This window comes from Phoca vitulina, unplaced genomic scaffold (assembly GCF_004348235.1).
Source record: "Phoca vitulina isolate PV1807 unplaced genomic scaffold, GSC_HSeal_1.0 scaffold16, whole genome shotgun sequence".
In the NCBI taxonomy this organism is placed as follows: domain Eukaryota; kingdom Metazoa; phylum Chordata; class Mammalia; order Carnivora; family Phocidae; genus Phoca; species Phoca vitulina.
Window position 1 is genome coordinate 23,395,184 of NW_022589719.1, and position 66,740 is coordinate 23,461,923.

The 66,740-nt window shown below is 59.4% G+C and overlaps 4 protein-coding genes across 17 annotated transcripts in view; 2 read left to right on the plus strand and 2 right to left on the minus strand.

The window, feature by feature from the left end:
* Window positions 1-5,394: 5,394 nt before the first annotated feature.
* Window positions 5,395-46,282, plus strand: DGKZ (diacylglycerol kinase zeta). Of its 10 annotated transcripts, none has more exons than XM_032414011.1 (31): window positions 5,395-5,954; window positions 34,340-34,448; window positions 34,899-34,994; window positions 35,319-35,393; window positions 36,481-36,537; window positions 36,940-37,008; window positions 37,943-38,014; window positions 38,126-38,242; window positions 38,343-38,414; window positions 38,651-38,746; window positions 39,018-39,100; window positions 39,203-39,263; window positions 39,348-39,461; window positions 39,553-39,693; window positions 40,222-40,300; window positions 40,476-40,531; window positions 40,699-40,761; window positions 40,864-40,937; window positions 41,026-41,137; window positions 41,684-41,883; window positions 42,056-42,156; window positions 42,268-42,347; window positions 42,436-42,505; window positions 42,638-42,678; window positions 43,078-43,217; window positions 44,007-44,038; window positions 44,180-44,223; window positions 44,664-44,784; window positions 44,872-44,905; window positions 45,134-45,233; window positions 45,513-46,282. In XM_032414011.1, the coding sequence occupies exons 1-31, from the start codon at window positions 5,743-5,745 to the stop codon at window positions 45,627-45,629; spliced, it is 2,838 nt and encodes a 945-aa protein (XP_032269902.1). In that variant the 5' UTR covers window positions 5,395-5,742; the 3' UTR covers window positions 45,630-46,282. The 10 variants fall into 10 exon arrangements, with proteins under 10 accessions (XP_032269902.1, XP_032269901.1, XP_032269900.1 ...); XM_032414010.1 differs by having other exon boundaries at window positions 5,396-5,954; window positions 35,316-35,393; XM_032414009.1 differs by lacking the exon at window positions 5,395-5,954 and adding an exon at window positions 14,196-14,915.
* A 618-nt stretch (window positions 46,283-46,900) lies between these two features.
* MDK (midkine) lies at window positions 46,901-49,607 on the plus strand. Of its 2 annotated transcripts, none has more exons than XM_032414993.1 (5): window positions 46,901-46,929; window positions 47,917-47,993; window positions 48,140-48,307; window positions 48,430-48,591; window positions 49,301-49,607. In XM_032414993.1, the coding sequence occupies exons 2-5, from the start codon at window positions 47,918-47,920 to the stop codon at window positions 49,324-49,326; spliced, it is 432 nt and encodes a 143-aa protein (XP_032270884.1). In that variant the 5' UTR covers window positions 46,901-46,929; window position 47,917; the 3' UTR covers window positions 49,327-49,607. The 2 variants fall into 2 exon arrangements, with proteins under 2 accessions (XP_032270884.1, XP_032270883.1); XM_032414992.1 differs by lacking the exon at window positions 46,901-46,929 and adding an exon at window positions 47,508-47,594.
* A 92-nt stretch (window positions 49,608-49,699) lies between these two features.
* CHRM4 (cholinergic receptor muscarinic 4) lies at window positions 49,700-57,350 on the minus strand. The gene is made up of 2 exons (XM_032414991.1): window positions 57,268-57,350; window positions 49,700-52,330 (listed from the first exon to the last, which is right to left on the minus strand). Exon 2 carries the CDS (start codon window positions 52,299-52,301, stop codon window positions 50,865-50,867), a length of 1,437 nt encoding a protein of 478 aa, XP_032270882.1. The 5' UTR covers window positions 52,302-52,330; window positions 57,268-57,350; the 3' UTR covers window positions 49,700-50,864.
* A 3,916-nt stretch (window positions 57,351-61,266) lies between these two features.
* AMBRA1 (autophagy and beclin 1 regulator 1) overlaps window positions 61,267-66,740 on the minus strand; it is a 171,065-nt gene continuing 165,591 nt past the window's right edge. For all 4 annotated transcript variants that reach the window (XM_032414020.1, XM_032414022.1, XM_032414021.1 and 1 more), the window contains one exon: window positions 61,267-62,859. In XM_032414020.1, the coding sequence (XP_032269911.1) occupies window positions 62,354-62,859 (506 nt within the window). In that variant the 3' untranslated portion in view covers window positions 61,267-62,353. The remainder of the gene's footprint in view (window positions 62,860-66,740) is intronic.

The following is a 66,740-nucleotide window of genomic DNA, read 5'->3' on the forward strand; positions in this document are numbered from 1 at the left end:
TTTTTAAGCCAGAGAGTGAGCTCATCAGGTTTGCCTATCCCAGGGCTCTGCAGGGGGTATACAAGGATGAGATAGACTCCAGAGATAATTAGAAAGAATTAGCAACAGCTTTTTTTTTTTTTTTTTAAAGATTTTATTTATTTATTTGAGACAGAGAGAGCACATGAGAGGGGAGAGGGTCAGAGGGAGAAGCAGGCTCCTTGCTGAGCAGGGAGCCCCATGCGGGACTCGATCCAGGGACTCCAGGATCATGACCTGAGCCGAAGGCAGTCGCTTAACCAACTGAGCCACCCAGGCGCCCCTTAGCAACAGCTTTGACATCAAATTAGCTGTGGGGTGCAGGAGTGAGGGCAGAGCCTGGGATGACATTGAGATGTCTGACATGGAGGCCATGGTGGATGATGGGCTCATTGGCCGAGACAGGGAAAACAGGAGGAAGAGCAGGTTTCGAGAGAAAAAGAATTCATTTGAGCACATCTCGAAGTTGAGTTGCCTGTAGAATGTTCCCGTTAACATGGAAGTCTAGGGCTTGGGAGAAAGGGATCCCGGTTGGAAATGAGGACATTGTCCGCATCCGGGTGGTCTGTTAAAGTCTTGAGTCTACATAAAGGGAAGAGAGATGAGGGCAGAACTCCAGGAATATGGACATTAAGAGACAGTAGAGGGTGAGGAGTGAACAAGGAGGCTGAGAAGGAACGACTGGAGAGGGGAAAAAAAAACAGGAGAAGAGAGTGGCCCAGAAACCAACAGAAGAAAGCCTCCAGGAGTGGAGCTCAGTGGTGTCAGATGGCATCTGAGAGCCAGGAAAGATGAGAAGAAGACAAAGTGTCTGCTCACTTGGACAATGAGGCGGTCACCAGTGACCTTGGTCAGAGCTATGTTGGGGAGAGGTGAGGTGGAAGTGAGATCAGGAGGGTCAGATGGGAAGGAGGCCAGGCGGACCTGGGGATACAGTGAATTTTTTCAAGGAACTCTGCTAGGAAGAAACAGAGGGTGGTACCTAGAGGGCAGAGGTAGGTGAGATCAAGAGCAATTTGGGGGCTCTTCTTTTTTTTTTTTTTAAGTTTTTATTTAAATTCCAGTTAGTTAACATACAGTACAATTTTAGTTTCAAGTGTACAATATAGTGATTCTTTTGGATGGGAGAGAGTTGACAATGGTTATTTCTAGAAGACAAAGATCCCACAGAGAGGGAAGAGGATGGGTGAGGCAGGTGGGGCAAGGATCCACGGAGTGGATGGAGAGATCCACTCCTGACCAGAGAAGCCCAGACATTCTGCGGGGAGGGCATTCTGGGGGTGCAGAATGTGGGGAGACAGGAAACTGAGGCAGCCCCCCATGACTGTGCAGTTGGGGGATGGGGCAATGGAGAGGGTTGGCTTGGGAGTTGAATTGGGGGGGAGGGGGAAGGGGAAAGTTTGCAATAACCGCTCAGAGGAATGGGAGACCAAGCTGACTTTTGGTGGGACCCCTCGTCATCTATTCATTCATTCATTTAACAAATTTTTACAGGATATCCCTTATTGCATGGCACCATGCTAACATTGGAACACAAACAAGACCCGGCTCCTGATGCCAAAGGGCTTGACATCTAGGGGCGCCTGGGTGGTGCAGTTGGGTGTCTGACTCTTGGTTTCGGCTCAGGTCTGATTTCAGGGTTGTGAGATCCATGCCCCCAACAGGCTCCACGCTCTGCGCAGACTCTGCTTGTGTTTCTCTCTAGCTCTCCCTCTGCCCCTCCCCTCCAAATAAATAAATAAATCTTATTAAAAGGGCAGGAGGGGTGCCTGGGTATCTCAGTCCATAAGCGTCTGCTTCTGCTCAGGTCATGATCCCGGAGTCCTGGGATCATAGGGCTCCCTGCTCAACAGGGAGTCTGTTTCTCCCTTTCCCTCTGCCGCTCCCCCTACTTGTGCACAAACACCCATGCTCGCACTCTCTCCCTCTCTCTATCAAATAAATAAATAAAATATTTTTTAAAAAAGAATCCAAGGACACGGGGGCTTCCTAGAGCAGCTAACCCAGCAGCTAACCAGCTAACCCAGCTAACCCAGCTCAGGGCTTGGTGAGCTGGTCTAAGTGAGGTCATCTGCGATCACCACGCTATGCCTGTCCACCCAAGACAGCCTTTCCTGCCTCTGTAAGGATGCAGGGTTCATCCCCTTGCACAAGCCCCCTGTTGACATGCCACCTCCTCGGGGACCATGCATAACCACCCCTAAGGGGGTGGTGCATCCCCCACGTGTCCCTGGAGATGGAGCTGCAGCCCCCACACTCCGCTGGCAGCCGGCTCTGCCACACACACACACATCTGCTGGCTGTCCTGGTACCAGTCATCCTGTGCGGACGGCCACAACAGACCCTTTGTTACACCTGGAAACCAAAGCTCTAGAAGCAGGGAGAACAACCATGGGCAATGCCTGGAGCTGGGGTAAGCCAGAGCAAGGCTCCAATTCCAGAGGGCTGGATGGTCCCAGGAGCCATCTGGCCAAATTGGGGTGTAGGTAACAGGTGCTCCTGGGGTCACTGGGGGAGCTAGGCTGGGAACTCAGCTCCAAAGGAGGCTTAATTGCTTTGTTGTCAGAGTGGCAGTTAAGGGCGGAGGTGCTGATGTCTGGGCTGCACTTCAGTGGGTGACCTTGGCAAGACACCTAGCTCTCAGGGCTTCAGTGGCCTCCTCTGTGAAATAGTCCCCACCCTCAGAAAGGTGCTGTGAGGGGTAAGTGAAAGCTTGCACACGAAGCTCTTAGCCCAAGGTCAGCTATGCAGTAAACACTCTAAAAGGCATTAGCTATGAATTTCTGAGCGCAGAGGCAGTGGGCTGGAGATGATCAGAGCCGCCAGCCGCAGCTGGGAGAGGCTGCAGAAGGTAGCCAGACTGGTCAGGGGAGAGGGCCTTCATTTTTCCCTTGAATTCTTGGGAAGTGAGCAGCGCCGCAGTTCACCAATAACACAGTCAGCAGCTGGTCCTAAGTGGGGGAGGTGTGAGGACAGAGGGGAGATGCTTCAGTTTAAAAAGGATTGAGTGGGGAGAGCTGGGCAGGAAAGAGCTGAAGGAAAAACCAACCTGGAAACCCAGCCTCTAGGCAGCTGGTGAGGGAATGTCAAATCCAGCCAGAACTATCATAATTCATGGTATAGGAGGTTACCTTGGGCCAGGCTGCTTGGAAAATTAGCAATCCCAACGGCAACCTGAGGGGGGGGGGGGAGGCGGCTCCCAAGTACCGTGCCTCACCCCCTCCAACAGCGGGCTTCTTTAGAACTTGGATTCAGGGAGGAAGCTCCCCTGTGGCCAAGAAGTTTAAATGTAATTCCATTTATTCCATTCATTCAACATAGGAGGGCCGGACTAAGAGAGAGGTGGGAGGCAGAGCTGAGGCGAGCCGGGCCCTGCCCTTTGGGGGTTTTATTTGTTAAATAAGTGATTTATTTGCCTGAATCATTCAAATGACATCTCAGTGTCCTCATCTGTAACATGGAGGAAGTGATAATATCTACCACCCAGGGTTGTGGTGAGAATCAAATGAGATGTTAGTTATTGTTCAAGTGTGAAGGGGAGGGCCCTGCCAGAGGCCCAGGAAGTAGTTATAGGGCTGAAGGAGGGAGATGGCATCTATAACAGAGTATCAGGGAGGGGTTCGTGGGGGAGGTGGCACTTGAGAATGGCCTTGACTAATGAACAGGATTTTAGAGAAGAGGACACACTCCAGGCAACCGGAACAATCTGCACAAAGGCCCAGAGGAGGACGGCCACTGTAGGGCCGCTGAGAGTTGGAGGAACTCCAAGTAGCTCTCCCCCTTTGTAGCCCATTCTCTACCTCTGCGTGTTTGTTCCTTCCCACCTCCCTGGGCTCACAGTCAGTGGCAAAAGATAAGCCACAGGGGCGCCTGGGTGGCTCAGTCGTTAAGCGTCTGCCCTCAGCTCAGGTCATGATCCCAGGGTCCTGGGATCCAGCCCCGCATCGGGCTCCCTGCTCCGCGGGAAGCCTGCTTCTCCCTCTCCCACTCCCCCTGCTTGTGTTCCCTCTCTCACTGTGTCTCTCTCTGTCAAATAAATAAATAAAATCTTTAAAAAAAAAAAAAAAAAAAAGATAAGCCACAGACCAGAATGGACACAGACTAGACACCTGGTGCAGAGGGCAATGGGGTCTGGGAGGAAGGAGCATGTCTTTCAGCTGGAGCCATCCAGGGAGACTTCCTGGAAGAGTGGGCACTTGAGTGGAGCCCCAGAATTTGAAAACACATCAACAGGAGGAGATTGCAGATGAACAATGCTGTACGGGCCTGATGCCTACTCCCAGAATAAGGAGCGCAGATGAGTGGAAGGAAATAGATGGAAAGGGAGCATAGGATGTGAGAAGATAGAAGCAGGCCTTGAATGCCACACTAACCTGTAGGCAGAGGGAGACCTTAAATTCCACAGAGGGGGAAAGTAAGTGCTATGGTCAAAGGCCGGCTTCAGAAAGATGAGTCTGGGACGGTGAATAGGAGGTGTTAGATCTGATAAGTTAACCAGGGTTTCATCATCAGCTGGATGTGAGGTTCAGATGATGAACATCCCAAGGACAAGAGGAGAGGATGCAAGGGGGAACCATGGTATTTGGAGGGGGAAGTAGAGTGGGAGTCCCAAATGGACTCCAAGGAGACCTCTAGTCCTTTCTTTCTGAATTGGCTCCCTCCTCTCCCATCAGCTTCAACTGACCCAGGAGGACGATTCAATCTTCTGGAAGACCCTGGCCCAAGAGCCTCAGGGGGGTAAGGTCGGAAGAGGCAGCTAGCTGGGCCTTGAGGCCTCTGGGCTTCAGGGTCAGGAAGCTCCCCATCCCACCCCCACCCCCAGCTGGGGGTCACTCTCCCGGAAGAGCTCTAGGCCTAGAGATTGTGTTATCGGCAATCAGGCCCATCCCCGAATGTAATGCATCCCAGAGCATTTTCCCTTTACCGTGCCCTTCCCCAAATCTAACTGGGTCTCTAAATTCTCGTGGCACCGACAGGGTTAAAGCCAGCTCCAGTCACCGCCCCCGACACCCACCCCCCCACCCCCAACAACCACCTGCCCGCGGCATCGGCGAATGCCGGCGCCGGAAAGCGCGGGACGAAGGCTGCTGGGGGGCGAGGGGGGGCGGTGTGCATCACAGCAGCTGATTGACGGGCGGGGCGGTGATTGGCAGCTGCCGAGAAGCGGGGTGCGGGGAACGTGGTGCAGGGGTGGGCTCTGGCGGGCGCCCCACTCCCCCGGCCTCGGCCCGGGGCACGGTTCGTGCCCGCCGCCGGCTGGGCCGGGATCGCTCCTTCCGTGCCCAAGCCGGCTGGCTAGGCGGGGCGGCGCCCTCCCCCCGCCTCCCCCCGGACCCCGCGGGCTGGCGGGTGTCTCTAAGGTGACACTCTGGTGCGCGGCAGTGGCGGCGGCTGCAGGAGCGCGCGCGCAGCCCGGGCTCCGGCTCGGCTCGGGCTCCGGCTCCAGCCGTCCGGGGAGCGCCCCGGCGCGCACGACGCAGCACCCCGACACCCAGCAAGGACCCCCGGGGCGCGGGAGGATCCCCGCCAGCCTTCCCAGGCGAGTCGCCGGGCAAATCGCCGCTCCCGTCGTCTGAGCCCCGGCGTCGGGAGGGACGTGCGGGCCCCGGGGCTCCCCTCCCTCCCTCCCCGCCTCGCGTCCCCGGGCCCAGGAGGAAGGGAGACTGCACTTTAGCGGGGAAGCCCGAAAGGCCGCAGGAGCCGCGGGAAGAGGACGGCGGCGGCATGGCCGAGGGGCCGGGCGGCGGAGGGCCCCGCGGGGACGGGGCTGGCGGCGGCCGGGCAGCCGAGGAGGAGGTGGTGCGGCGGCGCTGCCGGCGGGGGGAGGAGGCTGAGGTCTCGCAGCCGCGGCCCGAGGGACCCCGGGGCATGGCCGCTGTGCCCCCCGTGGAGGAGCGGTTCCGCCAGATGCACCTACGCAAGCAGGTGTCCTACAGGTAAGGAGGATGGGGGCAGAGGGGAGCGCAACGCTTAGGACCACCCCCCCCCCTTTCAGTCAACATTCATTGAGGACCCGCTGCTTGCCTGGCGCTGCTCTAGGCTCTGGGGATTCAGAAATGACTACCAAGGGGTCTCTGCTCTCCGTGTGCAAGGGGAAGGGGGCGCTTCTGGGAGCCCCTCTCTATATGAACCGCCCTATTCATTCAACAGGGAATTACTGATGTACCAGACACTGTACTAGGCGCTGAGGAGAGAAATAACAAAGACATGATCCTCCCAAACTTCTCTCTGCTGAGGAGAGCCAGGAGATGGCCCCTGGCCCTTCTTCTGGGGGAAGACAGACCCCTGTTCGGTCAATAGGCCTTCCTGGAACTTCCCTGTGGGCTGACCATGTGCTGGGCACTGGCTTGTGGAAGTGACAAGGTGCTCCCTGCCCCCATGGCTGAGACCCTGCTGCCCAGATATGAAGCAGGAATCCCCTCCTGGACCTCTTTGCCCTGTCAGGCCCTCACTGGCCTCCCCGGTGGCAGAGTGAACCCCTCACTTCCCTCGAAGCTTCTGCCTGTGAAAGTTTCCCAGCCTCCCTGGTCGTGCCCTCTCTGCGCAGGGGGTTTCCTGGAGGAATCAGCTGCAGTGGGCCCCCAGAGACCACATTTATGACTTAGAATGGGGTGAGGGAGGGCTGCCCCTCCAACAAGAGTGGGCAAGTTACCCAGAGGAGGGGTCTGAGGAGTGGGTGGGGACAGGGCAGGGGCAGCCCACCCCTTCTTCTTCCTCTCCCAGACCACAGCCTCAACTTGGACTTGCTGCCCCTCTAAAGCCCCTAGACTCCCCAGATTCTGGAGGGTCCAGCAGGGACACTGAGGCTTCTGCAGTCCTTGAAGCCATCGGCCTGGTTAGAGAGGACAGGTTTCCTGTCTGTTTACAACTCAGGGACTTGAGGAGTGTCTCAGGCTGCCCTGCTTCTCCCTGGGGCTTCTGGGAAGGTGTTTCATAAAACTGGCCCAGCCCTGAGAGTTTGAAGGGCTTGAATGGACTATGAGACCATTAGGCCTCCATCACTTGAGGGAGGATGGAAGAGAAGGGGAGGAAACCTCACCATCGTGAAGTGAGATGCTCAGAATAAATAGGAAGTAGGTTGGGTTCACATGGGCTCTACCTTCACTTTCTGGGGTATGTAAGGAATCAGGGGGCTCCATTTCCAGTTTTCCAGGACACCAGGCTGAGAGGAGGTCATCGTCTGTCCCCTGCCTCCTGGTTGCAGATAATAGAGCCTCTGAAAGTCCTCTGGGGGAGGAGAGAGGACCAGGGACTGACGGGGAATGGAGCATAGAATGTAGGATCCTGGAAGAAATATTAGTCTGAGAGTCCAGAGATCTGGCTTGTATCTCACTTCTGCCAGGGACTTGCTATATGTGCTTGAGCTAGGCAATCTCTCTGTCTCTGCACCTCAGTTCTTCGTCTGTAACATAAAGGGATGACCCCAAGATTTTCTTTGGCTGTGGAACAGGGACAAACAGCATCTGAAGCTGCAAAGGATGCTAGAATCGGGTTGAGGGTTAGAGGATTGGAAGCAGAGAATAATGAAGGGGCCGAGATGGGAGGTGTGTGTGTGTGTGTGCGCACCCCCCCCCCAACCTCCCCACAGAAGCAGTGGCAAGGGCTGGGATCCCCCCCCAGGGTGGTTCCTGAATGGACACCCCTCCACAGCCCAAACTCGAGGCCTCTAGTCACAAAGGATGCAGGGTGGCCCAGCTGAGGCCCCTCTCTAGCTGCAAAGGGAGGAGGAGACCTCCAGGTCCCCTGTATGAGGGCTACAGGAGACAGCACGGAGTGGGGGGGCGGGTTCCAGCTGTCACCACTGGACAGATCACGCAAGGCACCTCCTCACACCCCGCAGTTAGGCCAGGAGCCCCGTCTTAGGACCAGAGCAGCACCAAGGCATCAAGGCAAGAGCCCCCCTGGGGAGAGGGCAGAAGAAGCCCTGGGAAAGCGCAGCCCTGGGCTTCTCAAGGGGACCCCAGTGGAATGAGCTGGATTTCTAGCTAAGCCCTCCCGTGTGGCTGCAGTCCTGCATGGCCCCGTGACTGATGCTACCTTTCCTGTTACAGGTCGCGGGGGGGATGGGGGTGGCGGCAAGCCCAGGGCCCACAGGGCCTTTTTCACATCCTCCGCCTGCCACAGTTCCATGCAGCTCTGGCTCGCAGATAAACCTCCCACCCCGCTGTGAGGAGTTGCTAAGAAAAGCAGTTGAAAGCCCTTCACAGAGAGAAAAGGCTTTTAGAGAGAAATGCGGGGGCACAAAAATCTGAGGGCGACGAGGGGGAAGCGGAAGCAGGATTGAGGCCGGGCTGTCTCTGACGTAAGTGAGGACGGGGGCTTTCGGCAGGACACTAGAAGTTCTTAGGGACGTGACGGCTTCTGGGAAGTAGGTTCCCACAGCCCCATTGCGGGCTGGATGTGGCCCTGGCAGCTGCTTTCCTTGGATGGAAAGATGGTGGGTCTGGGCCAGTAGTGACTCTTGGTGGGCAAAGGGAGTGGGGGATCTTCCCGTGTCTGCATCTGGGCTTGAGGAAAGCTATCTTCCCTATACTTGAGAAAGTCCCGACCGCTCAGGGTTGGGCTTTGGAGACCATTGGAGGGCAGCGTCCAGCCTGGGAAAAGCCAGAGGGGGTACCAGGGACATTGGGTTTGGTCTGAAAGGGTCAGAAGATGCAGAGCTGGGGCCTCCGGAGCTAAGCCCAGTGGTTCCCACACCGGATCACCTGGGGATCTTTTTAAAAATCCTTTCTAGAGTCCTATCCCTGGAGACCCAGCTAGAGGTAGTCTGGGGTTGGACCTGAACACCTCAACTTTAAAAATCCCTCCCAGGTGATTTTGCTAGTGAAGCCCGTTTAGAAACCTGTGAAGAAGCTGAAGGAGAGAGGAAAGGTAACATGTGAGCTGAACCACTCGCCTGTGCTGGCAGGGGGCTCCCCTGAGAGAAGTGTGGGACATGGTCCCTTCCCCCGCCAAAGGTATGATTTGGTACGGGGCCAAATAGTAAATATCTTGGGCTTTGCAAGTCCCACAGTCCTGCCATTGTAGCACAAAAATGGCCACAGACAATATGTAAATGAATGAGCGTGGCTGCATTCCAGTAAAACTTTATTTATAGACCCTGAACTTTAAATTTCATATCATTTCCACTGTCACAAATATTATTCTTTCGCTTTTTTTCCAACCATTTAAAACTGTAAAAATCATTCTTAGTTCACAGCTACGCAAAAACAGGCAGCCGGCCGGATATGGCCCATTGGCTGTGGTTTGCCCATCCCTGGTCCAATAGACGGGACGGGACAAACACACGGAAAAGACAGTGATGGTTGGCATTGAGAATCAACCTGGGCGTCGGGCGAAGCGGCACGCACACTCCCGAGAGAGAGGCATTGCACACACATGCCGTCTTTGGGGTCAGAGAGACCTGGGTTCTAATTCCTAGCCGGTTGAGTCACTTTCCCCTCTGACCCTGTTTCCTCATATGGGAAACAGGAACAATAATACCGGCACAGGAGAAGGGCTGGGAAGATTAAAGAAGATAAGACATGTAAAGTTCCTGACTTGTAGCAAGGATGAGACACAAGTTAGAATATCTCTGGCCCTCTAGAGCTGGACCTCTGGGGGTGGGGGTGGGTGGGCGGGTGTCCAGGAAGGCTCCCGAAGGAGGTGGGCCCTGAGTGATGGATGGGTAAGAAGAGCTGGGAATGGTAGGGTTGAACGGAGACTAAGCAAGAGCTGAGCATGGGTGCACGTCCCAGACCGCAGGCCTCCCCCTACCCCCTCCACCCCCAGAGAGGGGCTGGGGGGGAAGCAACTGGGGACGCCAACTGGCAGGGAAGGGTGCCCCTCCTGTGGGCACGGGGCTGCGGGGACTCAGCTCCTCAAGGGAGGGGCACCTGATCCAACTCTCCCTGCTGCTATTTACCAGAAGCTAAAAATAACCCAAGAGTGACAGGGAGATGGGGCCGATTTGTAATTTAAATAGCAACAGGATAAAGCAAGGAGCTGCAAGAGATCACATTCTGTCCTGAATTAAAAATGTAAAAACCGGGGGCAGAGAGCTGAGCTGGAGCTGGAGGAGGGGTCTGCTGCCAGAGGAAGCTAGAAGCTGGGGGGGAAGGGGGGATCTATCTATTTTTCTTCCTTTGGGAAGGCCAGGGACCAGGCCCAGCCTGGAGATCCTTCCTCCCCTCAGGGACCTGAGGTTCTTGCTGACTAGTGAGTCAAAGGGACGGAGGGCAGTGCCCAAAGGTGGGGCCAAGAGCAGTGGAGGGATTGGGATCCCAGAGAGAGGGGCTTCTCCAACCCTATTTTGGCACACAGTGCTTGGGACATCCCCCCCCTCCCCAGCAGCTCATGCCCCCACCCCAGCAGCAGGGGAGCACAAACCATTTGGGCATTTCGGAAGGAAGCTGGGAGGACCAGTTTGAGCAGAGGCGTTTGAACAGGTACTTCTCTGGTGTGTTGATGAAAATGTAGCACAGGGCCAGGCATCAGGAAGCCTGGCTTAGAGTCTCATTTTTGCTTCAATTGGTACAATTTCAGAGCAGAGCATTCAGAGAGGCCCCCTCAAGCATCCAGGTCCCAAGGACAAGGGTTGGCACAGGCTGGGGAAGACTTCTCTTCAAGGATATGCAAAATGCGTAGGGAAGGCATTAGGATGAGATTTGGCTTCTGCTGAGCTCGACTGTGCTTGACCAGTGTCCTCAGCCTACAGATGTTTGCAGAAGGAAGACTAAGCAGTGTCCATAGAGTAGGTGGGGATTCGAGGGCTGCTGGGCAGTTCACTCCAAAGCCCTTTTTACTCAGGCTTCCAAGGGCCTGGATTTTCATCTTTAAGGATCTTTTCTTTTGGCTCTAAATGCACATATCTCTAGGAGGGGTAATAAGACAAGAGGCATGAGGGCTGAAAGCTGCTTCTGCAACTGGGGCTTATGACCTGATAGATGGGGGTAGGAGGCTTGAAGGGCAGGAGGCCTGCTGATCCTGCCCCGGGGGGCTTGGCTACAGCAGGGGTGGGAGGGAGCTCCTTTGGGCAGATCCAGCTGACCCAGAGTAATGGAAGAACCATCCAGGCTCCTCTCACCTCCAGCCTGGGGACCTGGCAGGTGCCAAGGGACAGTTTCCAAGAGAGATCGTGGTTTGAGGGACTGCCCTTGAGCTGCCAGTGCCATACCCACAGCTCTCTTGCCCCGGTGGGGGATCCCAGCCCCCCCTCCCGATTTCTTCCTGCACATGACTTTAATGCAGCTGCCCAGAAGGAGTCTAATCAAATTTCCATCTGTCGCTAGCCGGTGGCACCTGCAGCCCTACTCAGGTACATCTGTCTCCTCTGTGGGGGCAGAGGCCCCGCACCTGGGCAGAGGCCAGCGATCAGCAGGTGCTGTTGGGCTTTGGGTGGCTCCCAAGGGCTTCAGCAGGTGCCTGGAGGACAGGCTTAGCGGCTGAGGAGGGACTTAGATTCAAAAAGTTCCCCACGCCTCACCACAGCTGCTAGTGCAAACGGGAAGGCAGTCTCCCTCCTCCCGCCCAGCCTGTTGGGCACCTTTATTCAGCACTTCTCCACTTCCATGGGAAGTTGCCGAGCACAGACCGTGCACTCAGCACGGAGCTAAGCGCCAGCACAGGGGTCAAGAATCTTGTAAGGAGACAAGCCTGATGTGTGCAAAAGGTCACACGATCTAGGAATATTCTTGGGAACAGGAGTGAGTGTCAGAGATAAATCGGTCGGGTGAGAATGCTATGGCTCTAAGGCAGCCTTCGAGACTTAGGTGTTTATAAAATATTTGTCATACTAATGAATAAGTTAAAAACCCGGAGGCTGGGAAGGAGCATTAAATGAATCAGAGCAGAGAGAGTTTAGAAATCATCTGGTCCAACCCAGAGATGTTAAGTGACGTGCCCAGAGTCACACAGCAAAGGGCTGGAATTTGAACCCATGGGTTCTGTGTCTGGGACTCTTCACCTTCCCGCTTTTGCTTCTTGGGCCTGGGTTTGGAAGGATGGAGATCTTGATTGGTAAGGCCTGATGGGCAGACAGGCCAAGGAGAGCACCAAAGGTGGAAGGGATTGGCAGGGGTGAGGGTGGCATGTTAAAACAAGTGTGAAAAAAAAGAGAAGCGATGTTTATTGAGCACCTACTGGGAGGCAGGCACCAGCGTGGTATGAGCTGAGAGAAAATCACCACAGGCAAAGCCTGGACAAAGAGGCAAAAAAAGGAAGGCACCAGGAACCGGAGCATAAGGAGCCTCGAAGGTCAGGCCAAGGAGGCTGGCTGGGCTGGTTTTGAGAGCGGAGACTGTCCAGATCGTGGGTTGAGCGTTTCGTGCCCTGGTACATTTCTTTTCCCCAGCTCCCACTTGCTCATCCAGGCCACTGAAAGTAGAACACCTCACCCTCTGGGGCCTCAACAAAGCCCAGAATAATTTTCTTACCCAGATTCCTCTTCCTGTGCGTATCTGGGTGCATTCTGAGGGGTCCCCCCTCCCCAGTGCTGGCACACATTGTCCTAGGAACTGTCAAGGGCATCCTCCCCAGCACCGTGCACCTGTCCCTTCCAGCCTTGTCCTGCCAACTCCACCTGGAAAGTACTGGCAGCTTGGAGGAGCACAAGCCCAAGGGGATCCTGGTCCCACAGTCAGGACTGCTCTGCCTCTCAGAGCCTCCAGCCTGTCCGGCTTCCCCTTTCAGGAGTCACATTTCCTGCTCTCTGCCACTCCAGAGCTGCCAGAAGCCTCAGACTAAAAACAAGCCCAGCCCCATTTCCTCTGTTTAACTGCTCAAGCTCCTTGCAGAATCCCTGGGAGAAGAGAACATGGTCCTGCAAGGAGAACAAGGTCCTTGTAGAAGAGGCCTTGGCCTGGCTGGCAGAGTCTCTGATGGGCCACAGCATACAGGACCTGCCCAGAGAAATTCAGAGATGATGGGCTGGAGGGAGAGCTGCTGGAAAGGGGAGTGCCGAGTAATCACCATGCTATGTCCCAACCCCAGAGAGGCCAGGGATGTCTTATTTAAGGATACAGACTCTGGGGTAAGATTCTTGATTCTACTGCTTACCAGCTGGGTGACCTTGGACAAATGAGCTTAATAGCTCTGGGCCTCAGTTTCCCCATCTGTAAAAGGAGGAAAATAACAGGATCGGGTCGTTGTAAGGATTCCAAGGTTTCTGGCACAGAACTGTCCAAGAAATAATAGGCATTGTTTTATCATTACTGAGTGTTCATTATTCATGACATAGCATGATTTATCAAACAAATATTTATTGAGAAATATTATGTTCTAGTCATGAGGGACACAAAGGTGACTATAGCACCAGATGGAGGTTTCCAAGGGCTGGGATGGCATCGTGTGCGTTCCTGTGTCTGCAAGTTCTGTAGTGTAAATGTTTATTGAACTGAACTGAACTGACATCATTTCTGTCCTCGAGAAATTTACAGCCTTTCTGGGGTAACAAACACATATAAAGCTCAAGAACTAATTACAGAGCAGTGTGATTTAAAGAGTGCTTGAGGAAGGGACGATTTCCATCCCAGAACCAACCCTAACAATAAAGAGTAAGTGTATGCTTTACTATTTATGTACTAAATCTCCACAATGACCTCAAAGTCCAGCAGGCCTTTTTGCTATTTTTCAGACACATCAAGTATTTTCCTTACTCAGGACCTTTGCCATGTCTGATCCTTCCACCTAGAATGCTGTTCTCCCAAATAGTCATGCCATTTGCTCTCTCGATTCATTTAGGTCTGTTCTCAAATGTCACCTCCTCAGAGAGGCCTTCCCTGATCTCCTACCTAAGGAGGAGATCAAACTCTTCCCTCCTCATCAAACTCTTTCCCCTTCATTTTGGCTTCATTGTTCTCTATAGCACTCCTGACATTCTTTCATATATTATTTGTTTCCTAGGTGTCTTCCCCACTAGAATCTGAGCTCTGTGAGGTTGGAGCCCTGGTTCCTCGCTTACTGCTACATAGTCTAATATAGCGCTTGATGCATAGAAGGCACTGGATAAATATTTACTGAATGAATTAATTTGTAAACACTGTTACCTCTTATTTAATCCTCACTAAACTCCATGAGTCCAATTATTACTATTGCCCCCCCTTCCATTTTACAGATAAGAAAACTGAGGCTCAGAAAAGCTCCCGGACATATATTCATCAATCTATCTGTTTATATCCTACCTTCTTCCAGAAAGGATTGAAGATGACTCAGAGAAGTAACCCTCTCTGACCTGATCCAGTAAATGGCAGAAACAGGACATGAGCCCACACCTTCTGGCTCCGTTCTGGTTACTCTTTCCACTCCGCCGCTGTCCCCCGTTGCCCAGCCCCGTGTTAGATGGTGTGATGCTCGCAGAGGTGTGAAGGAGAGAGAGGCATGGCTGGGGGTTAGCCGCTGCCCACCCAATGTACCCTCCTAGGTGTGATGAAGTGGGAGATCTTAGCAGGACCAAGAGGGGAAGAGCACAGAGAGTCTGAACAGAGAGGAAGGCCAGACTGAAGCTTGAGGTTCGGATTCCAGCCCAGGCAAGCCTCTGACTCCGGCTGTCTCCTGGCTACTGGGCTGGGCTTGTCCTCACCTGCCTCCTGCCCTCCCATGCAGCTCCTCTTCCTAACCAGCCTCCTGCCCCAGCCAGCGGAAGGCGCCTACGAGGCCTTGGCCCTCTTCTGGGGCAGCCGGCCGGCCTCTCGCAGGGCCCCCCGGTCAGGAAGTGCCGAAAGAGGAAGAGAGTCGCCGGGCAGGATGAGCGTCCTGGGGGCTGGCCACAGTACCGGGGGAGGCTGCGATGAGGCCACAGCTCTGGGCCCCGCGGAGGCGCTGGGGACAGAAGAAGGGGAAAGGCCGGGGGCACTGAGGCAGATGTGGCGCTACCGCTCCTGGGACGTGCCACAGATCCCAGCCGAGGCCCCCCGGACACAGTAGGTACTCGAGGTGGCCCAGGAGTGGGCACGGGGACCTCTGGCCGTCTCCGAGTCCTCCTTTCTCTGGGGTGGGGGTGGGGGGGATGGTGGCAAATGTGAGCTTACCTACCTGTAGTCCAGTGGCTCTGCAGAGGCTCAGAAAAGGGCAAAGGGGTTCTTGACAGGGTGAGGGGAGTTCTGATTGAATTATTGGGGGGACCGTGTGGCGGGAGGCTGGGTTGAAGGAGCTAACAGCAGGGGGATCTGGGAAGAGGAGCCCCCACGTGAGTGTGGAATTGGGTGTTGTAAGGCTGTGTGCAAACTCAGTGGGGTCTTCAGCTGCCTCTGGTCTCCTCCCTCAGAGCTTGGAGTCAGAACCATTGGGAAACTTCCTCAGAGGGACCCATGCACCCCAGGAGGACAGTGTCAAGCCCACTTGGATTTCACTGCCCTCCTCCTGGTCCCCCTGGCACCTCTGCTAGCTGGAGGGCTGGTGCCCCACCTCCCTGGTCAGACCTTCTCCCGGCCCACAGGAACCTTGAAGGACGCTGGGAGTAAGTTCTGAGCTTCTGGGTGCTGGCTATTTCTTAAAACCACAGGCTTGCCCACAGGTCACAGCCCTGAGCAGCGGTTATATGTGGCTGGGTAAGGCTGGAAAATGGGCGGCCAGAAGACCAGAGGAGAGGGTGAAAGTGAAGGTGACACAGGATGTGGCTTTGCAGAGGAGTGCTAATAGAAACAGCGGGCACCCGATGCGGGCATCAGGGTGGCAGAGTTTGGGAGGAAGAGGACCGTGTTCTCCGGGTTCCTGGCCTCCCTCTACCAGCTGTCAGAGGCTGCCCCAGCCGCGGCTTCCCAGCACGCGTCCTGGCTGTGCCACCCCCAGGTGACTGCTCGCGTTCCCACCGCGTTCCTCCTCTCTAGAGGCAGACAACCTCTGCTGCCTTTGGGGCTGTGTTTGCATGTGTGTGTCCGTGAGGTATGTTTCTGGGTGGGTGACACGTGTACAAGAGGGACGTGGCAACGTGTAACTGTTGTCCTGGGGGGTATCTGTGAGCAGGAGAAGGATGTGTATGTTCCCTGTGGGTGTCTATGTTGGTGAATGAGAGTGTGGTCCTTATGTGTACATATGTATGAGTGTGTAAGAGGAGTGCGGGTGACTCCTGCAGTGCAAGAGATCCACAGGATCCATTGGATATTGTGTTGGGGGAACACGACGTGTTAGGCGTGTGCGAAAGGGTTGGAAACAACTGTGAGTAGCGGAGGAGAGATGAATTTGTATGAGAAACGTGTATGTTCTTTGTCGGTGTGTGCCAGGGTCACTAAGTGACTTTGGTCCTGGTATATATATATCTGAGTGTGACGCTGGGGTGGGATGTGTTAGTTTAAGTAATGAGTGAGCCTAAGTGTGTGTAAGAGGCGTGCTTGTTCTACGTGTACGGGGAACACTGTGTGACTTCCGTTCCTGGAGGTGTGATTTGGGAGAGCCAAGGGTTGGTAAGGGTGGAAACTGTATGAGTGGTTGTGAGTGGGCACAGGGTGTGCAAGAGAAGCGTCCGTACCGGTGGGGCTGTGGCAGAGAGGTGGTGACAGCTGCCCTCGCGGGTGTGCACTTGTGAGCGCGTAGGTTGTTCGGGGCGGGGCTAAGGGGAGGAAAAGATCGTGTGTGCCTGGGTGTGCTCAGTGCGGGTGTGTGAGGCCCAAGGAGATACTGTTGGATCCAGGAGGACGAGCCTAGGGGTGGGGAGGCGGGACCTCCGGGGCCCCGCCCCTCCCGGGCCCCGCCCGCTCCCGGCCGCCGACGCGGGTTGCGGCGCGGCCGGCGGCCGGCAGAGGGCGCCGCGAGCCGGTGCCGCAGCTCAGCCGAGGGGGCGTGCTCGGCGGCGGGCAGGCAGCGGCCCGGCCAGCTATGCGGGGTCCTGCGGCCGCGGCTGGCGGCACTTCCTGGAGCGGCGGCTGCCGCTTCCCGGGCACCTGGGCGTGGGGCGCGGGGGCGCGCGGCGCGGGGCGGGCGGAGCGAGGGCGCGCCATGGTCGCGGCAGGCGGCACGGAGCCGGCGTGCTGAGCCCCGGCCGCCGGCCCGGCATGGGCGTCTCCCGCGGGCCCGCCGCCGGCCGGGGCTAGGGCCGGATGGAGCCGCGGGACGGCAGCCCCGAGGCCCGGAGCAGCGACTCGGAGTCGGCCTCCGCCTCGTCCAGCGGCTCCGAGCGCGACGCGGGTCCCGAGCCGGACAAGGCGCCGCGGCGCCTCAACAAGCGGCGCTTCCCAGGGCTGCGGCTCTTCGGGCACAGGTGAGCGCGGCGGCAGCGGGGTGGGCACCGCGGCGCCGGGCACCGGGAGGCGTCGCTCCGCCGTCTCGGGACTGACAGCGAGTGGAGGTCTCCGCCGGGCACGGGCAGTGCGGGCTGTCTGGGGTTGGCTCCGCGTCGGGGTCATCCCCCAGCGTCCCGGCACCGGCACCGAGTGGGTCATTCGCTGGCACCGGCAGCTTAGCGCACCTCCTCTGTGGTACCGAGACGGGGTCAGCTTCCGACTTGCCTGCAGGGTAGGACCAGCAGGTAGGGCCCCCGTGACTGGACACTCACCCGTTCTGGGCACTGAGAGAACAGGGCCCCCTCTGAGCCCCCCTGGCCGCAGTCACGGCCCCCCCCCCCACGCCCCGCGCCCCGGTGGGGCCGTTTGCCTACCACCGCTGCATGGCATCTGCAGAACATGGCCTCTGTTGGTACTGTCACAACACATGGCTGTCCCAGAGCACTGGTCACTGAGCTAATTGCTCATCACTTTAAGCCTCTCCTTGAGGTTGGGGGGTGCCTGGCCACCTGTTCTATATTGCTTTTAATTAGTGGAGAGACCCCAGCCTCTCTACCTGGGCTGGGCAGTAGGCATTTCTCCCCCGACCCCCATCCAGCTCTTGCTGGGTAAGGGACAGGGTGGGCTGCAGTCTGGAATCCTGGCTGTTCAAGCTCCTTAGGAACTGGGGGAGGGTGTGGAAAGATTGAGTGCAGGCGGCTCATGGCATGTGTGCCCGTGTTGGCTGGGAGTCGCTTCCTGCCATGCAGCCCTGGTGTAAGGTGAGGGAAGGTGGAGCCCCATGAGTACCCCACCTGGATCCTTGGGCTTTTTCCTGACTGACCCCTGCCCTTCTCCAGTGGCCAGGGAGCTTGCAGCCAATCAGCTCAGGACCCCAGAGCCAACTCAGGCTGGACTCTGACCACTTGGAGCCTGCCCAAGGCCTCCCTCTCACTTTTCTTCGGTTGCCCTGCTTGGTGGCATTCGGCACACCCCCTCCCCGGGCTTTGCCCTGACCTTTGCCAGGGTAGACTTTACCCACCAATAACGTGGGCAGTTTTCTCGTGTTGTGCGGGTTGGCGAACCCATAATGCCAACCTATGCCCTCGGCCAGCCTTACCCTGGCCAGGGCCCTGTTCTTTGTGTCCGTGTCACCAAGCACACACACAGATCACGATTCTCACACTGGCAGATGGAGCTCCATGGGCTCTTGTGAAGTCACACAAGCTTCAATGTCATATAAAACGGGGCAGGGAGCAAGGCTTCCAGTGCCTCTGTTTTGTCACCCACAGCCCGACAAGATGGAGCAGTTTACACCCAGCTCTGCAGGATGTAGCCTCCAGTGTTCACAGGCTCCGGAGGGGGAGGGAGAGGCTCCGCCAGAGGCTTCCTGTCCCTGCCCACAGGGTACCAAGTGTTGGGCTCCTGTGACCTGTGGCTGTGCCCCTCCTGAAGGGCACAGGTTTGTGCATGTGGGATGAACCCCAGGCACGTTCAGGGGAAGAACAAGAAGCAAGAAAACCAACAAATACCTTTACGTAATTCTCTAAGCAGGATAGGTGTGACTTTTCCATTTTTATAGATGAGGAAAAACACAGGCTCAAAGAGATAAGTGGTTTGCCCAGAGTCACACAGCAAGTCAGAGGGAGAGATAGAGTTTGAACTCTACTCCAAAAAACCCTTTCTCTAGACCAGGTTCCCGAACAGAACATCACAATGACCTAGGGAGCTTTAGGAAATTCAGATTCCTAGATCTTATCCTTAGCACGCCTGACTCATCAGGTCTGGAGATTGGGCCTGGGTGTTTTGTTTTGTTTCTTTTAAAGCTTCGCAAGTGTTTCTAATATGCTACCAGATTTGAGGACCAAAGTATTACATCACTCTGGGGATGGTAAGTGATCCGATAGGCTGCTTAATGAGAAGAAAATCAAACAGCGACCTCTGGAAGCAAGTAAGGAGTGTCTCTGCGTAGTAGCTCTGTGCTGGGGCAGTGGGGCATTCAGAAATGAATATATTCGGAAAACCCAGTAGAGTCAGGGAGAGGGCAGTGAGGGGAAAAGACTTTCCTGACAGGCCCAGGAACTCAGAGAATCAGATGGCCACTGGGCCTGACCCCCCTCCCCCTTGCTTGGGTTGGAGGAAGGGGGCAGACGTTTGGAATAGTACACTTGCTTTGGGCACGGCCCCTTTAATGCTTTTTTAATCTGGTCCAGCCACCTTTGCTGGTTGCTGTTTTCAGGTAAAAGTCCCCAGTGCCCTAGCTGAAGCCAGCCCCTCCCGTCCATCTTTTCCTCACCCTTAACCAGGCGCTTCTCTGCATTTACCCCATCCTCACACCTTGGGGCTGAGGGCCCTGATAAGTGAATCGACAGTGGCTGGAAGGGAGGACCAAAGAGGACACATAGATTGGTGGTGGCTGCTGCATTCGGAACTTGGCTTGGTGGCTGGGTTCTATAATCAGCACTCTGCTGTGGGCTGGGGAGGGGTAGTGTGGTGGTACATGGGCCGTGCGTTTGCCATCCCCGGTCTGGGCAGGTAGAACAGTTCCTGAATGGCAGCCTCTTCGGCATCTTCCTTAAAGAGGTTTTTCTTTAAAGCACATCTCAGACCCCCACAACTGGCTTCACCCTCTTGGAATCTGGGGAGCAGTAAGAATCTCCTCTCTTGTAGCGTAGCAAGACAAAAAGCCAGGCCATGATGCTCCCAGCTCCGTTCCACCTCATGGACCCTTGCTGGGAACCATCAGCCCCTCCCGGAAGAATCTGTATAGGCCCTGCCCTAATCCCAGGACATACGGGTTTTCCTCTGTCCTTATCCTTCAGATCCTACTGGCCTAGGGGGTGGTCAGTCAGAAGTGGGAGGGAAATTGACTCTGTCTCCTCCTGCTCTTCCAGGGCCCACCTAGAGAGAGGACTTCCTTCTCCTCTGGCCTGGTCCCAGCAGCCTGACCCTGGGCAGGTCGCACAGCTTGTGGATTAACTGGTTTTGCACCTCAGGGGCATCAGAAATTACTTGGCGCTTCACACACCTAGACATAAGGAGCCTGGGCCTCCAGAGCCCCTGGGAGCCTGAGCATTGGCTCTGCCACCCCTGCCCTTCCTTAGTGCTCAAAGTCATTAGTTCCCAGAGGGCAGGAAATGCACCTGTGGAACAAGTTTGAGACAATAGGTCCCATTTAGAGGTGATGCCACATGGCCCCAAGTGAGCATGGGCCTGCAGTCCAGACTGGTAGAGGGTGCCCGCTGGGCTGCCTGAGCTGAAGTTTGGGCTGGTTTCTGCAGTGGTTGGGGAGGCATGTGTTGAGGGATGCCTCTTGCAGAGGCGAGAACCCCCGTCTGTGGTGCCAGATGCCTGGGAACAAAGGAGCCTTTTTGGGTGGTTTGTCCTACTCAGGCTAATATTGGGAGTGGCCCAGGTGTCCAGAGGACCAGGTGCAAGTAAGAGTCCCTGGGTTCCTGCCAGCTGGAGAAGAAAAAGGGACCCGAGTGGCTGAGCTTGCGTCAGTTTACCCCATTCTGCTGCCGCCGCCCCCTCCCCCCAATGTCATGTGCCAGCATGGAGCCAGCCGAGGTTGGGAACTGGGATAGGACTGTCTGTCTTCCTTTGCTGCCACACACTGGCTTACAGGTCAGGGGAGGGGATGGGCAACTCTTGTCGTTTTCTCTCCGTACCGTACTCCAAAAAGGTCAAATCTCAGGATGCAGAGCTGCCCCAGCTGGCAAAAGAGAACAGGAGAGTGGATGTCCTCCCAGGCAAGGACAGAGGAAGGACTGAGTGACCCTAGTCAGAGAAAGCCTAGGCCCTGGGCAGCTGGAGGTAGGGGAAAGAGAATCCGACCTGCCCTCCTCGGCTTCCTGGAGCCCTCTCCAGAATTTGCCAGTCATCCCCCCAAGCAGAGGAGGAAGTGAGTGGGCACACTGGCCCTGAGGCTTGGCCTGTGCCCGGGCTCTTGGAGAAGCAGAGGTTGGGTCCCTATATCCCTACAAAGGCTAGAGAGAGTTTCAATGGCCAGAAGCTGACGGGCAACTTGTCCTTGCAGTATTGCTAGAGCGACACAGGGGGGCGACAGCTACCATTGTGGAGAGGGTGGTGGGAGGGGAGAGTCTCCTTCCAGCTAGTCCACTTGTACCAAACACCTGCTGTGGGTGGACCCACAGACACCTCCCACTGGCCAGTTACCTGATACTCCGCTGCCAGGGCAGAGCCGATCAGAAGGAGGCAGAAGGCGGGCTGGGCGGGAGCTTCCACAGTACCTGGCCCAACCCTTCCCCCTCCCCCTCCCCCTCCCTAAAGATTGAGGCCCAGTGATGTGGCCCTGACTGGGCCAAGGTCTCACAGCTAGCTAGGGGTTATCTGGGACCCCAACACCGGTCCCCTGACTCCAGTATCGTGTCAACTTGTACCACATCTCAAGACCCCACAGCCTGCCTTGTGTTCTGAGGAATCCTCATCTGGCACCTTCCACCCTACCCTCCACCTGTCCTCCTCCCTGCCCCCTCTGCCTCCTTCTGGAGGCTGCTGCTGCCCCCTGAGCAGTTCTGTAAGTCATCATGGGAGACGGTGTGGGTAAGAAGGAGAAACTGCTGCACGTGCATCTAGGCTTACTGGCTCCCCTTGTTCCTGGGCAAGGTTAGTGGGTGCACCTCTGGGTGGTGCCAAGCACTCGACTGCTTCCTCTGTTTCCTTTGTGGAGCCTCTGATGCCCTTAGGGGACCCCCAGAGTTCTCGGCGTGGGACCTGCCTGGCACTCTAGTCAGGGCTGGGAGCCTTGGAAGGTAGTCTTGGGTAGGAAAAGAGTAGGCCAGAGCAGTGACCAGATGCCCTTGAGGAGCTATGTATCATTCTGCCCTCTTTCCTTTTTGCCCCCTTCCTCAGCTGAGACACCAGGGACCTGGTTAGGTGGTGGAGAGCAGGTCTGAGACCAGGAGCTCTGTGGCCCAGGAAGAGGAGGAGGAGGCTGAGGACACGAGCACTCCCACCTTCCCCCACACTCCCCTGCATCCAGGTGTGTGATGTGCCAGCTCATCTTTCTCTGGCAGTTCACAGTTGCCAGAAGTCTGTAAATCTATCCGTTTCGTGTAATCCTTAGTCTCGTAGTTGGTTTTATTCCTATTTTACAGATGAGAAACAAAGGCTCAAAGAGGTCAGAGGCCTGGCCCAGGATCGTGCAGCTCACACTGGATCTTTTCACAACACAGGCTGTCCTACTTACAAGCACCCTTTTCTTGTTTTAGTCTCCCATCCCAAAACTGGTAGAGCCTAAAAAGGGGTTTGAGTGCTCTGTCTTGTATGGGAGTGGAGTGAGACCCATGAGACGTTCCACTGCTGGACCCCAAGGGAGAACTGCCACCAGGATCCCAGCTGCAGGGGGAGCAGGGCTGGGCTGGGGGGACCCTTGGGTATGGGACTATGAGAGTATGAGGGAGAATGGGTTGTGAGCAGGTTGTCATGGGCTCCCTGGCTGGGTGTGGAGTGGAGGGGCAAGTCTGTGATCTTTTATCTTGCTTTCAAAGTACAGGTTGCAGAAGACTCAAGACTCCTCATGTTCAGAGGAACCCTTGATATCACCCTGAGGTCACGGGTGGCCTGTGGCCTGTGGCCTGGGGAGAGGTGCTGGGGAGGGAGAGCACAGTGCACTGGGCCTCATTGGTACTCAGCGTCTCACGGTGAGAGGTCTGAAGAGAGAGGAAGGGCCCCGGAGCCCTCTCCCTCCCTTTCAGAGACCTCCTCCCCCTTGCTTCTGGCAGAGTGCCAGTCCAGAGCTCCCACGTAGAGGCCTCTCCCCTGCCAGGGCTGAGCCCGATCACAGCACATGCCAAAATAGCTGTCTGGGAGCCTGGGCCTGCACCACCCACGCCCCAGCATCAGCATCTCGCGGGTTAACAGCTTGCCTGGCTCTCCGCCCCCCCTTCCCCAGCTTGCTGACATTTTACTAAGGCGGGGGCGGTTGTGAAAGGGAGCAAGCTGGTTCCTGCTCCCCAGCCCACACAGACACCCCACTGACACAACCTGCCACCCGCTCACCCTCCTCTGGAAGGCATCCTTTGGGGGGAGACCTTCCGGCCCCACAGACACGGGGTTCCTACTATGAGACAGTGTAAGGAACATAGTTGGGGTTCCATGCCACTGCTGAAACCCATCCATGGAAGACCCAGGGCAGCCCCAGGGAGCTGTTCTCCCTCGGGGGAGGAGGGGCTTTCTTAAAAATTATTTTAAAAAATCTTTTAAAAAGCACAAAATATTTTACAATTAGAAAAGCGTACAGAATCATGTAACACCCACCACTTTGGTCAAATCATACCATCGTGCTGTATTTACTTTAGATAGAGGTAGAGGCCCCCTATCTCCCTCCCCAGAGGAAACCACAATCCTATTTTTTGTGTATTTGTATTCTCATGCCTTTTAAAAATGTTTCCTACATAGGTATCCATCCGTAGCAACACACAGTACTGTTCTGTATGGTTTTGCACTTGATTTAAATGGTGTACCGTACATATTCTGAATTCAGGTTTTTTCCTCCATATCGTTTTGGAGATTTAACCATCTTGAGACACGAGCTCTGATGTACCCGTTTTGACTGCTATATACTAATCCCTTTTGCAACTGGATGACAGCCTATTTGCACAGTCCCCTGTTGATGGACAGTTAGGTTGTTGGCAGTATCTTTGCCGTTGGAAGCAGTCCTCCAGAGACTGTTCCAGGACGTGGCTCCTCGTGTGTTCATTCCACTGGTGCTTGGTTACATGGTGGTGTATCTTCCCCTTAGATAGTCGTTGCCAAGCTGTGCTCCAAAGTGGTTGTCCTAATGTTTAGGTCTCTGGGGTTAATTTCCTTTCTTTAAAGTTTTGGTCAACTGAAGAATTGGTTACCGTGAACAAACTTTCAAGCTCCCATGAGGAAGACAGGGTGGGTGTTATCCCCAAGTATCAGATGAGGAAATTGAGGCTCAGACAGGTTGAGAGACTTGACTTGAGGTCCTGTAGCTGGTCAGAGGCAGAACCCCTCTGGACCTTTGAGTCCAAATCCTCGCAAAAGCTCTTTGTCTCCTGCGACTTCTCCGAGAGATTTTAGGCACAGTGCCTCAAAGGCAGGAAAAGGCCCTGCGTGTTGTGCACAGAAGCAGGGTGGGGAGTTGGGGGGGAGGGGTTGACAGCTGATTCTGAGAAGATCTAATAGGGGATGGAGGAGGGAGCAACAGGGACAGAAAGCACAGAGGGAGTTAAATTTTGAATGAGGGATGGGGGGGCATGCTGTTCCGCACAGATGGGGGATGGGAGCCTGCTGCAGATACAGGAGAGGGCAACGGGAGGTCTCGGCCAGGAGGGAAGAGGACCTGGGGGCCAGCAGGGGCTTGGGAGACTCGGAGACATATCGGCAACCCCGTCAGGGGTCGGTTTCAGCGTGTGCCTCTGAGACGCAAGAGCCCAAACCAGCAACTTGTCCACCCAGTGCTGGCAAGAAGGCCTCAGGAGCCGGCCAACCTCTGGGTCGGTGTGCCCGGAGCTCTTTGCTCTCAGCTTCATCCAAGCAGCGGAGCCTGGACCATTCATTGTTTCCGCCATTCCCTCTTCAGTCCGAGTCCAGCACTTCTAAACCCTGGGGATGCAATTACGGGCAGTTGATGGTCCCCGGGGGCTCACAGTCTGGTGGGGGGTACAGACTTGCAAACTAGCTCTGATGGCGGAGAATAACCAAGAGAGGGCCTGAGCATGGGAGCAGCCCACCCCCCGGGAGAGGGGGCTGGGAGGAACTTCCCAGCAGAGCCAGTGTCTGAGCCAACTCTGAAAAGACAAGAGGAAAAAGATGAGAGAGGTCACTAAGGAGAAGAGGGGAATGGTATTCCAGATAGACTACTGGGTGCCAAAGGCACGAGCACAGAGGGCCCCTTCCAGAGGTGGAGAGTGAGGGGTTTCGAGCATGGACCTGGAGCAGACTCCTGGGTTAGAATCTGCCACTTCGTAGCTGTATGACCACAGGCAAGTTATTTAATCTCTTTGTGCCTCAGTTTCCTCACCTATAAAATGGGGATAATAATACTAATCATCTTAATGAAGTTCACTGAGTTTAAATTTGTAAAATGCTTAGAACAGTGCCCGGCACAAAGCGCATTGTGTGTCTGTCAAATAAAATGTAAGAAAGTACGGAAGATAAGGGACAGGAGGCCTAGGGGCCGGTTGAGTCCTGGCCCAGGGCTTTGCGTTTGGCTCAGCTGACAGTGGAAGACCAATCAGGGGTCAAGGGCACTCTAGAATGAACTGTGGTGTTGCTGGGAGGGGAGGCTCTAAAGGGGTGAGTGAGTCAGTCATTCTACAGATGTTTCTCCCCGGCTTTGCAGGAGCCCGACCCTGAGACAGGGACTCGGGACACGAAGGAGAGACTGGGGATGCTTCAGCAAGGAGCTCAGAGCGGGGGCTTGGGCCCGGGCCCAGCCCCCAAGCATCTGAGTCACTCCTCCTCTCCCTTCCTTGCCCACCACCCTCACGTTGCCAAGTCCTGCTGTCCAAGTTTCACAAGGAAAGCCACGGAGAGCGGGGAGTGGGCAATAGCACCTGGCCCCGAAAGGGGCCTCAGCTGGTCACTCTGCAGGTCCTCTGGAGAGGAGGGGAAGGTAGCTGCTAAAACAAAAGCTGTTGCCATCCCCTTGTGCCCAACAAAGAGAAGTGGCCTGGGCCGGCCTGGGCCCTGTGGTCAGCCCTTGGGTGCGGTACCCGAGGCGGAGGAAGCCCTTCTCTTCCTTTACGGCTCTCGCCCCTCCCCCACGGAATTCCCTTTTCCTTCCTCCTGAGCCCATCGGTGGTAAACACTGGACTCTGCCAGGCACTGTGCGGGGCCGTGCCCAGATGCACAAGACCTGGGCCCTGGCCCCCGGGAGCTTGGGGCCTGGTGGCCAGGTGGGAGGAACAAGGCATATGGATTTGAAAGAATTAAGGCTCCCAGAGGTCCGGTGGCAGAGAAGAAGCCAAATAAGTGGTGTGAGGTGACTAGTGGGAGTGGTGCATTCTTGCCTGGGGCAGCTGTGAGCAGGGGGGATTTTGATACGGGGTGGGAAGGGGCCAGTATTCCAGGTGGAGGGTATGCTGTGCGCATGGCCGGATTGGGGGACAGAGGACAGGATGGCTCGGTTAGAACCCACGGGTTTGCGTCAGGACATAGGAGGCTGAGTTAGTGCCACACTGCAGAAGCCACGCCTGCCAGGCTGGAGGATTTGGAATTCGTTCGGAACTAGTGGTTCCCAAAGTATGGTCCTGGGGGTGCCCTAGACCCTTCCAGAGGATTGGTGCCATTGGAACTATTTGCATAATAATACTTTCAGAGCTGCCCTGGCTCGTGCCCTTTCCACCGTGTTAGCATTTGCACTGATGGTGTAAAAGCCAGGGTGGTGTGGCGCGGCTGGAACTTGGGCGCAAACCGAGGCAGGGCCCACAACGTAAACTAGAAGCCGTTGTATGCCTCATGCTCACAACAACAAAATGCCGTATAATTTTGCAAAGTTCAGATCCTTGAGTATACATCTTTTCAAATATTCTGTGTGAAGAAGGCAGTTTTGCTGCGAACTGGACTGTGATGCTTGTCTTGAAAAGTGGTTTTGCTGCTGAGTTGTGAGCTGTACCAGTTACTTTTTTTAGGGAACACCATTTTAACGTGGAAGAACACCAGACAGACAAAACTAAAACTCTTCAGACTCTTGGGTATTTGGCAGACATTTTCTCAAAAATGAATGAAGTGAGCTTGTCACTTTAAAACCAGTATCAGTATTTGTTGCTAATGATAAAATTTGAGCCTTTGAAAAGCAAAAATTAGAATTTTAGAGACCTTGTGTCCACCGTCTAGGGCCTGACAGCTTCTCAGGACTTAAAAGACTTTTCTGATGAGACCAGTAGTGATGTTAGCAAGTGTGATTTCTTGATTTTGTATAAGGAAATGTGTCAACATTCGGAAGATCTGCCTAACTCAGTAAAATACATTTTCCAATGCTTGATGTTACAGAATGCAAAATGCAAGATAGACCAGTGAAAAGTTCATTGATATGGTTTCAGATTCCACATCGCCACTAACCTTTAAGAAACTACCACTTGTCATATTTTAATGTAGTAGCAAAGAAGAACATCCATAATTGCCTGAAAAGGCTATTAAAATACTCTTTCCTCTTCTAACTACATGTCAGTGTGAGGCAGAATTTTCTTCACATTCTCCACCAAAACAACATATCACAACAGATTGACTGCAGAGGCCGATAGGAGAATCCAGCTGTCTTCTATTAAACCAGAAATTAAAGAGATTTGCAAAAATTAAAACAATGACACTCTTCTAGCTAATTTTTTTTTTTTAGAAAATGCAGGGTGTTTTTTTTTTTAAAAAAAGTATGTTATTTATGTTAACACGTAATGAGTTTATTGGGGGTTTTTTGTTTTGGTTTTTGGGTTTTTTAAAGATTTTATTTATTTGAGAGAGCGTGTATGAGAGAGGGAACACAAGCAATGGGCTGAGGGAGAAGCAAGCTCCCTGATGAGCAGGGAGCCCCACATGGGGCTCCATCCCAGGACCCCGGGATCATGACCTGAGCCAAAGGCAGATGCTTACCCGACTGAGCCACCCAGGCATCCTGAGCTTATTGTCTTTAGATGAGTCAATATTTTTTAAATTTCTGTTTTAATTTCTAATATGGTAAATAGCAATAGCTCTTATCTCTGTAAACAAAACCTTTTGGGGATCTTCAGTAATTTTTAAGAGTGTAAAAGGTTGTGGAAGTTTGAGAGCTGCCACTGTCAACCCTTGAGAGCCGGGAGTGTGAGCTGGGGGAGGGGGTGGCCTTCTGGGTGGGATTTGTGTGACATGGGCTGGCCTCTCCAGGACACAAGCCAGGGCAGCTCTGGCAGGCCCCCTTGGCAGGGCCGGGACACCCAGGATGGATGGTCCCAGCTCAGCCACTTCTGAGCTCGGGCAGCCACAGGCCTCCGGGAGCCTCAGGTGCCCTGTTGGTTAGCTGGGACGATAATGCCACCCACGCAGCAGAATCATAAGCCTCCTGTCTGATAATGCTTGTGAAAAAGTGCTTTGTAAGTTGTGAAAGACTCGACGGATATCTGTTTTTGTGGTTATTTTGACGGGCGCCAGTGATTAGCTGTCTCAGACGCTTGCCCCGGACCCCAGAACACCTGTCCAGTGGGTACGAGAGGACATTAGGTAGCCAGAAGGGGCGCGCCCCACCCCCCACTTCTGCCTCCCCAGACCTCCTCCAGGAGCCAAGGCAGGGGCTGTGTGTGCTCTCCCGGGTGCCAGGTGGAGGGGAGGCTACTGGGCTTTTGCTCAGTCCGGCTCTGGGGGCTTCGGGAGGAGAAGCCAGGAGGCAGGACTGGTGCGCGTGTGCGCCGGGCCGCCCACCGGCCGCCTGCTTGCTGCAGGGCCTGGAGCGGCCGCTGGGAGAGGAAGTGCAGTTGGTTACCAATCGGGTTATTTTCATAACGGCTGTCTCAGGCTGGGGGGAGGAGGGTGGCGAGGGGGAGGGGGTAGAGGAGCAGCCACAGCGGCTCGCTCTCCAAACTAGGACTTGCTCAGCCACAGGCCGGCAGCCTGGAGCCCCAGCCAGAGCCCCGGCTCGCCTGCCCACAGGGACCCCAGGCCCCACCCGCTCGCCCACCTCCTGCCTGCCACCCTGCCTTCCAGATCAGGTCAAAGGGGACTCCCCCCCCACCCCACCCCCAACTCTTCCTTGCCTTCTGCTTCCTCCTTCCTGTAGCTGTCTGGGTGGGTCTGGGGAGGAACGGATCAGGGTGGGCCCAGGCACCACCATTCCTGGATGAGGCTCTGAAGCTGATGGAAAAGGGAAGGGAAGGGAAGGGAAGGGAAAGGGTGGGCTCGGTGCCTGCCCCCACCAGGCCCCGTGGAGGTAAACATCACTGGCCTGCTGGCTGTGTTTCCTGTGCAGCCCTGGCCACCTGCTCCCCACTGCGCATTTGTTTTGTTTTGTTTTGTTTTGTTTTGTTTTGGGCAGGCTCCTCTTAGCAAGTAAAGACCTTGGGAAAGGGGGACCCTGTCTCACCAGCCCCAAGGCAGGCCTCCCTTCCAGCTGTCCCCAGCTCCTTCCCTCTGACCTTCGGGCTGTGAGAGCAGAGCACCAGAGGTGGCTTCTGACCAGTATCCCCCTAGGGAGCCCGCGCCAGGCCCTTGCTCTGGGGCTGCTGGACATGGGGCCACTGTGCACCATTCCCAGCCTTCCCTGAGGAGAGGGGTACGTGGGGCCCTGCTCACAGCCAGGAGTGGGAACCCCGGCTGCATCCCACAGGGTGTCCTGTGCCAGCACCTCGGGGCGCCAGGCCTGGTATGAGGGGCAGAGGGCATCCCTTACAGCATGGGCAGATACCCCCAGGGGACTCTGGCTGCCAGGCTCTATTCATGTGGTGGGTGGTGGCCACCCCGGGTTCTCCTGCTTCCCTTTCTGGGTTCCCACTCCCGCCACGGGCAGAGACAAACCCCAGGAGATGGCACGATCCACATACCGCTGTGTCTACTGCAGGTGTAGGCCCTGCCATGCCCCTCCCCTCTGCCTGGTATCACCAGGTACTTTATCAGAACCTCCCTTAGGCCAACCTTCTGAACTAGGTGGTATCCCCATTTTGCAGAGGAGTAAGTTGAGGATCAGAAAGGTTAGTCAATCCACACCCGGGAAAGCAATGGCAGATGCAGGATTCCAAGGCCCTTGGGCTTTTCCACTTGAAACTAACATAGGGGGTGAGATGGTCTGGGCTGGGAGGCCAGGAGTCTGGTTCTTTCTAGCCTGTAGCCGGCGGAGCTGGGGAGCTCATGCTGGCTCGGTCCTGGCAGCAGCCCGTAGCCACACGCCCTGCTGTTCCTTGAGGGCACGGGGCCGGGTACCGCCGTGCGTGCCTCTCCTACGGCATCCTTCGTTCTCCTTGGGCCCTCGACAGCCAGCTGGAGGTCCCTGTCCCCTTTGGGTGTGAGGTCCCCCCCGCGAAGGCTGAGGGGTAGCCGTTTTGCTCTGCCGTTGGTGTCAGAAGCCCGGGGGGCCTCCTCCAGTGGCCTTTGCACGTAGCGCGTGGGCTGCTGCCGATGGCGCGCGGAGCGGTGCGAAGACAGCGCCCCTCTGGGTTGCGCGGTGGGGAGAGGCTGGGGCCCGCGGCCCGCGGGGGGCTTCCGACTGGACTCAGGAGAAGCCTCGGCAGAGATAGGAAGTCTGGAACCAGAGGACAGAGGTTTCTCTGGAGACCAGAGGAGCAGGAAGCGTGGGGCCTGGGGGGAGGGGGCCCTGGGAACACAGAGGCACGGGTACCGAGCAGGACAGCTTGTCGTAAAATATCAGTTCAGTCTCGCAGCCTCCTTGGACAAACAAGGGAACTGAGGCCCATGTGGGGACGGCTTTGCACGTGGTCACCCAACAGCAGCCTGGCCTAGCCCGCCTTGCGCCCCGCTCGCAGTGACTGTGCCGCCAGGCCGCCGATGCGACTCCAGGCCTCTCTTGTCGGTGTGGGTCTGGGGCAGCCGGCAGGGCCCAGGCCTCATCGCTGCTCACAGGGTGCCCGCAGCACCTCCCCCTACCGACTGTGGCCTTTTGTTTTCTGGGTGACACTAGCATCAGGCGGTGTGTCCGGGTGACTAATCTCCAGGCCGGGCAGCTGTCACAGGGCGGCCTGACCAGACGGGCGGGGAAAGCCGACACCCCGGGGGAGTGCTGACGAGCCAGCGCCCGGGCAGCAACGGGCAGCCGGGCCCTCGGGCTTCTCTTCCCGGGTGCCGAGCAGACCGGAGTCAGGCAGCCCTGGGTTCGGGTCGCGGTTCTGCCACTGACCGGCCTTGTGACCTGGGGCACGTACTGCACCTGTTCAGGCCTCCTTTCTGTAATGGAGCCGCTGACGCTGCCCGCCTCGTGGGGTTGTGGTGGGGATCAAATGAGATGATAAATGAAAGTACTTAGCTCGGGGCCTGTCCCATTGTAGGTGTTGAGTCAACGGGGCCGTTGTTGCTTTTATTAGGGTTCCCCTCCCTGGCCATCCCCCCTCAGTCCCAGCCCCGTGGCCCAGAAGGAAAGAGCCTACTCCACTATGGCTCCTGGAACACAGGCTTTGCCTTCACGCAGCCTTGGGTTCCGTCACTGGCTCCCCATTGCTCGCTGTGGACTTCCGGGCAAGTTGCCTCCTTGTGCCTCAGTTTCCCATCAGGAACATGGCAGGATGCAGTACCTATTCTTCCACGTTGCTCTGGTTTATAAAATGATACGTGTGTTTGTAAAGGGCTTAGCAGAGTGCCTGGCACATGGTGGGCACTCAAAACACGTTAGCTGTGGTGCTATTGATTTTAGTAGGAAGCCGAGAGCTCTCTGTCCACACTTGTTCTCCTACGTGCAGAGCTTACCTCCTACCCTTCTCCCTGTCCCCTGCAGAGGCCGGGGACTGTAACAGGCAGTCTCGAGCACTGCTCCCCCCGGCACACTGCCTCCGCTGCTCCCTGATCACGGGAGCTCGGACACCTTGGCCCCATGTGCCTCGCCCTGAACACCCCCACACCCATCCAGGGCCTGGCGTTGCTTGCCCGGACTCCCAGGGTCATCGCGGATTAAAGAGTGGGTGAGCGGGTGGTGGGAGAAACAGGCAGTAGACACGCAGCCCGGGCCTGAGTCCTCAAGCCTAGCACCCACCACCATTTGTCCAAGGCTCCCAGCCACCACCATGCCTGACTTCTGCCAGGCCCTCAGCAGGCAGACAGGTTTCTCTTGTCGGCCCCAGGCAGATGTCCCATGGCTGTGGCTCTGACCTCTCTGGCTGCCAGGGCCCAGGAGGTCACCTGATGGCGGGGCACAGGCATCCCTGGGCATTCTGGAGGCATTCCCCTCCCGGCCGCCAAGCCTACCAGGCTTCCTGCCTTTCCCCCACCTTCGGAAGAAGTGAGGGTGCAGTAATCCCAGCAGCCTGTGAAGAAGAGGCAGCCGGGAGTAGGTGAGCTGGCGAAGGAAGCTGGGCCCATGTTCAGCACAGGTCAAGGGAGGATGGTTTGAGGAAGGATGGTCCCCATGGGTTCTGCCTCCCTGCAGGAGGGAACTCTGGGGCGGAGAGTTGGAGCTTCCAGCGTTGGCCCCTCGGACACAGTGCAGTTCACCGGCTCCCTTGGCAGCAGGGCTGGAAGGGTGTTCAAACATCCCCCATCAGCCGGTACTTTCACACGTGGGAGATCCATATTAGGCCTCTGCAGAAGGGTAAGACAGAGCAGTCTAGTACAGGAAAGTTCTTTCTTTTAGCCGCTCAGAGGTAGAGATGCACACCCAGAACATACCTGGAAGGCTTTTCTTTTGGCTCAGGCCTCTTGTTGCTCCCCATACAAAGTGGCCCTGCGTGAGGCCTAGGGTGACTCTCCCCCTGTGCGGCTCTCCTCCAGTCCTGAGGGCCTTGGTCCCCAGGGTCCTTTGATCCCTAAGTCAGATTGGCTCCATTTCTAGTGCCACTCTCAGCCTGACCCCACGACTTGGGGCTGAGAGAATCTGGGGGTCTTATCCGGACTGAATTTCTTTTCAGAGAGCCTCATTTTATTATCATAGCTTAGTTTGTGCCATGTCCCAGGAGGGGACACCTAAACCTAAGCTGCCCTGAGTCGGTAGCCAAACAAAGGCCCAATGAGAGGAAAAGAAAAGGCTTATCCTTGGTCCCTCCGTCTGTAGAGGCCAATTGCAACCGGGGACCCAGGACTGCGGGCTTCCAGCTTCCTTTTTTTCTTTTCCATCAGCTTCAGGCGAGGGAGTCAAAGGCCAGGGCTTTGTGGTTTGTGGTGCCTGGACAGGGGAGCCGCATGGCTGGCCAGAAGCCCCTTGTACCCATTACTCCTGGGGCAGCATAGGGTATAACTGGGGGGGACAGGGTGTTAGTGCTTCCGGCAGTGGTAAATGTGGGCTCCCCTGAGGATTCCGTGGTACCCTCAAACACCGCGTTTATGGAGGTCAGAGGCCGTGGGCCCTCCCCCTTCCCCCCTGTGTCCCTTCTCTGCTCAAAGGGCAGAGGCTGTGACTGGGCTCCTGGGCGCAGGGTGGGCCATAGGCTGGCCCAGCTCCTGATGCTCCCGGTCTCTGCCCAACAGCCGTCCGCCTGGCCCTGCCATGGAGACCTTCTTTAGGAGACGCTTCCAGCGGAAGGCGCCGGGCCCGGGGGAGGGGCAGCGGCGGCCCAGCAGCGTGGGGCTGCCCACAGGCAAGGCCCGCCGCCGCTCCCCTGCCGGGCAGGCCTCCGCCTCACTGGTCCAGCGGCGCCGCTCCAGCACACAGCTCCAGGGCTGCCTCCTGAGCTGCGGGGTGGGGGCCCGGGGCACCAGCCGCCGGCGCTCCAGCACCGTGCCCCCTGCCTGCAACCCCTGCTTCGTCGTGGATGAGGTGCCCGCCCCCCAGCCTGCCACGGGCGGGGCGCAGCCTCTGGGCACACCCCTGCTGTTGGCTGGGCTCTTAGGCATGCCTGAGGAGGAGGACGTGGCCGTTGCGGCATTGAGTGCCCCCCAGCCGGGCGCCAAGAGACCAGGGCCCTCCTCACACCGGGGCACCCTCGTGCCCATGCTTCGCTGCCTGCGCCGGCGCCGGGCCTCGGCCCCCCTGCTCCCTGCGGACGTGGTGTATGACCGCGCCCTCTGGGGCCTGCATGGTTACTATCGGCGCCTCAGCCAGCAGCGGCCCCCCGGCCAGCACCCTGGTCCTGGGGCCCGAAGAGCCTCAGGCAGCACAGCTGGTGCGCTGATGCCCGCCCGTGTGCGCCCGCTGTCCCGCAGGCGCCAGGTGGCCCTACGGCGCAAGTCGGCAGGACCCCAGACCTGGAGTGCCCTGCTTCCGTAGGTATAGCTGTGGCTGGCAGGGCGAGGGGGCTGGCCTGGGGGAAGGACCTCCAGGCTCTGCCTGGCCTGCGGCCCGCCCCCCCCACCCCTCTTGGGAATAGCTCTGGACAGTGCCTGGAAGCCAGCGCACCCCACAAGGGCTGTGAGGAGGGCTAAGTCTCCTGCAGGGAACCTCCCAGAGCCCTAGGCTGCCGTGGGGCATCCCCTACCCTCCTCACTGCGGTCCCTGTCTTGGCCAGGGGTTGAAGTCACAGTGAGGGCAGAGATCCCAGGTAAGGGGGGAACGAAGCAGTCTCCAGGTGCTCAGCTGGCCTCAGCGATCTCCTTTTCTGCAGGAAAGCCATCACCAAGTCGGGCCTCCAGCACCTGGCACCCCCTCCTCCCACTCCCGGGGCCCTGTGCAGCGAGCCAGAGCGGCAGATCCGGAGCACTGTGGACTGGAGCGTGAGTGGCAGGGTGCTGGGAGGGAGGGACAGGTGGGTACCAGGGCAGCAGCTGGAGGTGGAGGGAAGTGCGGGGGGCAGCTGCAGGAGGAGCCCATGGGCCTTTGGGATCAGGGCAGACCTGCTGGGGTGGCCACGTTTGAGCCCAGCCCTCAAGAGCAGGGATAGTGGGAGGAGCGCCCGGCAGGCTCAGTTGGTGGAGCTTGCGGCTCTTGATCTCGGGGGTTGTAAGTCTGAGCCCCACGTTGGGTGTAGAGATTACTTAAAAAAACCTTTTTAAATCTTCAAAAAAAAAAAGTAGGGACAGTGGGGAAACAGGATGGAGCAGAATAGATTGCGGTAGCTGGAGCAGGTTTGTCTTGGGAGAGAGGTGAGTCTGTAGGGCAGGGCAGGGACTGACTGATGGGTCGGGTAGCAGGTTTGCGCTGAGCACGCTCATCTCGTGGTCTAGGAGTCCGCGACGTATGGGGAACACATCTGGTTCGAGACCAACGTGTCGGGGGACTTCTGCTATGTTGGGGAGCAGTACTGTGTAGCTAAGATGCTGGTGAGTGAGCCCTGGGTGGCATGCTGCCCCCTGCTGGTGGAGCGGGTCTAGAAGCCTGTAGGCGGACTTCTGCTGGCCTGACAGCTGTAGCCCTTCCCAGGGAAGGTGGGAACAAGACGCTCCCCTGAGCGCCCCTGCTGAGGGCTGCCTGAGGATGGCAGGAGGAATGGGGACTGTGTTCTGATGCCAGCACTGCGAATTCCCAGTGAACACAGAGGGCAGCTGTGCCGGGGCACATGTAAGGATTTCTCTTCCTGCCCTGGGGCAGCAGCCTGGATGGAGTTACCTGGTGCCTCAGGGCCCTCTCTTCGTTTTCTGCAGCAGAAATCAGTGTCCCGGAGAAAGTGTGCAGCCTGCAAGATCGTGGTGCACACCCCCTGCATCGAACAACTGGAGAAGGTGAGGGTGCGTGCTCAGCCTTTCCCGCCCAAGGCATCTTGTACACACACGTGTGTGTCTCTGCACGCCTATTCACGTTACACGCCTCACCTGCCAAGAGCGTCCCAGGCTGCGTGGTGGTGTAGAGCCAAAGACCCTGGAGCTGAAATGCCTGCATTTGAATCCTGTCTCCCCCCTTTTTATCTACCCTACCCCCACTGCCCAGAACAAGCCTGGCACAGAGTGGGGCTCACTGACTGTCAGTGGGATGAATGAGTGAGTGACGGCCAAGACACCATTTTACCCACACCGAGGTCCACATTTAGAAGGGGCTGTTATCTTGCCGAAGCTTGGCCCTGTCCGCTACACACCCCTGCCCTAGAGACCCTTCCCTAAGGACAGTTGTCCGCAGTGTGTCGACAGCTGGTGGCATGTCTGGGCCCCGTGCTTCTGAAGGGAAGTAGAGGGAACCCTGGGGAGGCAGGTCCAGGCAGAGGGTGGGAGGGCTCCCAGGCAGCACATGGGAAAGCCTGCAGGACTGGGAACAGCATGAACAAGGCTAACGTGGGCCACTTGCCCCAGCCCCTGACTCCTAGAGCAAGGTTTCCCCACAACTGTGCTAAGGCTGAAGCAGGGACGGTTGGGAAAAGAGAAACCTAGCCCCAGGCGTTCCAGAGCCCGAGGTGGAGACCAGACCAGTTTCCACGGATGAGCTAATGGTCTCCAGGGACCAACCAGCGCAGGTCTGCCAGCAAGGATCGGGGTGCCTGCACGCGCCTCGGCTGGGAGCCCCAGAGGGTGAGGGAAGATCTGGGGGGAGCACAGCGTGCTGCCTTTTAGTGGGGGAGGTAGACACTCCCAGTGTCCCCCATGCCAGCGGACTGACAGAGGAAGGAAAGGGTCCTTCTGGCTAGTGGAGAGGAGGCAGGGATGCAGGAGGGCTTCTGAGAAGAGGGGTCTCACACTCTGAGGGCTCCCAGGATGATTTGGGGCAATCCCTGCCTTGTGAGGATGACCCTGAGTGACACTTCGCTGGAGGAGGTGGCTAGACGCCTGAGCCCCTGAAGGGAGGCTCTGACATCTGGCTGGTCATTGCGATGCTTCACAGATAAATTTCCGCTGTAAGCCGTCCTTCCGCGAATCAGGCTCCAGGAACATCCGTGAGGTACGTGCCCAGGGTAGTTATGGGTGAGGAGGCCCCAGGTTTCCTGAGGGGCCTTCTCCGCAGTGTCTCCAGAGTGCCCCTTTGAGGCTGCTCTGGGGTGCAGGGAGGTGCAGGGCTGAGGCTCGGAGAGGGCCTCGATGGGGAAGGCCTGGCTGGCCCTGCCTGCGGGGCGGGGGGGAGGCACCGCCTGCCTCTCGTGCCTCCTCGCTCTTCTCCCCCGGCCGGAGCCTCGGCCCCCACCTGGAGGCCATGGAGAGAAGCCTCCAGCCGCTCTCACTCACGCTTCTGCAGAGCTTCCTGCAGCCCCACGCCTCACGCTAATATATTGAGGGGTGCAGGCCACACTCAGGGCTCGCGCCTCACCACCCCTCACTCTAGTGATTCTCTCTCCTCCTCCACCAGCCAACCTTTGTGCGGCACCACTGGGTACACCGGCGACGCCAGGATGGCAAGTGTCGCCACTGTGGGAAGGTGAGGCTCTGCCCCGGGATGTGGGCCAGCCCGCTCCCCTCCCCGGACCTGGACCCTGTGGCCCCTGAGCCTCAGGCCATGAGTCCAGTGTGAGCCGCCCGTGGCTGACGGTGTCTCCTGAGTGCGGAGTCCTAGGGCTCGCTCCCAACCTGGCTGAGGTGCCCCATCAGTCCCCAAACACCCAGGTCTCTGGACAGAGCGGGAGAGCAGGGAAGAAAGTGAGCTGCTCGTGCGGTGTATCTGGACCGCCTTGAAGCCGTGCGGGAGCCCTCTGAGAATTGTATATAGACGTACTCGTTTGGTAACTGAGCACAGTATTTGTCGCGCCCCTGTTGGGTGCTGAGCCCTGAGCTGGGTAGTGAGGTCCCTGCCTTCCTGGGGGAGGCTGTGGCTTGAAGACAGACTCTGCGGGCAGTCTTCCTGAGCACAGTCCACAGCGTGGCGGCCACTTACTCGTCATCTGCTTCTGCTCTGTTTCCCTCAGTAAGCGCAGGCTCTGGAAGGTCTCGGGGCCTCGTCCCTCTTTCCTCTGCTCACTTTCAGTGCCGAGCACGGGGTCCAGCACACAGCAGGCCCCCAGTAAATGTCTGTGGAATGAACAGGGGAATGAATGTGACAGGTGCCGTGAAGAAGTATGAAGCACTCTAAGCATGTACCGGGGGGCTTCGGGGTCTGGGGTCAGGAAGGAGGGAATCTCCACTGGCAGGAGTTAGCTGTGACCCCTTCTAACAGGTCAGGTGTGTGCACCCAGCGCCTTGTGGGTAACTTCAGAGAATCGCAGGCCTCCCTGCTCCAGGGGCTTATTTGACAGTTGTTTTAATTTTTAAAAATGGGCTCAATTTCCCTGGGTGGAGAGAGGTTGGCCACGGAAGAGGGGCTGGGCCTGCTGCTCTGGGCCCGGCCGCTGGTGCCCCAACTACCCTTTCCACCCTAGGGCTTCCAGCAGAAGTTCACCTTCCACAGCAAGGAGATTGTGGCCATCAGTTGCTCCTGGTGCAAGCAGGCAGTAAGTGGTGCTCGCCCCGGCCCCCCGGAGGCTGTCCCCGGGGTGGCACTGGGAGGGGGGCCCCCAGGGCTCAGCTCAGGCCGAGCTCAGCTGCGCCCCCCGCCCTTCTAGTACCACAGCAAGGTGTCCTGCTTCATGCTGCAACAGATAGAGGAGCCGTGCTCCCTGGGCGTGCACGCTGCTGTGGTCATCCCGCCCACCTGGATCCTCCGCGCCCGCAGGCCACAGGTGAGTGCTGCCTGCACCCGTGACAGCACCCCCACGCGTGGGCTCTGCCAGCCGCCCCAGCCCACCTGCCTTGTTGCCAATGCCCCTGCTTCCCTTGCAGAATACCCTCAAGGCAAGCAAGAAGAAAAAAAGAGCATCCTTCAAGAGGAAATCTAGCAAGAAGGGGCCAGAGGTTAGTCCTGGGGCTGGGTGGGCAGCTGGAGGGGAACAGGAAGGAGGGGCCTGTTTCTTGAAGTGCTGAGCTCCCTGGGCCCCTGAGGAAGGTGGGAGGCCAGATCCGAGTTGCCTCTCTGTGGCCAGGCCCACTTTAAGGTCTGCCCTGGAGGCAGAACGTGAGGGGACCCTGCCAAGAACGAGCGTGAGGTCTGTCCAGCCAGGGTAGAGTCTTACAGTCTCTCTGTCTCCAAGGAGGGCCGCTGGAGACCCTTCATCATCAGGCCCACCCCGTCGCCCCTCATGAAGCCCCTGCTGGTGTTTGTGAACCCCAAGAGTGGGGGCAACCAGGTACGCACAGCCTCCCTCTCCATTGAAAGCCTCCGGGGGAGGAGCGGGGTCAAGCTCCGCACCCCTTCCCTCCCCAGCAAATGCTCCCAGGTTCCATTGCAGGCTCCTGCCCCATCCCTCTTGCCCAGAGGTCCTGAGGAAATCGGAGCCTGTCTCCACCCCTCGCCCCTTGCTGGGCCTGGTTCCCACAGCCACGTCCTTCCTCCTCCTCACATGCTTCTCCCCACCTCAGTCCACCAGCCCTGACCGACTCCCCCGGTGCCCCCTACAGGGCGCTAAGATCATCCAGTCCTTCCTGTGGTATCTCAACCCCCGACAAGTCTTTGACCTGAGCCAGGGAGGGCCCAAGGAGGCGTAAGTACTTGCTGCGGCTCTGTGGAGATGGTGGGGACGGCTTGCCTGGCGCAGAGGGTCAGGCGCACGTCCCCTGGCCCTGTTCCTGTCCTCTGACTCTAGGCTGGAGATGTACCGCAAAGTGCACAACCTGCGCATCCTGGCGTGTGGAGGCGACGGCACGGTGAGTCCTCCTGCCTCTCCAGTGGGGGCCCGCGCCTGGGCCCCCGCTGGTCTGACCGGGCCTCTTCTGCTCTGCCCCCTCCAGGTCGGCTGGATCCTCTCCACTCTGGACCAGCTGCGCTTAAAGCCACCACCCCCCGTTGCCATTCTGCCCCTGGGCACTGGCAATGACTTGGCCCGTACCCTCAACTGGGGTGGGGTAAGAGCCCAGAGGCGGGGAGCGGGGGTGGGCTGTGCTGCTGGGGGGGGCTCTCCCCAAGAGAGCCTCAGTTCCTGCCTTGTCCCCCCAGGGCTACACGGATGAGCCCGTGTCCAAGATCCTCTCCCACGTGGAGGAGGGGAATGTGGTGCAGCTAGACCGCTGGGACCTCCGTGCTGAGCCCAACCCCGACGCAGGGCCAGAGGAGCGTGATGAGGGCGCCACTGACCGGGTAGGTCGGCCAGGGCCATGATGGGGAAAGCCCTCTGTCCCACTTGCCGGTTCTGGGGCTTTGGACAAATCTCTTCATTTCTCCAGACTTTCAGCCTCTCCTGTACGATGGTAATAATGGTACCCCGTAAGCTAGCCTCTGGGCAAACATTTACTGAATATCCACCACATGCCAGGCATCATTTTAAGCAGCGACAAAACAAAGTCCCCGTTCTCACGGAGCCCCTACAGAATACGGCACTTGGGGATGAAGTGTCGGGGGTGGGGGGACTGGAAAGCCAGGGAAGAGCGTGCCAGCAGGGCCCAGGGTGTTTGGTATACGGGGCACTTGGAGCAGCCCCACGGGAGCTGGGAGCCGAGAGGGCAGAACTGGAGGCAGGCTTCGGGCTAGAGGGAAGAGCTTTCTGGCGGATCCTGGTAACTGTGGGAAAGGCTTCCAAAACTGCGTGGGCCAAGCCAGCCTGGTGGCCAGAGCAGGGAGGTGGCTGTGTGGCCCAGCCCTCATGCTGGGCCCTTGACCTTTTTCCAGCTGCCCCTGGATGTCTTCAACAACTACTTCAGCCTGGGCTTTGATGCCCACGTCACCCTGGAATTTCATGAGTCTCGAGGTGGGCAACCAGTTGGTGCGAAAGCATCGGGAGGCTGGGGAGGGGAGGACACAGGAGGGTCCCAAGAGGGTCAGAACTTGCCCCTGGCAGTTCCCAGCCCTCGTTCCCCACCCCAGCCTGGGAAGCCCCAGCAGGTTCAGAATGACTGACTGTCCCGGTTCTTGTCGCCCCCCAGAGGCCAACCCAGAGAAATTCAACAGCCGCTTTCGGAATAAGATGTTCTATGCCGGGGTGAGTCAGGGATCTGCCAGCAACAGGGCCCCCCCCCCCCACCATGCCCACTATTCTCCCGCGTGTGCCCCCTGCATACCTGTATGGGCCAGGCCACAGGACCCCTGCCGGGCAGTGGTGAGCAAAAGTCCCTGTCGCCAGATGGTGACGCCCTCTCTCGCCCACAGACAGCCTTCTCTGACTTCCTGATGGGCAGCTCTAAGGACTTGGCCAAGCACATCCGAGTGGTGGTAAGTGGGCCAAGCTGGCAGGCAGGGTGGGTGGGCCCAGCGGGGACGGAGGCCGCCTCGGCACCATATATACCCTACACCCTCCCCTGGTCCTGCCTGCAGTGTGACGGAACTGACCTGACCCCCAAGATTCAGGACCTGAAACCCCAGTGCATTGTTTTCCTGAATATCCCCAGGTGAGGACGGGAGGGCCCTGTGTGTGCCCTGATGTCTCCACCCTGCACGACAGTCCTCTGAAGGCCCTTGTGTTGCCTTCCCCTTCAGGTACTGTGCAGGCACCATGCCCTGGGGCCACCCTGGGGAGCACCACGACTTTGAGCCCCAGCGGCACGACGATGGCTACCTCGAGGTCATTGGCTTTACCATGACATCTCTGGTGAGTGGGCCAGCATGGGACCTGCCTGGAGCCCTGGCTCTGTCCCCACAGTGACCAGGAGCACTGTCCCAAGATGGAACGGGGAGGGGCGCCTGGGTGGCTCAGTCGTTAAGCTTCTGCCTTCGGCTCAGGTCATGATCCCAGGGTTCTGGGATCGAGCCCCGCATCGGGCTCCCTGTTCTGCGGGAAGCCTGCTTCTCCCTCTGCCACTCTCCCTGCTTGTGTTCCCTCTCTCGCTGTCTCTCTCTCTGTCAAATAAATAAATAAAAAATCTAAAAAAAAAAAAGATGGAAGGAGGGGAGTGTCACCAACTTCCCTTCGCTGGCCAAGATGGGAGAATTCATGCTCGTCTCCCTGGCTGGGGTTCCCCCTCCCTTCTCTGACCAGGGTCTCGCTCTCCCCTCCCCTCTCTGACTGGGGTCCTGTCCTCCCTCTGCTCTGTGGGGGATTGTTGTCGCTCTGTTCCCTGGCCAGAGCATCCATGCGGGGAACAGAGCTTGGGGCCCCACTAGCCCTGCCCCTGACCTGAGCTTCCTGCGCCCACAGGCAGCGCTGCAGGTGGGCGGGCACGGCGAGCGGTTGACACAGTGCCGTGAGGTGGTACTCACCACGTCCAAGGCCATCCCAGTGCAGGTGGATGGCGAGCCCTGCAAGCTCGCGGCCTCGCGCATTCGCATCGCCCTGCGCAACCAGGCCACCATGGTGCAGAAGGCCAAGCGGCGGAGCACCGCCCCCCTGCACAGCGAGTATGTTCCCCTCCCAGCCACCGCCAGACGCTGCCCCTCTCTCGAACCTCAGTTTCTCCAGCTGGAGAGGGGGCTACCAGTTGCTCTGTCCCGGGAAAGCGGGGCAGGGCCCCTCGGTCTGGCGCCCGGCCGAGGATCCTTCCCGAGTGCTCTCTTACCGCCTGTGCCTCAGCCAGCAGCCCGTGCCTGAGCAGCTGCGGATCCAGGTGAGCAGGGTCAGCATGCACGACTACGAGGCCCTGCACTACGACAAGGAGCAGCTCAAGGAGGCCTGTGAGTGGCAAACGGGGGGGGGGGGGGGGGGGGTGGCAAGGAGCTGCTGGGGGCCCTGAGGGCCAGGCACGGGGGTACGGCCAGCCGCTGACAGCCTGCTCTGCCCACCAGCCGTGCCACTGGGCACCGTGGTGGTCCCCGGAGACAGCGACCTGGAGCTCTGCCGCGCCCACATCGAGAGGCTCCAGCAGGTGAGGGGGTTGGGAGCCTGCCCCGGGTGGGCCCACCCGCTCTAGTTTCTGTCCTCTGCCAACTCTCGGCCTTCGCTTCTCTTGGCAGGAGCCCGAAGGTGCTGGAGCCAAGTCCCCCACCTCCCAGAAACTGTCCCCTAAGTGGTGCTTCCTAGATGGTGAGTGGCCCCGAAGGACCAGCTCCTGGTGGTCCCGGGCTGTGTCCTGCCCCCTCCCGCAGGGCTCCCGGTGGGGCAGCGACTATCTGGGCCTGTAGAAGGGCCTCAGACAGCTCTCTGCCCCCCTCACAGCCACCACTGCCAGCCGCTTCTACAGGATCGACCGGGCCCAGGTGAGCACCACCCCGGGGCCCCTCTGCCTTTGGCCCGCACCTCCACAGACGGGCTTGCCCCTCGGCCTGCTGGGTGGTGCCGGCACACCTGCCCGTGCTCGCAGATGGGGGGTAGGCACGCTGCCCACAGGCAGAGGGAGCTGGCGGGTGCCCAGAAAAGCGGCCGGTGAGCCACAGGGGTGAAGGCACTTCTGGCCAGGTGCGGGGTGCCCCGGGCAAAGGCTCAGCAGTGGGAAGGAGCTGGGAAGGCAGGGGGGAGGGAGACTGGCAGGGCCCCCTCATGGAGCTTCCGCCTGCTGGAGGCTTCTCCGGGCCCGCGGGCCTGGCTGCATCTGTACTCCCACCGTCGGCTGCCCTGGAAGGTTCCTGACTCCTGGCCCCTGACCTCCCCACCCATAGGAACACCTCAACTATGTGACTGAGATCGCACAGGACGAGATTTATATCTTGGACCCTGAGCTGCTGGGGGCATCGGCCCGGCCTGACCTCCCAACCCCCACTTCCCCTCTCCCCACCTCCCCCTGCTCACCCACGCTCCGGTGAGTCCTGCGTCTCCTCCAGTCCCCTGGCTCGAAACCCCGCCTACAAGCCGGTACCTCCTGACGTCCTGCCTTCAGCGCCAGACGCGTGTCCACTGTCCCGCTGGCTGCCGGGTCCCCACAGGCCCCTCCCTGGCTGAGTCACTGGCACGGAACCAAACCTGGCCAAAACCCAACTGACCAGTCCTTTGCCGCCCCCCCGCCCTGGGGGCAGTGGTGTCGCCATCCACCCTGCTGCGCTGGCCGGAGACGCGGGCTCCCCCTCTGACCTCTGCTCTGCAGTCCTGTCCGCTGTCCCCCGACATCTGAGCACGGCAGCCTGAGCCGGGGCCTCCGAGCTCCCCTCCGTCCGCACTGCCCAGCGCCGTGCCCTTCCCGGCCCTTCGCGGCCTCCAGTGTGCCCGCCTCAGGACTGTCCCCGGTCCTCCCCGAGCTCCCCGCTCCGCTCACACCTAAGCTTGGGAGCTTCCTCCCCAGAGAAGTCTTCCCAGGAGCCCGGCTGACGTTGCTGTGAGACCCCAGCACGCCGCCTTGTGTTCTTCGTAGCCCTGCCCGCTCTGAGGAGGCCTTCTTTCTTTGCTGACGGGTCTGTCTCCCTGACTAGAATGTAAGCTCCGCGAGAGCAAGCTCTCCGTGTGTCTTGTCCACTGCTGTGTCGCCGGCACCCGGCGTGGCACCTGCTGTGTAGGAGGCACTCAATAAACTGTCGGCAGAACACAGGGCGCCCCCTGGTTGGGGCAGGGGGGTGACAGCTGTCGCTGGGTCCGTCTCATCCTGCTCTGCTTGCAGGTTACTGCCAGGGGATGCGGCGCCCCCTAAAGGTGAGGCCTCTCCCTTCTCCCTGGTCCCGGGTGGGGGTGGAGCCCCCCACAGCCCCCCACAGCCCCAACCCACCAGGGCCCCCGCCCCGGGCAGGCCGGCGCCTGCGGCCCCAGGGTGTAACGGGCAGGTGTTCCGTGCAGGTGAGGAGCTGATTGAGGCCGCCAAGAGGAACAACTTCTGTAAGGTACTAGGAGGCCTCGGCCCCCCGCCCCGCCGCCCCGAGCTTGCGCGCCCCGGGGGGCAGGGCCCCTGGGTGGGGCCCAGTTAGCCTGTCGTCGTCTGGCCCTCTGCAGGGTCTCCGTGCTGATTGTCCCATTCCGCCTTGCCCCTGTCCAGCTCACAGTGTCCCTTCGTAGGGGCTTGCTAGCACAGTGTGCCTGTCCCCGGTGCTCAGAGAGGAGCAAGTCTTAGAGGAACCACAGGCCCCAGGGCCTGGTGCTCAGTGCTCCCGGGGAGCCCAGAGGCCCCGGGTCTCTGCCCTACACTTCAGAAACGCCCAGAGGGATGACGTGTGTGAGCACAGTAGGGTCAGGCCTGCGGCCTATGGGAGTTGGGGGACATTTCTGTGGCTGGCACGCGGGTGGCCGTGAGGAGCCCCAGCCCTGCTCTGCCTCCTGCCCTCAGCTCCAGGAGCTGCACCGAGCTGGGGGCGACCTCATGCACCGGGACGAGCAGAGCCGCACGCTCCTGCACCATGCCGTCAGCACGGGCAGCAAGGACGTGGTCCGCTACCTGCTGGACCACGGTGAGCTGGGCCACTGGGGCCCCGGGGCCAGGGCGGGAGGAGGGGAGATGGCCGGCTTCCCTGACCGCCCCCTCCCCTCTCCTCCAGCCCCCCCAGAGATCCTTGACGCTGTGGAGGAGAAGTGAGTATCTGGGCAGTGCGAGACCTTGGTCACCCTGGAAACTGCCCCGTCTTCATCTAGCCCCTCCCACTCGGCCGGTCAGAGCCTAGAAACCCTTCCAGGCCACATCCGCTCGGCCCTTGCCCCACAGCCCCGAGTTCCCTTCTGTGTCTGATCGCCCTCTGGAGACGGGACAAGAGGGCCCCGAGGACAGGGTGGGGGGTCCACAGCCAGTCCCTGTTTCCACAGCGGGGAGACCTGTCTGCACCAGGCGGCAGCCCTGGGCCAGCGCACCATCTGCCACTACATCGTGGAGGCGGGGGCCTCTCTCATGAAGACAGACCAGCAGGTGAGCAGAGTGGCAGGGAGCCCCTTCCCCAGCGCGGGCCCTTGTGAGCGCCGAGCCATGGAGGAGAGCCACCTCTTAGGACTGGAAGCTGTCCTTCAACCCACACCCTCCGGACTCTGAGAAACCTGAGCCTGCGCTGGAGAGGGGGTGTTGGGGCGGGTGGGCAGCCCACGACTGCCTGTCCCTTGAAGCTTTTCCTCTCCTCACCGGCCACCTGGATGGAAGGTCCCCTGCCCTCTCCTCAGGCCCCTGAAGTGATGGCAGCCCCCCCCCCTCCAGGGCGACACTCCCCGGCAGCGGGCCGAGAAGGCCCAGGACACGGAGCTCGCCGCCTACCTGGAGAACCGGCAGCACTGCCAGATGATCCAGCGGGAGGACCAGGAGACGGCCGTGTAGCGGGAGGGACAGGGCCAGCCAGGGCAGGAGCCCCCTCATCGCCCACCTCACTGCCGCATTCCAGTCGGACGGCCACGGGGGGACCCGTGCCCCAGGGAAGGAGCCCCGTGCTGCCCCCTGAGGAGCCGCCCAGGCCTGGGGCTGGACTCTGAGGAGCCGGGGGATCCCACCTGTCCCCCTGAGGCCCTAGCCTGACCCGGGCCTGCCAGGGGAACAAGAAACTGGACTGGGCCGGGCAGGCCTTTGGGGGACTGGGGCGGGACCACCTCAGGGCCACCGTCCCCGTCCCTGCGGCGGGTGCCCTCCCTGGGAGTTAGGGGTAGCGGGGGAGGGCAGCGGGGCTTGGGACCCTTATCAGGGAGCCTTCGGGAAGAGGCTTCCTGAGCCGCCTGGGCCGCGAGGGCCCCGACTCTGAGCCTGCGGGCAGCTCGGGCCCTCTCTCCTGCCCCGACCCCACCCTCCCCGGGGCTTCCTCCCGGAAACACGGAGCCTGCTGCGTTTGCCTGCCCGCCGCCCTGCTTGGCTCCTACCCCCCCGGACCCTCCCCGTGTACCCAGTCATTTCACCACCGCCGACCGTGTGGCCTGGGGGGTTGGAGTGGGGCTCTCGTGGTGACATGTTTACAGCTGGGTGTGACTCAGTAAAGTGGACTTTTTTCCTTTCTGCTCTTTTTTTCTTGCGGAGGTCTGCCAGAAGCAGCGGGGTCTGGTGGTGGGGAGACTGGACACCCTGGGCCTCTGCAGACCCTCTTCTGGGGGATCCTGGTTCCCGTTTGGGGGTGGGGTCTCAGGGCCTGCCCGGGACCTGACCTCGGCCTGGCGGCACGGCTCGCCGGGGCCGGGGGAGGAGCTGATTTCCTCTCGCTTCCCGCTTCCCGCAGGGACGACAACAATGAAAGTGAAAGAGAGGTGGGGCGGGGGGCGAGGCCTGGATTCTTTGGCCCCTTTGCCCTGTGGCCTTGGGCAAGCCCTCTCCCCCAGGCCCCAGTTACTTTTGCTGTTTAGGGGATCGGGTGAGGTGATCCCCGAGGCCCCAGGGTCGGAAGGGGTGGGCATTTGCAGCCGCCGCCTTGGCTGGGTCTGGAACTTCTCAGACGGCGCTTGTCAGCTCCCAAGCCTCACCAAATCCAGGCCTGCGGGCTCCTCCCCAAACCCCCAACTTCCCCCAGCTCCCGCCCCCGAAAACCTGCGCTCCTGAAAGGCGCGGCGCCGTCCGCGTCCCCCGAGCCCGAGCTCTTTCTCTGGGGCTCCCCGAGCACCGAGCAGAGCGGCTCCCTGTACACTTGGTGAAGCGACCCGAGGTGGGGGCTGGCGCTCCTTCCCCAGCAGCTAAGGGGGCGCAGAGGGCCGGTCCTCGACGGGGTTAAACAGTCATCGGGGGACGGAGCCGCACACAGGCTGGAATGCGGGCCCCGCGCCGAGCGCCGGGACCCGTGACACCCCCGGGGCTCCGAGCTCCCTCCCAAGTCCCCATCCTCCCAGTCTTCCCGGGAAAGAAGGCGGGCGTCCAGCGGGGAAAGAGAACGGCCCCGGGGAGGGGGCAGAGGCGGCGGCGGAAAGCTGGGGCTGGGGCAGGGGCCGGGGGAGCCAGGGCAGGACAGGGTCCTGGGGCCGGGAGACCCGGGCTCGGGAGATGGGGCGGGGGGAGCCGGCAGAGCCCGTCGTCTGAACGCGGACGGCCCGGGCGGGGCGAACGGGGGGTGCGGGGACCCGCGGCGGGAAGCCGGGGTAGAAGCGCCCGGGGGCGCGGGGCGGGAGCGGAGGCGGGGACGCCGGGGTCGGGGGGCGGCGCGGGTTTGAGGGGAGGGGGCGGGGCGGGTCCTTCCTCGGTGGGGGTGGGGGGCGGGGAGGGGGCGGGGGCCCATGTGACCGGCTCAGACCGGTTCTGGAGACAAAAGGGGCCGCGGCGGCCGGAGCGGGACGGGCCCGGCGCGGGAGGGAGCGCAGCACGGCGGGCAGCGAGCGAGTGAGCGCGCGGGGGCCCCGGCCGACGTGCGGCGGCGGCCTCGGCCCCGGCCCCTCGCCCGCTGGGCCCCAGGCGACCCGGGACCCGGAGGCGTGTGGGGGTCTGAGCTGCGTCCTGGGCTCCAGGCCGCCCCCAGGGAGACGCCTGCGGCTGTGCGCCCCGGCTAGCGGCGAGGGGCCGACCCCAGAGCCCTCCAGCCGCCGCCGCCGCCGCCGCGGCCCGTGGGCCTGGAGCGTGGGGACGGGGGTGGGAGGTGCGCGCGTGCGGCCCCCCGTGGGGAAGGGGGCGGGCGGGGGCCTCTGACCCGACCTCTCCCCCGCAGGATGCAGCACCGAGGCGTCCTCCTCCTCGCCCTCCTCACCCTGCTGGCGCTCACCTCCGCGGTGGCCAAAAAGAAAGGTGATACGGGGTGTGGGGGACTGGAGGAGGGCTGGAGACGGGCCGGTGAGGCCGGCAGCCTCGGGCCTGGCCGCCGGGGTTCCGAGGCCCGGACCCCAGGAAGCGGTCCCCGAGTATGTCTGAGCTCCGTTCCCCGTGCGTCTTAGACAAAGTGAAGAAGGGCGGCCCGGGGAGCGAGTGCGCGGAGTGGACCTGGGGGCCCTGCACCCCGAGCAGCAAGGACTGCGGCGTGGGTTTCCGCGAGGGTACCTGTGGGGCCCAGACCCAGCGCATCCGGTGCAGGGTGCCTTGCAATTGGAAGAAGGAGTTTGGAGGTGAGGTGGGGCGCAGGCGGAGGGCAGGAGAGGGGACGGGCCCAGCCTCACCGAAACCTGGGCAGGTCTGTGGCCTCCAGCCCCTGGCTGCCCAGATCTGACCCGGGGCGCTCTCCCGCCAGCCGACTGCAAGTACAAGTTTGAGAGCTGGGGGGCGTGTGATGGGGGCACGGGCACCAAAGCCCGCCAAGGCACCCTGAAGAAGGCGCGGTACAATGCCCAGTGCCAGGAGACCATCCGCGTGACCAAGCCCTGCACCCCCAAGACCAAAGCCAAAGCCAAAGGTCAGGGAAGTGGAGGAGGGTGTGGGGGTCATTGCCGGGGGGCTGCCACCACCTGTGAAAGGGAATGGTTAAGCCTGAGGTTTTGGACTGTGGCGGGTGACTTCCTGACATCTCTGCCCTCGGTTTTTCCCGTCTGTAGAGATACCTTAGGTGGGCAGGTACTGAGGGTGGCCCACAGAAGGTGCTCAGGAGTTATTAAGTCCTTCCGGCCCGAGTGGAAGTACAAACTCGCTCTGTTCTGTTGGAGCATTTTGCTTAGGATTCAGGGAGTTGTCCTGGAAGGGCTTGGCTTTGTCATCTCTCCAGCCAGAGGGAACATTGGGTCAGCCTGGGTCCTTTCTAGTATCAGAAGGACTTCACGGTCCTGCCATCCCTTAGCTGGTTCCTGATTCACAGCAGCCCAGAGAGGCCATCAGGGCAGAGGTGAATCAGCCCACTTGTTAGGGGAGGAGGTGGAGGCTGAGGGCTGCGGGGACCAAGAACTTGAAGATTTTCCGAGCACCAGTGAAAGCATAGAAGTTGGTGTGGGGGTAGGTCCAGCGTCAATATGGCTGCGCTCTCCCACGGGGTACCGGGGTCCGCTGATCCACAGCCACTAGGGGGCAGAACTTTCTCCCTAATGTATAGGCTGGGGGGGGGTTGGGGGGGGTGGCGTCTCTACTAGGTCACCTGAACTCAGCTAACACGTTGTTTCTTGCTTGTTTTACAGCCAAGAAAGGGAAGGGAAAGGACTAGCCGCCAGGTCTGGATGCCAAGGAGCCCGGGGCGGGTGCCCTCCCTCTCACAGGCCCAAGAGCTCACCCACCAGTGCCTTTCGTCTACTCGTTAGCTTTCTCAATCATACCCTGCTTCTTCCCTTTCATTCCTCCACCCCCCACCCCCAAGTGTCCGGGAGGGACAGGGGACTGTGGACAGCTTGAGCCTCCTGCCCCAGAGGGATGTGAATCCCGGTACCCGCTTTTGTTCTTCCCCACAAAGATGCCATTACTGAGAAATAAATAAACCGTCGTGTTTTTGTTTTTTTTTTTTTTTCTTCCCAATAAAAGCTTTTCCTTTAATATATAAAAGCCCCAACCCAGGGAGTTTGCTGTGGTAATTTGTTGGGGCGGGGACTCGTGAAGGAAAGGGAAGGCAGTTGGGACTGGCTTTCAGGGGGCTGGGGGCTTGGCGGTGAGTGCTCCCCAGAGCTCATGGAAAAAGCAGAATGGTTATGAAAATTGCTTCCAGGGCCCCGACTCCTGAAAGGGTGCCGCCGTCCAGTCCCCTGAGCCTTTCAGTCTGGTCTTTCCAGGGACCACACCAAGGCTGGGAGGGAACCCAGAAGGCTCCCTAGAACTGACACTCCTCATCTCAGCCACTCTCAAGCAAAGGTCTTTTGGTATAGCTCACTACCAATAGAAGGTTCTGTCCGTTGGGAGAGGAGAGATGGGGGCTGCTTGCCTGCCTTCCCCCTGCCCCCCCCCAACACTGAAGCCTGCGTGGGTCAAGTCTGTCCCCATTCTCCCCAGCCACCCAGGCCTCCCTCACATGCTGCAGAAGCCTGCTGGGAGGGCTCTTCAGAACCAGGGGGGCCTCTCTGCTCAGCGTGGGACCACAGGAAGCCAGACCTCGGTTCCTGAGTGTGAGACACTGACCTCCCAGCTGCCCCAGGACAGTGTGGGGGGGTGGGGGTGGCCTGAGAGCCCACAACGGCCTGGCCTCCAGCTAGCCCACCCGTCCACCCAACCAGCGCCTGGCCGAGTAGCTGCAGCAAGGGGCGAGCTCTGCCCTTGGAATGGAACCTGGGAGGACGGGCTGGGCCTACATGCGGGGTGCAGCGGGGAGAAAGCACCAACTACAGCAGAACGGGGAGACCCTTCCCAAGCCTCCTTTCCCAAGCATCGGCTCCTTTGCTCCTCCCAAGGGGATCCCGGGCTTCTGCTCCCCTCCAGATGTCCATTCTTCCAGCCACGCTGGTTGGTCACAGTGGGGCAGCGCCCCAGAATCCAGCGCCTCCCAGCTCCCGGAGGCGGGCCGGGCAGCCCTGGTTCAGGCGCTTCTGGGGCTGACCCTCCGCAGCCCGAGTGGAGATCTGGTCTCTCGGAATCCCGCCACAGCTTCTTCCTGAGCCTCACAGGGGTCCTGGGCACCTCAGTCCTCGTCGGGGAACAGGCACACGGGGGGACGCTTCCAGAGCGCTCCCCGGCAGCCACGTGCGGGACCACCCACGTGACCGCCCACGTGGCTCAGCGCGCGCACGTGGCCGCCAGCACCTCCTGGGCGCCCCTGCCCGCCTACCTGGCGGTGCCGAGGTTCCGATACTGGCACAGCAGCAGGTGCCTGAAGGTCTTTTTAAAGGTGGCGTTGCAGAGCGCGTAGCAGGCGGGGTTGATGGTGCTGTTGACGTAGCAGAGCCAGTAGCCGATGGACCACACCGTGTCGGGGATGCAGCTCCGGCAGAAGGTGTTCACCAGGACCATGACGTTGTAGGGCGTCCAGGTGAGGATGAAGGCCAGCAGAATGGCGAAGATGGTCCGCGTCACCTTGCGCTCCCGGGCCGCCATCTGCCGCTTCTTGCGCACCTGGTTGCGGGCGATGCTGGCAAACTTGCGGGCCACGTTGGCTGCCGGGCGCATGCCGGCGGGCGTGGCCGGGACGATCTCGATGGCTGTCACACACTCATTGCCAGTCTGCTTCGTCACGATCTGGATCTTGGACCATTTGGAGGCGGGGTTGAGGGCCCGCGGCTGGAGGGGAGGGGCGGGCATGGCGGGCGTGGTGGCCTCCGTGGTGGACAGCTCCGTGGGCGGCCGTTCCTTGGTGTGGTGTGTGGCGCTGCCGGAGCTGGACTCGTTGGAAGTGTCCTTGTCGGCCACGGGGCGCGGCGGGGGCGGCAGGACCGGGGGAGGCGCCTCCTCCAGCTTCCCGTTGCGCAGCTCCTCGGGAGCCGGGTCCCCGGGCGGGGCTTTCTTGATGCTCTGCTTCATCAGGGGGCTCTTGAGGAAGGCCAGAGTCTTGGCCTTCTTCTCCTTGGGGCCCTCGGGCCGGTGCTTGTGAACTCGGCTGCGACTGGCCAGGGAGATGTGGATGTAGAGCACCGTCATGATGACCACGGGCAGGTAGAAGGCGGCGATGGCGGTGCCGAAGGTCACCGCCGGGTTGGACAGGAACTGGATGAAGCACTGGTTGTCCGGCACCGTCCGCTTGCCCACCACGAACTGCCAGAACAAGATGGCAGGTGCCCAGAGCACGAAGGACAGGACCCAGGCGGCGGCGATCATGAGGCCCGCCATCTTGGTGGTGCGCCGGGCTGGGTAGGTGAGGGGCTTGGTGACGCAGAAGTACCGGTCGAAGCTGATAATGAGAAGGTTCATGACGGAAGCATTGCTCACCACATAGTCCAGGGCCAGCCACAGGTCACAGACCACGGCGCCCAGAGGCCAGTAGCCCTTGATGATGTACACGGTGTAGAGGTTCATGGAGAAAGCGCCTATGATGAGATCGGCGCAGGCCAGGCTGAAGAGGAAGTAGTTGTTGACTGTCTGCAGCTGCCTGTTGACCTTGATAGACAGCATCACCAGGATGTTGCCCACGACAGTCACCAGGCTCAACGAGCCCGTCACGGTGGCGATGAATATCATCTCCACTGTCTCGTAGCGGTTATGGGTTGATGTGACCAAGCGTACCGACTGGTTGCCCGCGCTGCCGTTGACTGGTGTGAAGTTCGCCATTTTGGTTAGCAGTGGTGGGCGGCCAGTGTCTGGAGGAGGAAGGAGAGAGGAAAGGGTGAGCTGGCGAAGTGGTTTAGAGAGGTAACTCGAGGTGACAGAGGAACATCACCCTGCAGAGCCTTGGAGAACTCTGTCCCATCGTGTGCTCGTTTCTTCACCCATCCGTTGCTTATTGAGGGCCTACTGTGTGCAAGCACCGTTCCGGGTGCAGGAGTTACAGAAATGATTGAGACACACACGGCCCCCACCCTCACGGAGCTGACAATCTGATCAGGGCAGACAGACAAACATGCGAGGCACAAAAAGAGTGCTAGAAGGAGAACAAGGCAGGGCAACAGTATAGTGGGTGAGTCAGAGGACAGACAGGGACGCTTCCTTGCTGGGTGATCAGTGAAGGCCTCTCCGTGGAGGGGATCTGGACAATGGCAAGGAGGCAGCCATGTGAAGAGCTGCAGAGGTGGCTTAGTCGGGGGCAATGGCCAGAGCAAAGGCCCTGGGGCACGTGTGGGGCGCCAAGAGAAGGCCAGGGCGTGCGGGGCCCAGAGAAGCAATGGGGAGGGGCTTCAGTGGTCCCAGAGTCAGCATGTAGCTCTGGCCAGAAGTGTTCATTCATTCACCTCATCAGTCATTTTGTGACCAAACATCACAGGGGGACCTGTCCTCCACCCTCCCAGATGGCACTGGGGACACAGGCAAGAATATATGTTAGCAGATAACACTTACTGTCTACTAAGTGTCCGGCACTTTCTGTACTTTTTATCATTATTAACTAATGTCTTCCTCACGTCAAGTCTGTGAAGTAGAAACCTTTATTTTTCACTACTTCCAGGTGAGGAAACTGAGGCACAGAGATGTTAAATAACCCGCCCAAGGTTCCACGAGTCCTTGACGTCCTGCTGCCGCCCCAGAGCTGAGGGTGCTGGCAGCCGAGGCCCAAAGCACCACCAAGCCGGTGATACCACCTTGGGGCAGGCTCCTGGGATGACCGGGGTGGCCTGGAGTGGGGAACCCCCGAGGACGAGGAGAGTGCCATGCAGAGGGGTCTGGGAGGTGCATACCACTGCGGCAGCCCCTCCCTGAGCTCCCCCTCCCAGCCCCAGGGCAGAGGGGTGGGGACGCATTGCAGGGGCAGTAGGGACCATCCACAGCCAGGGGCTGAGTGAGGACCAGGAGGAGTGAGAAGCCGAGAGGGCCTGTCAGCCGAGGAAAGACACACATGGCTTCCAAGGGGCCGGGGCCAGCCCTGGGCCCGACTGGGAACCCAAAGGGGACCCAGAGTGTCCCAGAGGGAAGAGGGCAGGGGAATGTTGCAGGGGGGCCCGCGGCCAGCCCGAGGGCACCGTCCCCCCGGCCCACCAGGACATACTGAGGGCACCCCGGCTGAGACCCCCCCAAGCACACGGCCCCTCCCCTGAGCCTGCACCCCCCTCCCACCCAGGTTCCTCTTCATCTCTCCCCCGCCTTCCTCTCCCATACACGTGAGCGAGGCCCACGCCCAGTGCGCTGTGCCAGGGCAGCCGTTCAGCCCAGCCTCCTTCACACCCGCCAACACGCGCACCATTACACACACGCACACGGGCCCCATCCCAGCCCCGCCAGCCCTGCGCGCTGTCGTATACACAGCGTCTGTGTGTGAGAGAGAGAAAGAGAGAGGGAGAGCCAGCCGGTGTGGAGGAAGGAGCCCTCAGCCAGCAGCCCAGGCCCCAAGGCCAGCAGGGTCCTGGCTCTAGACCAGCCACCTCACCTTCCCGCCCCTCTCTTTCTCATTTGCAAAATAGAGAGGACTGGGTCCGCGGGACCCCTCCCGAGCAGCTATGGGGACCAGCAACTAAACTTTCCATCTGCAGCATGAAAATGCACCAGAGGCTGGAGGCAAGTGCCAGGGTGACCACCCTCTGCCCCACGCCTGGCCTCAGACCCCTCACTCGCCTCTGCAGACGCAGCCCCAGCCCCCTGGCCTGGCAGTTCATGTTCGCCTGTCCAAATCCTTGGTTCTCAGGAGGGGAGGCTCAACAAGGGTGTTGCCATCTCCAAGGTCACACATGAGTCAAGGGCAAAGACTAAATACCACCCTCTCTGGGGTCTCTGACAGCCCCCTTTCAGCTTTGAGAGGTTCAGGTGTCACCCTCTGAGCTGGGAGAGCAGAAGCACCCAGCATGAAGAGGCTGCCCTCCCCAGGCAGGTACAAGCAGGGGCAGGGTGGTCAGGACGGATCTGTCCGCCAGCACCCAGGAAAGCCCCGTGAGCCTCCGGGGCCAGGACACAGGCCAGCGAGATGGGAATGGGGCTGGAGGTGCCAAATATGAAAAACATAATAGCCCTTGTTTATTGTTAACTAGGAGTCAGGAATTCCTCTGAGCTTTTTAATATAGATTATCTGGTTTAATCCTTACAGAAGCCTGATAAGGCAGGTTACTATTAGTATCCCCATCTCACTGATAGAAATATCTTCTTACAGATGAGGATAATATTAATTAACTTGCCTAAAGTCATCCGGTCTGTAATGCGGAGGGGGACAGGATTAGAACCCAGGAGCCACCTTCTCAACCTCAACCTGTCTCAGGTTGATTTCCTGCCTCTGCTGTCCACTGCTCAAAACCAAAGAACTAAGGGTCCCCACCCACTCCCTGCCGGCTCCCCCACTTAGCTTTCCCAGGAGAGAAGAGGCCTCTTATCTCCATGGGGGACATCTTGTCTCCAAGGAGGTGACAGGTGGTTTAGTTCCGCTCTGGGTCTGCTAGGGGAAGCTGCCAGCAGCAGAAGGGGTGAGGCATGGTGTCTCACCGCCTCCTCCCCACCCTCTTTCTGGACCCCTCGGGTTTCCCCGCAGACATTCTGACAGCAACCCTCTCTGGGGCTTTCTCTGCGATCCAGGCCCGCCGGAGATCTGGGGAAGCAAGCAGCCGCTGCCCAGGGCTGAGCGCACCGCTAGATGGCAATGTCGAGCCCCGGGTGCCAGCTCCGGACTTCGGGCGGGCGGCTCTTCGCCACCGCCCCCAACTCCATCGCGACAGAGACCACAGAGGAGGCTCCAGGGCAGGGCCTCCCAGGGGAAGGACGTGGTTTCCCCCCCACCCCCACCCCCTTGCCAGGCCCTGCCCAGGAGCTGCCCTCGGCTCCGCGCGGGTTCCGTGGTGGGAAAGTTAAGGGCGCCCGGCTTCTACCCGGCCCCGCGGAGGAACGTGTGGGCGGGAAGGCGAGTGCGAGTTCTGTTTGTGTGTGATTACTGGGGAGCGCGAGTAGAAGCGAGTAGCTGTCTGCATGTGCGTGTGTGCGCGCTCGGCCACGCCTGGATACCGGGGGCCCGTGTGCGCGTGAGCGGGCCCGTGCCATGTGGACACGTGCTTGTGCGTGCGTGTGCGGCCCGGGGTGCTGTGGCCTGGGGGATGCACACGATTCGGGTATGCGAATGCATATGCACAACTGTGAGTATGCACAAACTGTGAGTTTGTGCACAGGAGCAAATGCAGGGCCCGCAGGAGGTGACCGGTCCGGGCCCTGCCGGGAGACTCAGCTCAGACTTTGGCTGTCTGAGCGCAGAGAGGCGAGTCTAGAGCCAGTGTCTGGATCTTGCCCCGCTCTTGGGTGGGGAAGGGTCGCAGCCAGGCTACAATCTGGGCTGCCACGGGCCCCCTGACCTTGGGGCATCGTCTCAGGCAGCGCCCAGTGGTGTCTGGGTCCCCAACGCTGCGGTGTGGAGTCCCAGCCTGGGACTGACTTCTGTCGAGGGACCGCGGCTGGAGTCGCCCCACTGGCCTTACAGGACACGGGGTTCAGCTCAGCGTGCCCACGGAGCATTATATGGCCAAAGGGTGCCCGGTCTGCCCGCGGGAGTGTACCGGCAACACTCCAAAACGGGGAGGCCCAGCCGCGGCTTAGGTCAGTTGAGTGTAAGATTCTTCCCCACCCACACTTCTAACCCTGCACCCCGCAGGAGAGGCACCGTCTGGCCCGAGCGGCTAGAGTGGGCACCGGTTTCTCGAGCCCTGAGTCAGGGCGGACCTCGAGGGCCGGGTTGGGAGTTATTATTGGGCTCATCTGGAGGCTCCTCCAGGTCTCCTTCCCGGTTGATGGGGCCCTGGCTCTCCGGTGCCCCGCCCTCCCCCCAACCCCCTAGCACGCAGTTCCTGCAGCCTCTGGGCGTGGGCACCATGCTTTCCCGGGTTCTGGAGCCCCCCCCCCCTTTTCCGGACGAGAAGGGAGCGCGTGCTCTGGACGCCGTGGGGAGGGGGTTGGGGTGTGGGTCCTTGGTTCTTAGGCATTCACTCTAGGGCTCCGGGAAGGCTGTGGCCCCTGGATCCGTCCCTGGGGCGGGAGAAGAGACTCAAGAGTTCACAGGAGGGAGAAGGGGCTCAGGGGATTTGGCAAAGACATTGCGCCTGACACTTCCGCCACTGGGCCCAGGGCTTGGCTCCGCTCTCCCGGGCTCCGAGCCTGGGCAACAGCAGGGGGGAGTCCTGGAGTGGGGGAAGGGCGCCAGGAGCGGGTAGGGGTATTTCCGTCGGGGTTCAAGGTCGCGGATGGAGGACTTCATGGATCGGAATGGGCTGGCAGTGCCGGGGGTGGGGGGCGGGGAGACGGGCGGGAAAAAGGCTCCTTAGGGCTCCAGAGCCTGGTGCCCTCCAGAGCTGCAGGTGGGAGGGCTGGAGTGCGGGGTCCCGCCCCCGACGGCTGCCCCTGGCGCCCTGAGGGCTGTGGGCGGGCACCCCTCCCCCGACCTCCTGAATGTCCATTCCTTCCCAGAGGCGCACCTGGAGAAGCTTCCGAGACTCCGTGTCTTTCTTCCAGCGGGGCCCCTCACCCCCGGGCTCTGTGCAGCCCCCAGCACCGCGCTCGTCCCCAAAGGAGCCTGGGGCCCCGTCCCAATGGGACCCGCCTCCGAGGAGCCTCAGAAGGTCCGGGAGCCCCACGTCCTTCTCCCCCAACCGAGTCCCCCCCGCCCCCGCGCCGCCGCGGAGTCACTTACCAGACACCTCCGCCCCGGTCCCCTCGCACCTGACAGACGGCGGGACCAGCGGGCGGCCCGCGGGCCAGCGGGCGGGGCGCGTGGCCGGGCCGCGGGCCGGGGGCGGGGACGGGGTGCCGAGGGGCGGCCCCTGCTCCGCCCGCAGCTCCTGGCGCTGTGGCTTCGACTCGCGCTCACGCTCGCACTTTTCCCCGAGCCGCGTGATGTCACGGGGAAGCAGCCAATCCTGGTGGGGCCGCGCCGCCCGCCCCGGGCCGGCCACCCAACTGCGACGCGCGGGGGGCACCACCCGGGGCGTCGGGAACCCCAGCTACGCGCGCCCCTCACTGGAGCCGGCCGACAGCTCCGCGCTCGGCCACTGTAGGGGCACCGCCCACGGTTGACAGTACGGCTTAGCGGGGGGCGCTGCCCTCTCGGGAGGCTGGGGTGGGGGGTGGGGTGGGGTGTCCGCGTTGTCATGGGGACGCGGCGCCCCCTCGCGGGCTGGGGAGGGAGCTGGCAGCCCCGTCTGGCTGCGCTCTCCGCCTCCGCTCTGACCAAGCACCCGGGACCTGGAGGTGGTCTCGCGCCCCGCCTGGACCACCCTCCTTACAGGGCCCCGCTCACAGTGGGACCTCGGAGGCGCGAGTGTTTGACCCCAGCAAGAGGTTACGGGTGGGTGGGGTCGGCTCAGCCGTCACGGTTCCGTCGGGGCAGAGAGCCGAGGACCGGCAGTTTCCAGCCTCAGGGCGGCATGTCGGCCGCCGGGCTGTCAGAGAAGACGGGCGCCGTCGGGGCCTAGGAAGGAGCTGGAGAGAGAAGACAGGCAACAGTCCGCCAGGGAGAGAGGAGCCCGCCCATCGCACACAACCCCTGCCCGGCCCCCCACCCCCGCCGCCCGGCTCCCGGCTCCCGCGCTGCAGGCCGGGGAAGGGGTGCGCATCCTCTCTCCAGCCCCGGGATGGGACGCGCCGCCTAGCTAGCCGCGGCCGGAGGGCGAGTTCACCGATGCCTGTGAGGGAAAGCTGAGTGCCCAAGGTCACCCGGGGCGGAGCCCGGAACGAGACCCCAGAGGGCGAGCGGTCTCTTGAGGTCTCCCGGAACCGCACGGGTCGGGGCCTGGGGACTTGGGGCCTTGCCTGTGAGGAGCGGGAGGGCCCGGGAGTCCGCGGCTGGGGCGTCCGCGGGACCGAGTCGGGTGGCTTCAGCACCTCGGAGAGCTCCGCCTCGACCCTGACCTTGTAGGCTCCGCTCCGCGCTACCAGGCAGCCGCGTTTCTGCCTCCATCTGACACGACCCTTCCTGGGGCCAGCCAGGGTCGGACTCATCCCTCCCCCCACCACGCCCAGGTCCTGAGGCTTGTCACCCCAAACTCTTTGAGCGCAAACACCCGATTAACCTTAAGACCGCCGGTTCCTTCTCTTGGAAAAACAACTCAGGTCCCGCCCCTCCACCCTCCCGCAGGACCGGGCGGGGGGCTGTGAGGGGGGTGGTGGAGGCGGGTAAGGCAGTGGAGGGGAGGCGGCAGGAGCTGCCAGAGAAGGGGTTGGGAATTGGGGCAAGAGCCAGCGCTGCGGGTCTTTTGGTGTGGAGTTCCCCACGCTGACTGAGGAAGAGGTCCTTGGGTGCTCCCCAGGGCAGCTGGAATTAGCTGTTTAGGCTTAGAGTGAAAAGCCATCGTCCTTTATGTGAATGATCCGGTCTCCCATGAGCCTCATAACCAAGGACGAGAGAAGATATTGTTCTTGCCCCCACTTCACAGATGAAGAAAGGGGCTCAGTTGGTTCATATGACAATCATATAACAGTCCTGCCCTTGTTCCACTTTGCCATAAATCCAGGAGAGGGTGGTGCTCCTAGGAAGGTGGAATTGTGGTGTGTGTGTGTGTAATGGGGAGGGGGGGAGGCCAGATACTTAAAAAGTCACACAGGAAACAAGCCAGGCCAAGGACTGGAGGCCACAGAAATCAGAAATGTCTCCAACCACTGCCTTGAGTTCTTCCAGAAACCGTCAGGCAAGGTTGCTCCAGTTTCCCTGAAACCCTTACCGTGTGGTAGGGTTGACCCCTCCAATCCCAGACCCAACAGTGGAACTGTGGAGAGCTGAGTTGGGAACCGGGGGACCTGGTTTTGTGTTTGCTCTCTGCCTTTGACTCAACTGGGTTCATAGACAACTTGGGTCTATAGAACTCCTCTGAACCAAATTCCTCATCTCCAAATGGGATTGCCAAGCTCTGCCCTGCTGACCCCACAACCTTGTTATGACAGGCAAGGGGCCCTGAGGCTTTACTGCTAGTAGGGGAGCTTCCATCCACCAGGCAAGGGCTTTCTAAAGAAGGGAAGGGGTTGATGTGGAAACACAAAAGTTTGACAGGTAGCTGCTGGGTTCATCCTTGGCTAGACAGGGCACAGGAAGGCAGGCAGGACCAAATTTGGATCCTCTCATCCACAAGGTGTCTTCATTTTTCCAAAATAACAGAGCAAGTCGGGTTCTCATCTGGGTTCAAACCCTGGCTCAGTTAGTTGTGTGGTCTGGGGCGGGGGGTGGGGGGATAGTACCAGTACCTATCTGGGAGGGCTTCTGTGATGAGGATCGAGATAGTACACATTGAGTCCTTGGCACGTGGCTTATATTCAACAAATTCATAGTCCATACTGTCAGACCAAGGAATTCCTCTCCCGGGGGGTTGGGGGATGGGAGTGCGTGGGTGGAGGGCAGGGACTGCAGTGGGGCAATCCTTCGGTCCTTCAATGAGTAGTTCAAATCCTACCTCTTCTAAGAAGCCTGGCACTAACCACTCCAGTGCTGACCTAGAATGACTCGAAATTATAGAGTTCCAAGTAACTGTAAGAGGTTACATAATACAAGCCCTGTATCCTACTACAAGGGAAGAAAGTGGAGCAGAGAAAAGGCAGGTGGCTTGCCCAAGGTCACACAGCTGGCTGATGTGTCTTTTAGTCCAGAACCCACTCTTCTGTGGGTTCTGGACTAAAATGTTCTAGAAAATTCTAGTGTTCATAACTGTAATAGCTCTACACACTGTTTTGTATTACTTGCTTGCCCATTTAATCTTTTGGTTTTGTCTCTGTTGGTACAGTAATTCTACAAGTCCCAGAGGATCTGGGACAGAGTCGGGCACACAAGAGATAGTCAAGAAATAGATGATGCTGGGGCACCTGTGTGGCTCAGTAGGTTGAGTGTCTGCCTTTGGTTCAGGTCATGATCCCAGGGTCCCGGAACTGAATCCAGCCTCGGGCTCCCTGCTCAGCAGGGAGCCTGCTTCTCCCTCTCCCTCTGCCCCCCTCCCCAACTCATGCTCACTCTCTAATAAATAAAATCTTTAAAAAAAAAAAAAAAGAAATAGTTGTTGCTGGCAAAAATCCCTGGGGTGGCTCTGTTTTCCTTGTACCCTTCTGTAAGAGTTGGGGCAAGTATCGTCCCACCTTCTAACTGGCTTGAAACTCAAAGTGGCCAAGGCCCACAGCTACGGCAGGCCCTTCAGCCACTGTGCTAGGGACACAAAGTAAAGGGGAACCCGAGCAGCCACAAACGGCATCTCAGAGGGACGCCTGCAGACCAGACCAAGCTCCCCGCCTGGCCAGCCCAGACACCCATGACGGGTGGTTTCCGGGGACCAGAGAGGATCCAGCAGCTTTCTGGCCAGTCCCAGTCACCTCTTCATTCCAGACCCCCAGTCCTGGGTAGGAAGCAGTCAGGATGGGTGACTTTCCGTCATTCTTACCTACCCACCTGTCACTGTTAAGGCTGCCCCAATCCTTAGCAGGCCCGGGGGAAGCAGGAGGTGGTGAGGCACAGAGACCCAGCACACGTGGCAGCCCGTACCTGACTGGCTGCTTCTTCTGAGGTGACAGACAGGGCTCCCCACATAGGACAGCAGCACCAGATACAGTGCCTGACAGAACCCGGGCCCGCTTAGTTCAATGACCCCCCTCCCCCACCCGCACCCCCAACACCACCCCCTCCTCCATCCTCCATGGAAACAAACAGAGAGGAGCCTGGTGAGGGGCATGTCATCATTTTAATGATGTAGATCTTTGGTGTTTCCCTCATTAGCAGTCAGACTATCCCCTCTCCTCCCACCACAATGTTTCTATGATGAGTTACAAACAGAAAAGAAATCACATTTTCATACTAAAAACAAAATAATCAGAGCCTTGATTTCTCCACTAGAAACTACACGTACAGTTCAAGATTCCACATGCAACACCTTAAGTCACAGACCGAGACCTCACACTCTGACCTGGAGTCTCATCCCCTCCCCCAGCCTGGGGCTGGCTTTGGCCTGGGCTCATGTAATACTGCCACCCACAGGTGCTGCTCTGAGGGCTGGGGAGGGGGCAGGGGGAGAGGAGCTTGGTGGACAAGCCCCGGGGGCTGGCCAGCCTACACCCCCCACTCCTGAGTGAGGACCTGCCCACCGTCCCTTGACCCCATCCTGTATCAGGCAAGCAGGCTGCTCCCTTGGCTCCGTGGTTGTCCCCCATCAGTAAGTGCAGGAAGGCCCTGTCTTCAGGAATCTGGGAGCCTGGCCTGAGCCCTGGCTGTGGTCTCTGTGGGGTAAGATGCTAAAGAGAGGCTGAAGCTCTGGAAGGCTCAGAGACACAGGTGGTTCCTGGGGCCCAGGCTGCTCCTCCTGCTCTTGGGCTCCTAGTGGCCCCACCCGTGCCACAGGGGGCCAGGGCAAAGCTGCCCCAGCGGCCACTGTCCCGGATGGTTTGGCCCCAATCTGGAAGACAGTTCACCCTCCTGGGGCTCTCTACCCAAGGGTGAGTCTCTTCAGCCATGTTTCTAGGACAAAGGGGGGGGTTCATGGCAGGGATACCCACTTCCTCCTCCATTCACACGGAGCACAGCAGTATGGCTCCCCTGGGCTCCAGATCCTGGAAGGTTCTAGTCCCGAGGCAAGCCCTGCCCATTCGACTGCCTCATGCCCACTGCCTCTGACTTCACTCGACATCCCCCCCCCACCCTGCTCCTGTTCCCTGATGCAGCCCGCAGCTCTTCCGCGCGTACAGTTCCCAGTCAGCTGTGAGGTCCGGTTTCTGCTCAGCGGTTCGAGGGGGAGCACCAGTGCACACATGGGTCTCTACCTGTTCCGTGGCTCCCTGCTGGGGCCTGCAGCTTCCCCCCGGCCGCTGCCACCGCCATCAGCAAGGTGATTGTTACTGGTCAGGTCGCAGTGCAGGGTTGGTCCTTCGGTGCCGGGAAGGGGGAGAGGGGAGGGGACCGGGGAGGAAGGCGGCAGGGGCGGCTGGGGTGGCTGGGGCGGCTCCCGCCCGGGGGCACCAGGCTGGTCCCAGGAGGCTGTCCGGGGGCTCAGGCCCCGCTCTGCCAGCTGCCCAGGCTCCGGGAGCAGTCCCCGAGAGGCGGAGGGCCGGGGCGAGGCGGCGCGGGCAGCCGCGGGCTCAGCGCCGGTCTGGGAGCCACGGTGGATGCGGTGGCTGACGATGATGCTGTTGCCGAAGCCGCCCATGGAGGCCATGGTGGTGCTCTGCTCCCGCTGCACCACGGCCGTCATGCCCCCTTCCGCCATCAGCCGCTGGATCCTGCTGAGGGCATCTTCCCCGCTCGCACCGGACTCTGAGCCCTCGCCTGGAAGGTAGGGAGCACAGGACAGAGGGGGTTCGCGGCTGACCGGGGCCACTGAGGCAGGCAGGCCACCGTGAGGAGGAGCTGGGGGATTCTCTGCCAAAAGCAGGAACGAGAAGAGTCCAACTCCCTCTTTCGGAGGATCAGAGACTTGAAAGCTAGACAAGATTCCCCAAATGGTCATAATTCCCATTTCTGTTCTACTGGTGGGGAAAGTGAGGCTGAGGATGGCATGAGGTGGCCAAGGCCACTCAGCCAGTTAAGAGGCAGAGCTGGACCAGAAGGAGGGCATTTGGCACAAGTGGCGGGCTAGGCACTACATGAATGAAGGTGGCTGGGGTGGACACAGATGGCTTACTTTGTCTGCTGTCTCCCTGTCCGGGAAACTGGGAGACCTGGCCCGGAGAGAGGGCGTGCTGCCTGGTGTGTGGAAAGAGAGGGCAACCCACAGCGTGTGGCCCAAAGGCAAATAGTCTGCTCTGCCTCATTTCAAAGCTGTGCTGTCTTCCCTCAGTGTTGTTCTGTTTACTTCCTAAAAGCCCACGAGGAAGACTGGGTTTTTAACTGTTCCCTAGAAGGCATTCTGTCTCCTCTCTTCCCTCTTTCCGAAACCACCAGCTTTCCCAAGCTGTTTCCCATCTACTGTTCTCCTTGGCTTGCGCTGGATGCCTGATACCCTCATCCTTCCCTGGAGACAGCCAACTGCCCAGGCCTGAGGCTTCAGCCCACATCTCCAGGGAGGGAGAGAAGGTTCTGTTCCTTCCCCAAAGGCCTGGGCATTCCCACTCCCCTTGTGGGGGAGCAAAGGAGGCTCTGGCTCAAATCCATTCTGTGCTCACTAGCTGTGTGACCTTGGATGAGTCCCTTAACATCCACCTTGCACAGTGTGCCGGGCCAAAGAAATGGGGTAATGGGCATGGTGGGCACTTGGCGACGGCTGTGGTGAATAACCTGGGGCCTGGGAGTGGGGCTCCGTCCTGAGGGACCCTCCCTCCACCTGTGCTCAGCCCCCTGGTTGACCCAAGCCTGTGGGCAACTACGATCAAGACCCCCTGGGGCTGCCAGGGCTAGCACTACCTATCAATTTATTTCCTTCGGCTACTTGCTGGCCAGTTTGGGATTTTGCAGATTTGGGGGCGCTGATGGTGAGGGTTTTTCTTTTTTTGGGTACTTATTGTCAACAGCTATTTTTGTAAGACTTTTTTTGCTCCCTCCCTGTCCAGTCCCTTTTCTCTGCTTGCCTTGTTAGAGCTGGATTTCCAGCCAGCCAGTTCCACAGCTTCGCGGTGGCTAAGGCCCCATTAGATCTTTCCCTCCTTGTTAGTGCTTGGCAGCCTCACGCCATGGGTCTTCGTCAGGCGCTTCTCTTCAGCACTAAGCAGTGGGGACTCGGCCTCAGCTTTCACTTACATGCCTGCGGTTTGCGTTTCTCCCCTTTTCTCCCCATCAACGCTCCCCATCCTCCCCCAACCCCCTAAGGCGGCTGCCCTTCCCTGCTTCCCCCTCCGACAGCTCAGCGCCAACTCCCAGGGCAGAAGAAAAGTCTCTGAAGGGCTCTTAGCACTCCTCTCAGGGGGCAAAGCCTTCCAACAGTGGGGCAGAGGGTAAGAGGAAAGGTCAACCAGGGCCTCGGTGCCAGCACAGCTCCTATCCTGTGAGCCCAAAGGGCTGCCCGGCGAGGCCCCCTGGGGACCGCTCTGTGCTCGCTGCCACCCCCACTGCTTTCCCAGAACTCTGTGCACGGAGGGCCTTCCCAGCTGGGTCTGGGACGTGCGGGGGGCTGGCCCGAGGCCTGCTGGCGTTGTCGCTCACTGTGCTGGGCTCTGCCTAGCGAACTATCAGCTCTTTTCATGAAGCTCCCTTCCAGGGCCAGGACAGGGCTGCCTTGGGGCCCCCAGGGCGGTGCCACAGCCAGGTCCTCGGAGAGGCCCTCCTGCCCTTTCCCACTGCACCCGTGGCTCTGGCCTTGGCCATGTCTCACCACGACTGTGGTTGTATTTCGTGACTGGGCTTCTTGCTTATTACTTCCCTTTCCACCCAGCCTCCACACTGCTGCTATTACCATTCTAATTAAGCTCAGATTCACTGAGTTCTAGTTAAGTCCCTAATCTGTTTAAAACCCAGAAGTTCCAAGGGCCCTCAAAGTTGTCAAGATGCCTTAGCATGACATTTAAGGGCCCTCTGGTCAGGTCGTAGCCACTTCCCTGACCATCCTCCCTTCCTGCACCAATGATCTTACCAAAGCCAACGGGGCACTGCTGTGAGCCTGCCTGCCCCTGCTCACACACACTGGGGACACCCTGGGGATGTCAAGGTCAATGTGAATACCACCCCTCCCACCTGGCCTTCGGGGGACCCCAGCTGGGAGTGGCTGCTCCCTCCCTGAGCCCTCGCAGTGCCCCACGCCTCCGTGTGTGTCATCTCTGGCTGTGGTATCTCCCTCCTGGGCTGCAGGTCCCTGCAGGCCTCAGAGTAAGTTTTATCTATCTTTGGGTCCGGTGGCTAATGCGTGGTCTTGCCCTTGGTGTCCATCTGTCACGTGAACGTGTGGCTGAATGAAAGGGCTCCCAGGCTGACTACAGGTGCTCCAGACTTAAGGTAGTCTGTGAAACCTGGTCACACGTCACCCTCTGCTGTGCAGGAAGTGCTTAAGCGTTTGTTCCCTTTCTGGGCTTGCTTTCGAAGGAGAAGACAATGCTCTCATCTCTGAAGCTGCTTCCCTCTGCGATACCTTTGGATTCCTGGTGCCTAACCCAGTATCAGTCATATAGTAAGTGCTCAAAAGAGACCAGACGGAAGAAGTTAAGCTGTGCCCGTGGCCGGCTTCCTCACGGCTAGTGCACACAGCTGTGAGCTGAGCTGCTCTCTCAGGGACTCCAAGCCAAGGCCAAGAGCCGCTGGAAGCAGCCAGCACATTCTGCAAGAAGAAGACACACTGGAGCCTGAGGGAAAAGGCAGCTGTGGCCGGGGATCCAAGCTATTAGCTCTAGGAGCAGTGGTGGCCACAGAGGTTAATTCTGCTGTCTCCTTCCCTAGCCAAAGCATTTCTTTTTGCCTTTGAAAAATGGGAAATTGAGTTAGTGTTGACAGGATATCTTTTCCTTGGCAAGTTCTAAGGTACTTTCTGGGTGCGGAGGCCAGGATGGGATCAGCAAGTTCCCATAATGCCCTGTAACTGCATTTAATTCTGGGGCTTTCACTGCCCAGAAGAGGGAAGCCAGGCTGAGTGGAAGGGAAAGGAGGAGCTGCCTTTCCTGCCCTCGGGGGACCCGTTAGCCTTCCAGCCCCTCGCTTTCCACCTTTGCTGTTCCCTGGCCCCAGGCCCGGGCTACTGCAGCGGGGCTCTCATCTGCACCAGACAAGAAAAGGCCCCTCCAGCGGTCAGAGACAGACAGGAGTGAGCACAGCCAAGCTCAGGGGCAGGCCGCCTTTGCCTTCACACAATCCATCCATTCCACAAACTTCCTGAGTGCCTACTGTATGCCGGGAGGCACTGGATCAGTGTGGGGAGCAAAGAGCGAGCCCAGGGAACGCTCCCCTCCATTTCCGAGTGACAGGGTAGGGAAGCTTTGAAGGTGGACAAGCTAAAAAGCTGATAACTTGCAAACTTCCCCTGTGGAAGGCTCTTCCTGGAAGTCCTATAAAGAGCTGAAGAGACTTTAATCCAATCTTTAGAGGGTCAGAAAATGAAGAGTGGCCTGGAAATCCTTCTGTGCTGACGGGAAAAGGGCTAAGGGAGGAGGGGCAGCCCCAGAACGTGAGTCAGTCAGGCAGGGCCGTTTCCCCCACTAACCCCCCTGGGCCTCTGGTGTGTAGGGGTGCACAGGTGTTCCCGCCCTGGCCCCACCTTCTAGCGAGGCCCAGGAAAAGGGTCACCTAACTTC

What these genes read in the sequence shown, in the direction of transcription:
- MDK (XM_032414993.1), top strand. Translation starts at nt 47,918, where the DNA reads ATGCAGCACCGAGGCGTCCTCCTCCTCGCCCTCCTCACCCTGCTGGCG. An exon ending in TTGGAAGAAGGAGTTTGGAG is followed by an intron (nt 48,308 to 48,429) that starts GTGAGGTGGGGC and finishes CTCTCCCGCCAG; the next exon opens with CCGACTGCAAGTACAAGTTT. An exon ending in GACCAAAGCCAAAGCCAAAG is followed by an intron (nt 48,592 to 49,300) that starts GTCAGGGAAGTG and finishes CTTGTTTTACAG; the next exon opens with CCAAGAAAGGGAAGGGAAAG.
- DGKZ (XM_032414006.1), top strand. Translation starts at nt 33,286, where the DNA reads ATGGAGACCTTCTTTAGGAGACGCTTCCAGCGGAAGGCGCCGGGCCCG. An exon ending in GGAGCAGCTCAAGGAGGCCT is followed by an intron (nt 42,157 to 42,267) that starts GTGAGTGGCAAA and finishes TCTGCCCACCAG; the next exon opens with CCGTGCCACTGGGCACCGTG. An exon ending in CGGCGCCCCCTAAAGGTGAG is followed by an intron (nt 44,044 to 44,184) that starts GCCTCTCCCTTC and finishes CGTGCAGGTGAG; the next exon opens with GAGCTGATTGAGGCCGCCAA.
- CHRM4 (XM_032414991.1), bottom strand. Translation starts at nt 52,301, where the DNA reads ATGGCGAACTTCACACCAGTCAACGGCAGCGCGGGCAACCAGTCGGTA.